Below are 72,089 nucleotides of genomic sequence, written 5' to 3'. Positions count from 1 at the left end.
CAATTCTTCAACATTCCCAATGGCCCAACTTTCATCCCATTGGCCGATGTGACATTAAACCTAGCATTTCGACAGGCGGGTTACCCCAAGCATCGGAGCATTGTGTGACTAAGTACACTAACTCCAACTCTCATTTCCAAAATTCCTTTCCTCATAGCATCTCCTAGTGCTAATACTAGTAAGACTTCATGCATCTCTGTGTCTTCCCAGAAAGCATTAACATATAAAGACTAGGCACTAAGTGTAGTGTCAAGCTAGGTATCTGAGTCATGGCATTGTGGTCATGTAAGTTAGCTACCCCTTGCTTGATTGGTGCTTCCACCCATCGCTTCAACTCTTGCCATAACATTGGGAGCTATCTAAGTAGGTCTCCTAAGCTCAAAGCCACTAGTGCCATAAGAAGGTTGTCAGCTGCTTGCTTCCCTTCTAATTTTGTGCTTCTTGGCCAATGGCTCGGGCTAGTTTGCTGGCCCATTGCACTTACACTTTGTCTATGTGGTATTTCTCGAGGTGTAGATACTTCTCTTGATTTTAGTTGCGTAGGTGAGACCGATGTGCTCACACTAGAGAGCTCATCGATTCCACCTTCTAGGATGGGCTCAACATCCTTCAAGATATCAAGAACTAAAATGGGCCCGGACACTGGCTACAGGGCCTCTAACACTCTCAAGACACCCCACATGGCCTTGCAGCCAGGAGCATCTAAGGGACACATTGCCCTAATTGCTAATGTAGATATTGCATTTGTAGTGGAACGTAGTCCAATGATTGCCCTTTCTTACTCCTCAGAGGGAGATCCCACACATCTTGGTATAGTACACCCACATGATACAAACATAAAGGAGGCGCCCCTCTAGCTAAATGCCGTGGCCCCACTGCAACTCTCCTACAAGTTAGGGATTGGGGCCCCAAGATGCACTGCTCTAACATAAAGAACATATTAATAACCTCCAATCTTATATATTTTGAACGATCTAGGAGATTTGATATTTCCTTACCAAGCTTGCCCCAAAAAACCATTCATCTACTTTTCAACTCAAGTTTCCTTACACACTCCACATAGGTCAATGTTTGGAAAACAATTGCAATGCATCTAGACACGGCCTTGTGGTAGGAATGTCTAAGGCTCACACTACACTAAACTCTAATATCGATCTTGCATTTGTAATAGGACATAGTCCAACGTTTGCCTTCCCTTCTCCTTAGAGGGAGATCCCATAACATACATGTATAACACCTCATATCACATACACAGGAGGCAACCTCTCGGCTGAAACACAATGGCCTCACTGCAACTCTCCTATATCAAGGGGATTGGCCCCAAGATGCATTGCCTCAACATATAAGACACACGATACATAGTTCTTTCTTCGATTTATCGAATGATCCAAGAGTTTATATTTCCTCACTGAACTTACCCCATGGAACCGCTCGTCTAACCTACAGCAAAGGACCTCCTCACACTCTCAACATTGGTTAGTGTTCAGCATATAAGTGCTATGCATCTAGGAGATTATACCATATGGCATGAAAAATACAAAAGCATATGTCTATTGTGCACAACCATTTGATTTTAAAATAAATAAGCAAAGTGGAGTGTAAAAGCACTTCTTCAATGATTTTCAATCTATGCATTGTTGCTGCATTGCTAGAGACTAGCACCGAGTTACCTTGTGCTACTAGCTTCTTAACCTTAAATTTTTATCGTCCTATATAACGTGCACAAACAAAAGATCAGACTTTACTTCATTTTTTGCACTCAAATGTTTCCACAACCCTTCTTTTCCCCCTACTGTTTATGTGTTGCATCGTTGCATAGGTGTAGGGTTTTATTTTTGGTCATTTTCAATGTATAAAGCAATAAAAACACACTAAAACATAGAAACAAGGGTGAGCTGAGGATATACCTCATGCCTCAACCCTGCCAAACATGCACGGACATTAATAATATTTTTTTAAATTTATTTGTTGCAAAAAAAATATTTTTTTTCTATTTTTTGCTATTTATTTATCAAGAAAATAGAACATTTACTAATTTTTCTGATTATGACTACTGATAATCACTCATTTTCCATATTTCATCCCTCATGCATCATTTTTATCAGACTCGAAATGATAGAAAACCCTATTTTCTTTGTAAAATGCATGTTTTTCGGGTTTTAAGTAATTAGTTATGACCATAAATTATTATGGCTTCTACATTTTTCCATGTGCAACCCTCAAACATGATGCAAGCAAGGTTCAAACAAATTTCCAGCCCATATGTGCATTTTTTCCCCACTCGAAACACGCAAAATCCCATTCTTCCTTTGTAAAATATGGTTTTCGTGTTTTAGAAAATTATTTTCAGCATTATGGCATTATATATTCTAATTTTTCTGACATAGAATAATCAAACATATAGAAAACAACATTTCTACCAATTTTCATCCAATATGAACATCATTTGGCCAATAAAATATAAAAAAAGAGCCATTTTCCTTCATAAACTCCTCCAATCATCCCTCTTCAGCCCCACTTGATTTGGAAGCAATCCAGTACCACACAAGACGATAATAGACTCCTATAACATGCACAATCCCTCCATCCTTGTTGAACTCAATAGGAATGCTAGTTAGAAGTGTTGACAATGGTGGAAGTAGACCTTAATTTCCCATGTAAAGGATTCATCTTGCCACTCAATAATCTAATACCCTTTGCTCCACTAGATCACTCAACCTTGGTGTGGTAACATTGCTCAAGGTACGGATGCTCTAGATAGGGAATGATGCATCCCATCTACTCGTCTTGGTACCTAATACACATTAAAACTAAATCTTGAACTCAGGGGGTTGACTATAGATGTTGTATGGTATCACGCGAGTGTAAGGGAGGGGGTTTTTTGGAAGGGGACACTTAAGCATATATATTAGAGGTAGACCCCTCTTAATTTCCTATATTGAAATTAAATTTAAGGAGGGGATAGAGGGAAAAAAGAAGGAGGGGATGCATTTGATCACCTCTCTCCATAGATTGGTTTCTCCATGGCATACAAGAGACCTTGACAAGTAAGGTTAAAACCATAAATCCTCACATACTAGGGTTATTGAATTAATCATAGTGTGGGAGAAGGGGAGTTGGCACTCTCCCTTGGTTTTGGTAGAGAGATTCAACTCCCCTTCTTCCAAAGAGAGCTTGGTGTCCACTTGGTGTAGTCGCTTTAAGTATAAAGGGGTTCGATTTCCCTACTCTCTCTCCTCATGTGGTAAGGGGGCACGGGCACTCAAAAACATTGCGACACATACTTTGATGGTATCCAAGTGCCACTACATAAATCAATTTGTGATATGACCATTTTGATGCTTTTAATTGCTTAGGATAATTTCAACTTTTAAAAAGAAAGTTAGTATATGTTCTATGAAGACTTACATTTAAGAAAGGGGATATATAAAAGGTCATACATGTATATATCTTATAAGCTTAAATAGGGGGATATATTAGTCTTACAAGGTTCATAAATAGGGGTTTTTTTAGAAGTCCTTGCACGTAGGTGACATGTCTTCTTTACTATGAGTGAACCCCGCTTGATCCTGAAGGACATGCACAGGCACCAAGCCCAATGTTAGCCCTTACACATAGTAAGGCTTCAAATTATTAAAGTTAACTTTAGTCTTAAACTCTACCCCTCGTAAATCTGCTAAAAGGGCCGTACATGCAATCTTTCCTAAATGTACAATCTTGTATGGTGTGAGCTGCATCTTCCAATAGGCCCGGAGGAGTCCTCTTAGTAGCCGATTGAAATTCATATCCATGCACATCACCATCCCGTCTCCCCATGGGAAACCTTGGACTTAGTTGAACATGGGAATCTTAGTTCTACTTCATAGGGGAAGCACGGACAAGTCACCCCTAACAACAATCTAACACCCACCTAAGAAAGACCACTTTGTAATCAATCAAAGGTAGAAATGAGGTTAACACTGCACTTGGTTCAAAGAGAGTGAGAGATGGGGGAGAGCGTAACTCGATCCCCCTATCCATAAGGTAAAATCTCAGTTTTGACCCCCCTAAAACAATGTTAAACCTAGTAATTAATCCTACTAGTATTGGGATGGTCACAATTTAATTAGCTCTATCTAGTATCTGACTTATCGGGTCAACCTAGCCACAGGCGTCCAATAGTCAGGATCGAAGCCTCCCACTTTCCTCGATGGATTTGCTTAGTTTTCTAATTAGCAAAGCATACTACCACACAGTTTGGACATATAAAATTAGCTTTATTTTATTACTTTGTTAAATTGGGTTTGTTAAACTCAATCTTTAGCACATAACAAACAATTCAAAAATCGGATACTTTATTTTACCATCACTCTACAGAGTGATACAAAACCATCTTTCCATAGAAAGACACCGTTCAACCTAGGATACGACCTTCCAATCCCTCAGGATTGGGTTGTATGTGATCGCACTCCATCTGTGGTCAACAGGGAATTTATTGGCTCAGAGCCCCTCCTAGCTTTTTTGAGCCTTTGGAGCCATCCTACATAACAGAGGCACTTACCGCTTGGCCCTTTGCCCTCTCAGGTGCTTGAGTGATCAAAATCAAAAACACCTACCTCCCTCGGGAGTGTAGGACTCCCATCCACAGGTGAGTTTTTCCTCACTCCACAGAGTGTAGGTAAGGGTCGTCCCATCCCCATATTTGGGCTCTAGTTTTAGCCCCTTTGTAAGGTTAAACAATTCCATAGATGAGTCTTCTCTAAGATAGACATTACACTTTCTCTTAATTCCAACATGTTTGACTAGCACACAAGTAGTGGAGTATATGATCTAAAAAATAACTCACATAAAGCGTACTTCATCATTAACTTGTCAAAGAAGCTCAACTATCATCATAAGCTCATAACTCACACTCTTCAATAATAATGAGACTTTACATTTATGAAAAGTACTTACAAAGATGTATTTGATCATACTATGATCTACTAGTACATCATCTCATGGATCCTTTCCTCATGAAAAGTATCAGGGTGGTCTATATTCTCATATCTTGGGGGATTCTCATGTACATGGCAAACAACATAATGTGGTGGCTCTTGGGGATAACCAAAACATCCCGTACCAAAATAAGGCCTTCTTGGTACTACAACAACTCTCTCAAGTGATACTATTTGTAACACTTTTCGATAACCCACAAGGTTTCAGATATAGGCTCATCCCTAATGTTTAGTAACCGTTCAACAAAGGCACTGAACAAAAGATATATCTTAACTATCCTTAGTTGTTCAGCCCATAGAACCCTCCATAGTTCCTAATGAAGAAGGATGTTATGCCCATAATATATCTCCATATGTGACCTTTTCCTTGGCCAGAAATCTCGCATACCATGAGTTAGGATGAGGTTACAAAACAATTGAAGGAAGACATATCATTTCCATGATCTCAAATATAGCCTTGCGATATGAGAAATTATTCAACCCTAAGGCCACTTGATACACGATGGGAAAAATATCCCGCACACATGTAGCTTTCTCATCGCTAAGTTCTTGATGAGCACAATGTGTATGCTAGTGTTAGTGCTATATAATCAACAATAGTTTTCTTCAAACAAGTGTGGTCATCTTATTAATTCCTTTTATACATTGACTACTTAACCTTACACTAAAAACTCTTTTGAAACCTAAGCTCTGATACCATGTGTGAGGTGCCTCCTCCATCAAATATGGAGGAGTCATCTTAGTAGTTGACTGAAATTCATATCCATGCACATCACCATCCTGTCTCCCCATGGGAAACCTTGGACTTAGTTGAACATGGGAATCTCAGTTCTACTTCACAGGGGAAGCGTGGACAAGGCACCCCTAACAACAATCTAACACCCACCTAAGAAAGACCACTTTGTAATCAATCAAAGGCAGGAATGAGGTTAACACCCCACTTGGTTCAAAGAGAGTGAGAGACATGGGAGAGTGTAACTCGATCCCCCTACACACAAGGTAAAATCTTAGCTCTGGCCCCTTAAAATAGTTTTAAACTTGGTAATTAATCCTACTGATATTGGGAGGGCCACAATTTAATGAGCTCCCTCGACTTATCGAGTCCACCCAGCCATAGGAATCCAATCGTTAGGATCAAAGCCTCCCACTTTTCTCGATGGCTTTTCTTAGTTTTCTAATTAGCAAAGCATAATACTACAATGTTTGGACATATAAAATTAGCTTCATTTTATTACTCTGTTAAACTGGTCTCATTAAACTTGATCTTTAGCACATAACAAACAATTCAAAAATCAGATAATTTATTTCACCATCACTCCGCATAGTGATACAAAACCATCTTTCCGTAGAAAGACACCGTCCAATCCTTACAATCCCTCGGGATTGGGCTGCATGTGATCGCACTCCATCCGTGGGCAATAGGGGCAACTCTTGTAATTGAGGTGCATGACAATGATGATCAGTTTGTATAGGAGGATTTAGAGCCAGTCAATAGGTTTAAATTTGATGATTGAGGTGGTCCATTTGATCCAAGTGGATTACCATTGGATAGTTCTTCAACTTTTGCATGCTTATCCATGCATGTGGAAGGTAATGGTCCAATCCGGGGCTCGCAAAATTGGTGCTGTGGTCAAGTATTTTTTAAGCTCCTCATAAAACATTGCTTTTGTAGTCTAATCCTCTTTTATAGCTTCATTCCCATCCATACCACTATGTGGAAGTAGCTTGTGCTGGATGTCCTTCCTACATATGTATGTGTTGGGGGGGAGCTCTAGCTAGTGGAGTACAAGATGACGTGGGCAGTAATTACTACACTTCCCCTCCCCCATAATCTACATGGTGGCGGCCATCCACCTGGCCCTGATGGGAATAATGGGGGGGGATTCCATACCTTACCAATTCTCACCCCCTCCCCCCAATGCACTATAAAAAGCCCTAAGTGTAGAGAAGGAGGGGATTGCGGGATTGTGATTCCTACAAGCTGTCTAACTAGAGAGAGAAAGAGAGAAAGGGAGAGTAAGAGAAAAGAGGGAGATTAAGAGAAAAGAGAGAGAGAGAGGGAAAGGGAGAGAAAGAGGGGAGAGAGAGAGAGAGAGAGAGAGAGAGAGAGAGAGAGAGAGAGAGAGAGAGAGAGAGAATTTCCCTCTTTGAATGCTTCCAAGCTTGCCGTCTTTTCCCCCCCCTTACAGAGGGTTCTCACAAACAATCTCCTCCCACGAGGAATCATCTCTCTTGTAGCTTGGGTGTGTAGCCGCGAAGCAAAAGCTGAATTATACGATGCCTCCCAAGCGAAGCAAGGTCCAATCGAGCATGAATCCCGCTTCAATCGATGGAGTTGCGGGGCAAGGAATCACGTCACTTGGTAACCAGGTGTGCCTCATAAGTCCTACTTTGATGGGAACTCTTAAAAAAAAATGGATTGACTTCATTGGGAAGGGGGAAGTTTTCTGGTAAAAATCTATGTTAACTAATCACCAATTAGGTTGCATTACTCAAGCATGTTGGCAAATGGTGTTTTATTGCACTCTCACATGACTTAGAACGAACAACTTGCACAAAAGATTTCGCATTTGTGCACATTGAAATCAAGAACTTTATTGTTTTATTGCACTCTCACATGACTTAGAACGAACAACTTACACAAAAGATTTCACATTTGTGCACATTGAAATCAAGAACTTTATTGTTTAACTCGTAGTGCATTAGATTTATGCACTACCATTGGTATGCTTAAGAGGTAAAAGAAACTGAAAAATGGGTTATCGAGACGATAAAGCGTATCCATCCATAAGCGGAAATCATACATTTTTGCATTGCGAAATTGGTTAAACTGGAAAGGTAGCTTGAATCAAGTCCATAAGAATCGTGAGTGCTACAATAACCAGTTAAGTATATTTAGGTCATTGAAACAATAAGCCGGGTATTGGGCTCCTATAATCCTTTAGAGAGATGTAGGTTGAACACACATTAGGCTTGATGACTTTGTGTTCCTCGTACAAACGAAAAATACAAGCCTCTATTTATGATTTGTGTAGGTGCATTGAAAGAAATTCCCAAGAGTAGAACTCCGCATTGCATCATCATCCTAAGAAGGACTCACATTAAGATTACGTGGTATCATGGATGGTTTCAGCTACACTGTTAGCGATTCATCTTAAATATAATTATAAGACACACATATAAAGTGTTAACCTTAATTGTGCAGGTAGTTCAATGAGATAAATCCTATATAGGGCTTAACTTGACTTATTTAGGGATTAAAGGTAATGGAGCCAATCTATTGCTACTTCATAGGGGGACCATGAGACAAGTAAAACACTCACTAGTCTCTATTCTAAATCTAGCCTCGATAAAGTTGAAATAACCTTGAAGATATCACCTTTAACCATGACGCAATGTGACGTTAATATAAGAGAGTTTGAGTGTCGTTCTTTCAAGATGAGAACCTTGGATTAAAGGCTAGCAAGCTTAGACAGCTACCATTCGGATATGGATCTAATTGCACAATTGCTTGCTCCTATCACACAAGAGATGGGTTGGAAAGAAGGTATTCCCTATCCCCTAGAGGATATTGGGGATTGCCACCAAGGCAAGAAGGACCAACGACAAGCGTCAATGATAGGGACCCACCTTAGCAGATGTCGCGAGCACTCACCTACACCATTGTTTGTGCTTGCAAGTTTAGGAACGCCACTTATAAAAGATTGTATCACCCCAAACTCATAAAAGAAATGGAAATAATGAATCAGGTTGAAATTTTCGAGGGCATGCCAAACCACCCCCAGCTGGCCGTCAACCCTAGCCAAGGGGATTCTAAATAGTCGTGATGGGAACTTGGACTCAAACCTTCCCATGAGAGGTCTCTTCGCGGGTTGGTTTGAATGTAGGAGGATGCTTGGATGCCAAGGGGGGGTCTGGCTATAAATTCCCTACCTCCGAGTCCTACTCAAACAATCTACGCGACTCGAGATAGATTCTCAAGGGCCTTATTACTAGTGCAAGATGGAATCTTGGAGGAAATTAAGTGCATCCTCACGGATTGCGGATATTGTTCCTTTGAGCAAGACTTGTATCTCCAATAAAATGCTAATATTAAGTTTGCTTCCAAGGAACCTATTTGAATTTATTTTCGTGTCAGTGCCACAAGGTTATGTGAACGAACCCTGTTCCCTAAGAGGCTTAATTAAGGAAGTTTCTTTTACATGTCACACATAAATGTGATAGGGCCAATTAGATAACTAAAGTACGTCTATTGAGGGAAGCGGGTGGGCAGAACCCGCGACGGGTCTGTCCTATGGCAGGGTGGTCCTAGAGAATTAGGAGGCTTCTCACAAGATTTTACCATCATTGGACCTTTGGGCATCGCGGGTTAATACCTAAATTCATACCGTTTTTGGGGATCAGAATGGGATTATGCCCTATGGGCAGAGAGGTGGAGGGATGCATCCCACTTGTTCCTACTTCTCCTTGAACCAAGTGGGGTATGGACTTGCTTTGGATTGGGTAACTCTGCATATAGTAGAGTGACCAGGAAACCTTGACCACTAGGGATTTAAGATTCAGATCGATCCTAGTGGGTTCGTCCGCGAACATTCCATTGCGAGGCGGACTCACGAAATCCTAGGCGACAAACCTCGTGACATTTCATGGGAGTGCTGAGCGGCGATGCTTAGATTCATTCCTTGATGGACTGCCAAAAATGTGCTTGGACAACCAATAAATGGGCACATTACAGTTGGTATCAGAGCCAAACAATGACTAAAATAGTTAGGAAAAAAAATTGGGAGGAGTGAGGCAATGTTTTCATTAGAAAATGTTTTTCTTTTTACTCACTTGTGAATTGTTGCCGCTTTCAGACTTACGAGGCATGGAGCAGGTTCCTCATATTTCATATCATGTTTAGGACATCTATGAACTCTTCAAGCTATAGCAGACGGTCCGACATGATGGGGATCTTGGATCAGCTCTACAACCCCTCACTGTTGTATGTGGAAAGACATTGGACTTAGAGTGCGGGATACTATTACATAGATGCCAACCAACTCGCCTATCTTCGAAACAATCTGAAGAGGTTAAATTGGTTGGAAGACTTGAAGATTATCAAGTTATTCACCTTCCATGAGGCTCGTGTGAACTCAACCCTACACATCAGACGTTGGCGAGTAGATAAGAACTAGTACGTCTTTGAAGAGGTGGTTAAAGTTTTACTAGCGGAGTAATGGGGCGAAATGAATGTCATGACTATCAAAAAGAGGGATTTCTTGAACTTCCCATGACTTATCACTTCTTGAGAATCCATTCCCCTGATCCATACTACCATTTTGTCCTTGTAGCTGAATCCAAATGTGCATTTACAATTGATACCATGGATCCATTTGAATATATTGATCTATTAAATTTTTTAACCATAAGGTCCATCATATCTATAGAACCATGAGGCATCACCAAGGTATCAATTCACTAAACAATCATTGATTGCATGTAATATTTAGGTATATAGGGATGAATGATGTTCTAGATAAGCTATCATTTATGAGGAGAGAATTTGCATGTGCATGTAAGCATGGGAAGGAAGATGTTCAAGAATTATCTTTTGACTTAAATTACCATTGTTTAAGCAATAGAGGTTGCTTAAGCAACAAAAACCCAAATTGTGAATGTTTCTTCCACCATTGATGAAGTGACACATTAATTTGTTTCTTAGAAGATGTTATCAACAACATGATCATTATGTAAAACTCATAGTCATGAACTTGTAGACTACTTTCCCCCACCATTATGGGGGGCTCTATTCTAATGGGAGTTTTATATAAGTTGTCCACTAAGGGGTACAAGGGGAAGCATTCTAGCCTATTTTACACAAAAAGAACAATGGATGAGAAATCAATTATTCTCCACCTAGCCATAGTCTCATATAGACCCAAGCCTCCTACACTTGAAACCCTCTTGATTTTGCGAGGTACTTCCTAGCTATTGATGTTAATGACTAAATAGTTACATCAATAGGGAATTCTTAACTTGGCATTAATGTAACTCCTAATAAGAAAATCATCTCAGCCAAACCCTATCTATTCCCAAATAATTGTACTTGAGGCTTACGCTTCCCTATGGTTTAATAAGAATTTTATGTTCATTCGAATGGTTGCATAGTAGCAATTGAGAATATGTGCGCATTGATTTAAGTTATATAGGGATATGTAAATGTAATCCTAACACAAAAAGTTTAAATTGGTAACCAGATACAACTCCTAGCGCAGATTCAGAATCATGTTTCTGCACTAAGCCCAACAAAGGCATAAGAGAAGAAGTTTCTTCTCAAACAAATTAAACCACCAGAATCTGATGGAAAAGGGAAGACTATTGAAGCTGATGCTGAAATATGGATTGAATCCATGGAGGACTATTTCAGTGCAGTAGGAACAACACCTGTGAACCGAGCCATGATTGCCAAGTCAAGCTCACCAACGAAGCTAGGTTATGGTGGAAGCAATGGTGTAAAGACCAAGCAGTCCACTGAAAGCACAATAACTTGGGAAAAACTAAAGGAAGCAGTGCAAGGAAGGTATATGCCACCTGCATATAGAAATCAAAAGATGAATGAGTTCTTTAAGTTGAGGCAGTTGGACGTGTCTCTGAAGGCATACTACTCGAAATTTTTTTCCTTACTAAAATATGCCCCGACAATGAGTATCCCCCAACAAGTCTCAAAGTTTTGTGATGGGCTGAATCCACCAATAAACACTCGATTGGAATCAATGCATCCTTTGGATTTGCAAGATGCACTGATAAGAGCAGGACCTATTGCCTAAGAAGTCTAGCCAAAGTCCAAACCTTGGACTTACAGAGACCAGAATCTAGGGATGTCGAATGCTCAAATTAAAAGGGTGCAAGGACATAGTCAAGGCCAACGGAAGAAGCCAAGAGCATTTGTAATCAATGACTTTGTTCCCACTCAAAGAGGTGACCAAAGCCTTCGTTTTTTCCACTAAAATGAACCTAGGCACTTCAAAAGGGAATGCCCCAAACTTAGTGGACACCGCCATCAAGGGAAATTTGGAGGCCAAGCCAGGGCTACCCATGGCCATGGTCGTGCATCATTGGGAAGGGCTAAAACTTCTAATATTACCACTAAAGGATTAGATGAAGAAGAAGATCCGTGCATGGAAGCCGAGATTCTAGAGGGCAATTGTTCATGCCACTCTCCATAAGAAGGGGCCGAGAACCACCAATTCTTGGTGATTCAAACACCATTGAACCATCAGGGTAAGAAATTCAAAACCTTGATTGACTATGGCAAAATCATTCCTTCATTTCACCAACATGTGCAAGAAGATTAGGAGTAACCACTGTAGCTGCACCCACTTTGCTTGTCTGGTGCACAGATCGGTCATTGTATGCTCGTGTAGTGAATTCCGAAAGGTCCCCAAGAACAATGAACTCTACTTTTTGCACAAGTTACAAGGAAAAAAGCATGAACGACAAGAGCAAGAGACCAATTGGGTGCAATCTCCCCCCATGCCTTGTGTGAGCGCTTCACAAAGCATGTATTTTATGTATATTCCATCTTCATGCTCAATAATAGCCCAATTTACAAAAATATATCAAGCTTTTAGCTTTTGAGTTTGCTTTTACAAAAATAGGAATAAAGCTAATGGACGGTGCCCAAAGAGTCTAGCATGCCCAATACAATGTCCAAATAGAAATAACATATCCGTGCGCATGGGCGTATACAAAATAATAATAAATAATCGATGCCTCAATAGACATAACAAAATATAGGCGTGGCGCCTATCAAAATATAATCCATAGATCGAATACTCGCTAGACTCCAATGCTTTCCTCCGCCACTGCTGCTATCTCTACACATCAACTGAAGCATTCACAATCGTTAGTAAAATAATACAATTAAACCGACAAAAGTGAATACCTAGCAGTCTTCAGCTACATAAATAAATCAACTGGTTAGAAATAAATCCTAACCTTAATTTATTACGAGTGCGCACTCTAAACTCATAAACATTTATTAATTTAATATGCATTTTGCGGAATCACCCGCTATGGAATCACCCATGTACACACTAAATTAATGAAACGCCCGAAAAGGACAGGCGTCCCCAGCAACTTCTCGCACAAAGAATCCACTTTGTGTATGAGCCCCGGTCATCAAAGTTTACGGAATCCACCGTAAAACCTCACGGAATCCACCGTGGCATGGAATCCACTGTGAAATATGCCTCCTGGCATCATACCCCCGGGGTGGGATAGCAATTGACCTCAATTGCTATTAGCTCAATGTGGAGCTAACAAAGTGGGGAAAGCATTTAAGTCTCTAGCGTGCATCCATTGTGCTTCCTCTACAGGATGGTTCTTAAATTTAACTAGATATCTAGAATACCTTCGGCCAGTTCTAGTGGTCATGAAGTCAGTGTCTATAATAGCTTCTGGTTCAAGTATTTCAGTCTCTTCCTCTAATAAAGGTGGGTTTTCATAAACAGGGTGTACAGGTAATTGGCCTCTAAATGGTCTCAATAAACTAATGTGAAATGTGTTGTGAATTTTCCAATGAGGTGGTAATTCTAACTTGAATGCATTATCATTAATTTTATGAATGATCCTAAATGGTCCATAGAATCTGGGGGCTAATTTCACAACTGGATGTCTATCTACACTTTGTAGTCTACGTTTTTCTATTCTCAACCAAACATAATCATCAACTTTGAAATTCATTGCTTGTCTTTTCTTGTTGGCTTGTTTGGTATATGATTGCTAGGCTTTAGCAATCATATCTTTAACCTCATCAAAAATACTGTTATGCATACTAGCAATATCATCAGCACTCTGAATTCTATTAGACAAAGATGCAACAGGTGTAGATAATCTATATCCATAAATCACTTCAAACGGTGCTTTCTTTGTAGATGTGTGTGGTGTATTGTTATATGCAAACTGTAATAAATGCAAATGTGTGTCCCATGTTTGTGGTTTAGAGATAGTATATGCACGTAAAAGATCTAGAATTGTGCTGTTAGTGGCTTCTGTTTGTCCATTAGTTTCTGGATGAAATGCAGATGAGAAATCAATCTTTGTGCCTAGGTTAGCAAACAGAGTAATCCAAAAGTTGTTACAAAATCTAGAATCACGATCTGAAATAATAACTTTTGGCAATCCATTGTTAGTAAAAAATAGTTTTAAAAAACAACTGTGCTGCTTGTGATGCTGTTAAAGTTTTCTTACATGGAATGAAATATGCTTGTTTACTAAATCTATCTACAACTGTCCAAATCATATCATGGTTAGATTTACTATTTGGTAAACCAGTAATGAAATCCATAGAAATTTGTTCCCAAGGTTTAGATGGAATAGACAAAGGCATAAGTAATCCATACTTCTCTTAACTCTTTGACAAATCAAACATTCAGAAACAAAGTTAGATACATCAGCATCCATATGCGGCCAATAAAAATCTTCAGTTAACATATGTAAGGTAGATATGATACCTCTATGACCTTGATATGGGGGACAATGAATTTCATTCAAAACAAAAGATCGGAATGGAATTGTAACACACAATCTCTTTTCATAAAACATAAATCCATGATTATATGACAATGAATCAATAGGAATAAAATTATTTTGAACTAATTTATTCCATTCAAAATGAAAAGTAATATCCTGGTGATATGTATCTTTCATAGCAATCAAAGAATCAAAAGATATGACAGAAATATTATGAATGGCAGGTCTTCTACTCAATGCATCAACCACTACATTTTCTTTTCCAGGTTGGTATTGAATAATAGGATGAAAACTTTGAATAAAGGAAGCCCATTTGATTTGACGGTCAGATATTTGAGGTTGGCTAAGTAAATGTCTAATACTTTTCTGATCGGTCTTAATCATAAATTCTGAACCCATTAAGTAGTGTTTCCACTGTCTTAATGCTTGTACAACTGCTAATAGTTCTTTGTCATATGTGGAATATTTCAGCTCAGAGGGTTTCAGCTTACAACTAGAATATGCTATAGGATGATTGTCTTGCATAAGTACGGCTCCTATTCCTGATCCACTAGCATCGGTCACTACTAGAAAGAATGGTCTATTAAAATCAGGCAACTGTAGAACAGGGGCATGGGTTAATGCATGTTTCAGTAAGTTAAAGGATTTCTGTTGATTTTCGGTCCAATGATAAACAATACATTTCTTCAGAAGTTTGGTTAATGGTAAAGCAAGTAATGAAAAATTACGTACAAACTTCCTATAGAAACTAGCAAGACCAAGGAATGAGCGTAATTCATGCACGTTTTTAGGTACATGCCAATTTAATATTGCATCAATTTTCTTAGGATCAACTTTAATTCCATCAGATGATACAATATGACCTAAATACTCAATTTCTGTTTTAAAGAATTCACTCTTTTCAGGATTTGCATACAGTTGATTTTCTTTCAATAACTAAAAAACCAATGACAAATGCTCATAACGTTCTTTCTCATTTTGACTAAACACCAAAATATCATCAAAGAAAACAATTACACAATATTGATATTTCAAAAAGATACGGTTCATCATTCTACTAAAGGTAGCAGGTGCATTAGTCAATCCAAATGGCATGACTAAAAATTCGTAATGACCAAACTGTGTTCTGAATGCAGTCTTGAATATGTCAGACTTATCTAGTCTCACTTGATGGTAACCAGACTTAAGGTCAACTTTACTAAATATAGCAAATCCTTGCAGTTTGTCCATAAGGTCATCAACTCTAGGAATAGGATACCTATTCTTTACAGTGATCTTATTTAAAGCTCGATAGTCAATGCACATACGATAGGTATTATTCTTTTTCTTGACTAACAGTACAGGTGCACCGAATGGAGAACTGCTAGGTCGAATCAAACCTCTATTTAGTAATTCCTCAACTTGACTCTGGATTTCTTTTTGCTCTATCTGGTTATGCCTATATGGTGCTTTGCAAGGTGGTTGTGTGCCAGGGATCAAATCTATCTTATGGTCTTCTGGACGTGAAGGAGGTAAACCAGGTGGTAGGTCTTCTGCAAAATAGTCCTTAAAATATGCAAGAAATTCTTTATGCCTAGGGTGTATATGATTTTCTTTTACTTGCAGTTTATTCACCCAAATGAGATAGGATTTACTACTCTTGCGTAATGCACGTTTAGCTTGAGTATGCGAAAGCAGTGGAAAGACATTAGATGCATGCATACCATATAATATAATATATTTTCCTTGAAAATTAATATTCATTGTGTGTGTGGAATAATCTATATCTGGGTTATGCTGGTGTCGCCAAGGCATACCTAAAATAATGTCACTCGACTGTAATGGAACAACTAAGAAATTTCTTCTTTCAGTGTATGGACCAATTTGAATCTCTAAGTCTTGCACTTCCTGTGTACCATTATACCTAGTGTCTAAAAATGCAGCTTTGATGCGATAATGCGTAGGTACAGTCTGTAATTTCAATTCCTTTACCAATTTTGCTGAAATAAAATCATGAGTACTATCGTCATCATGCAAAATAGTCTTTTCCTTTCCATGCACCAAACATTTCATAGTCAACAAAGAATGTGGAGTAGGCATACCTGGTAAAGTATCGGAAGTAGTAGTAGTGTCGTCCTCATCTTCAGTGAAGTCAGGCATATCTTCATGTTCGTCTTCGTCCATGGCTCCAAGGTAGTTGATATGAGCTGGTGGCTTCTTTGAATGACAATTTGCTGCTAGATGTCCAAGATGGTGGCATTTATAGCATACTATTGGCTTGGCTTTGGTTACATTGTTTGCAATGGCGGGAAGTCTAGGTACATTTGGATTTGGCTGTGGAATAGGCTTAGGGTTTTGATTGACATTGGATGGTAATGCATGTGATTTTGCCCAATTTTTGCGGAAAGATGATGAAGAGAAACGACGTGGATTAAATCTTCTAAAATTGGAATTGAATTGTTTAGATCCATAATTACCATTGGCTTGGAATTGCTGTGGTCGTCTGTCTCTACCTCGTAGCTTATCTTCAGTGTCGTGAGCTAGTGAAATGACGTCTTCAAGGGTAGTAGGCTTGAACATGTTAACTTCAGCGTAGTAATGCCCAAGGAGTCCAGACATATACTTGCGCTTATGTGTCGCTTCTGGTACGTCTTCAAGCATGCGTAGCTAGAGGAGTGCATTCCAAAAACGCTCTGTAAACTGAGGAATAGGCTCACGATCCCGTTGCTGGAGAAGATCCCATTGCTTGATAGCTTTCTCGTGAAATTGCGGTGGAAGGAAATTTTGCATGAACTTCTTCTTGAAATCTTCCCAAGTAGCAGGATAATCTATGCTCTTGCGTACTACAGTCCACCAAAGAGATGCTCTGTCTACTAAATGATTAGTAACACGCTTGATTTTATCTTTTTCTGCATAGGTTTCCTCATGGAAATAGTCATCAAACTGACTAATGAATGCTAGAACAGTTTTCCTTCTCGTACGCCATTGAAAGTACGGAATTTGAAACTTCGTTTACTTATCTTTGATTCCTTGCGAATGGTTTGAGCTTCAAGAGTGGCGTCGATGGTACGTCGAATCAGATCTTCAGCTTGAGGTTCTTCTTTGTCGGTAGACGCTCTTTGCAATTTTGCCAGTTGCGCTTGCAATGCTTGCCTAGCCCTTCGTTCTTCTTCCAATTGCATCATGATTAAGTCTAGCTTTTGCTCCATCGTAGGTTCAGGTAAGTCATCTTCAGCCATAAGATCATCCATATGTGGTTCCGTCATCCTGTAAAACTCAAAAGACCTTTCTCACTCAAAATCAAGTTAGTGGGATGAGCGTAGCTCAAGTTCGGGGTTACAAAGCTTATGTGTTTTTGGGTATATCTTTCTCAATCTTCAGAAAATCTGTGATTTATCCTTCTTCGTATGCTGAAAATGCTTCAGCAAACCGGCGTATGGGTAGAGTACATTCCAATGAACAACTTTGCAGTTCGGAGTTTCTGCGCAGGAACAGTCCTTCTAGGAGTTTTGAGCACAAGTCAGTTCTGACTCTAGTTGACTAGTCTGACTTGCAGAGTTGCAGACTTATGTGACTTGCAGAGTTGCAGACTTGCAGAACTTAGTTGACTTGAGGAACTTGCAGAACTTGATCAGAGATTACTTGCAGAACTTGACTTCTGTGGTGTGTCCTGAAGTAATTGTGACTTGATTGATTGGGAAGCTTTAGGTAACTTAGTAGATTAAGAAGCTTTAGGCTTCTTGAGCTGCCATCGATTTTGAGGACATGAGTATGTCCTTGGCAGAATTTTCGCCGCCCAGTACATCCTCACGCCATTTTGCAATCGATTTGATTAGTGAAGCTTCTTTAAGCTTCTTATCAAGCTTATTAACTTTTAACTTTAAGCTTTGAAGCTTAATGAGAGAGGAGTTACTCTTTTCTCTGTTTATCCACGATTTTGTTGAAGGAGATGAAGGAGTGGTCCTCCGCTTGTATAGCCCGGTCCTTCGCGATCTAATGACAGAAACAGGGGTTCTTGATCGCCAGAAGTTTGCCTGTATTTATGGTTCTCGACGAGATTGATCGTAGAGCCCGATCGTTCCAAGAGCTCCGCCTTCACACGAGATGGGTAGCGATTGGAAGCTCTTGATCTCAGCTCCGCTCTGATACCACTGGTGCGCAGATCGGTCGCTGTATGCTCGCGTAGTGAATCCCGGAAGGTCCCCAAGAACAATGAACTCTACTTTTTGCACAAGTTACAAGGAAAAAAGCATGAACGACAAGAGCAAGAGACCAATTGGGTGCAATCTCCCCCCATGCCTTGTGTGAGCGCTTCACAAAGCATGTATTTTATGTATATTCCATCTTCATGCTCAATAATAGCCCAATTTACAAAAATATATCAAGCTTTTAGCTTTTGAGTTTGCTTTTACAAAAATAGGAATAAAGCTAATGGACGGTGCCCAAAGAGTCTGGCACGCCCAATACAATGTCCAAATAGAAATAGCATATCCGTGCGCATGGGCGCATACAAAATAATAATAAATAATCGATGCCTCAATAGACATGACAAAATATAGGCGTGGCGCCTATCAAAATATAATCCATAGATCGAATACTCGCTAGACTCCAATGCTTTCCTCCGCCACTGCTGCTATCTCTACACATCACTGAAGCATTCACAATCGTTAGTAAAATAATACAATTAAACCGACAAAAGTGAATACCTAGCAGTCTTCAGCTACATAAATAAATCAACTGGTTAGAAATAAATCCTAACCTTAATTTATTACGAGTGCGCACTCTAAACTCATAAATGTTTATTAATTTAATATGCATTTTGCGGAATCACCCGCTATGGAATCACCCATGTACACACTAAATTAATAAACGCCCGAAAAGGACAAGCGTCCCCATCAACTTCTCGCACAAAGAATCCACTTTGTGTATGAGCCCCGATCATCAAAGTTTACAAAATCCACCGTAAAACCTCACGGAATCCACCGTGGCACGGAATCCACCGTGAAATATGCCTCCTGGCATCATTGTCGAACTAGCAAATGGGTGAGAAATCACTTGCACTAGACAAACTGCTAAGGTGGAATTCCTACTCGAAAACGAGCCCATAACTATTAAGTTCAGGGTAATGAATCTAGGAGTCCATGATTGCCTACTCGGGATGGATTCCCCAATGATGCTCACATTCATTGTGGAAAGGGTCAAGTCTCCTTTCGGAATCCGAAGGGTGAGCTAGTTACAACACAAGGAGAAGCAGGTAAACCAAAGATCCAGCTAGCTAAGGCAATGTGAATAGTTCAAGGAATAAGGAAGGTATTACCCGTCTACTTGATCAAGCTAAACAAACTAGATCAGGTAGAGGACACTAATGAATAACCATCTTGGTTAAAGGAATATATGGATGTGTTCCTAGAAGAATTGACTGAATTACCACTGCCTAGGGAAGTGGATCATGAGATTAAGCTAATGCTAGGAGCTACACCAGTTGCGAAAAGGCCCTACAAGATGTCCATTCCTGAAGCCATTGAGTTAAAGAACAACTCAAATAGCTACTGATACAAGGGTATATACACCCCAACAGTTCTCCTTGGGGAGCTCCAATCTTGTTCCAAAAAAAGAAGGATGGTACACTTCACCTTTGCATAGATTATAGAGGCCTGAACCAAGTAACCATAAAAAATAAATACCCCATTCCAAGGATAGACGAGTTACTCAGCCGATTGCAGGGAGCAAAAATCTTCTCCAAGATTGATTTGAGGTTAGGGTATTATCAGATCCGCATCAAGGATGAGGATATTCCAAAGACAACACTCAATACTAGATATGGTCATTTTGAATTCATAGTAATGTCTTTTGGATTTACCAATGCCCCTGCCACCTTTCACATGATAATGCAATACATTTTAAGACCATACCTCGATGATTTTGTACTTGTCTTGTTTGATGACACCTTGGTTTATTCCAAGGAGGAGGTGGATCATGAGTCCCAAGTTCGCATCGTCCTTGAGACCATGAGGACCCATAAGCTCTATGCTAAGAAGAAAAAGTGTGCCTTCCTCAAAAGGCAGATTGAATATCTTGGATTTATTGTGTCAAATGAAGGGATCTCTGTAGACCTTACCAAGGTTAAGGATGTCCAAGAGTGGTCTCTCCACTGGCTACTATTAAAGAAGGTGTGTAGCTTTCTTGGATTAACATGTTGATATAGGATCTTCATTAAGGACTATGCTTTAATCGTAGCACCCCTCACAAATTTGCTAAAAAAGCAAGTTTCCATAGTGTGGACACCCTCTAAATAAGCAAGTTTTTATCAACTCAAGCATAGCTTGGTGACAACACCATTTCTGAAGCTCCCTGACTTAAGCAAGGAATTTGAAGTTGTCATGGATGCTAGCTCACTTGCATTGGGCTGTGTACTAATGCAAGAAGGTCATCCTATAGCCTATTCCTCGTGGAAGTTAAAAACCCATGAAAGGAATTATGCCACCCATGACCTGGAACTCCTAGCGGTGATTCATGCCCTCAAACTTTGGCAACATTACTTGCTTGGTAACAAGTTTTCTTTGGTCACAGACCATAAGAGACTTAAATGGATCTTCACCCAGACCGACCTCAACATGAGACAATGTCATTGGATAGAAGTTCTGCACAAGTATGATTTTGAGATCAAGTATCGACCCGACAAAGAGAATGTGGTCCCTGACGCCCTAAGTAACAAGGCGTTCCTCAACTCCCTTATCATGGAGGAACCCTCAATGGTCGAATCATTGGAAACTATGGTGTCAATGCCTAGCAACCCTATCCTTGAACTAGCCAAGGAAGAAGCTAGCCATGATCTAGAATATCTAGAGATGATAAAGGAAATTTTGGAAAAGGACCAAATACCTAGAATCAAGGTCAAATATCAAGAGTTCTCCGTCAATGAGGGACTTGTTTATTTTAGGACAAGATTATGCATACCCTCAAGCAAGAAACTCAAACAGAGAATTATTTGGGAAGCACATGACTCCCCCTTTTTAGGCCATCTCGGATATGTCAAGACCCTCAACATGGTCAGGAAGAGCTATCATTAGGGAAGGCTTAAGGGAGACGTGCTCAAATATGTCATGGAATTTTTGTCTTACCAGCTCATTAAGGCAGAACATGTCAAGATGATTAGGAAGCTGCAACCTCTCAACATCCCCCAAATGAAGTGGGAATGTATCAGGATGGAATTTGTTGTTGGGTTACCCTCAGTGCAGGGAGGCTACAACTCAATTATGGTTATAGTAGACATGCTCACCAAGGTTGCACACCTCATTTCAGTTAAGACAAATTATAAAGCTTTGGATATTGCCAGATTGTTCATCAAGGAGATATTCAGACTCCATGGGTTGCTTAGAAGGATAGTTAGTGACCGCGACTCTCTTCACATCTCATTTCTGGAGGGGGATATTCGGGGCCATTGGGACTCAACTTTGTTTCTGCACAGCCTATCAACCCAATCTGATGGGGCCAAACAGAGAGGGTCAACCAAGTCATTGAAGATATCCTTAGAGCTTATTACTATCGTGAACCCAGGAAATGGATCCAATATCTATCATTCCTACAACGCTTCCTACCAATAAAGCATTCAAATGACGCCTTTTCAAGCATTGTATGGGCATGCTTGCAATACTCCATTGAAATTTTCAGATCCTACTTTAAGGGTAGAAGCTTCTAAGGAAATGCTCGAGGAAATGAATGAGTAGGTTAAGGCCATCAGACAAGACATTAGAGCTGGCAAGGATAGGACGAAAGCTTATGCGGATCTAAATAGACAAGAGTGACTCTTCAATGAGGGAGACATGGTTTTTATTCATGTACGGCCAAGAGGAGTTCCTTATCATTGGGGGAATTTAAAAAACCGAGTCCAAGGTATTGCGCACCCTACAGAATCCTTAAATGTCTAGGACCCAATGCCTACAAACTCGAACTCCTTGAGAACGTAAAGGTTCATAATGTATTTCATGTTAGCCTACTAAAGAAATATGTATCCAATCCTAGCCACATGCACTCGATGATTAACAAGTTGTAATGCCAAGCCAAGGAGTCCTTGAGCTCTGGCGGCCAGCTAGAATCCTAGACATTCGGGAAAAGAGATTAAGGAGTAGAATCCTCAAGGAGTACCTCATCTAGTGGAAGGACTTTCTAGAAGAAGATGCCACATGGATTGACGAGAGTACCCTCAACCAACAATATCCCCATTTCCTTTTGAGATGAGGACATCTCGATTCCTTAAGGGATGAAGAATGTAACATTTCTCTCCCTCTCATTGTATGACCCCACTCCTAATTAACAAATTTTTTTCAAATAAAGAAAAAAGAAAATTAACCCTCCCCCTTACTCACGCTGCCAACTGGCGGACGGGGGGGGGGGGACTGCCGTGTGTCAACGGATGGAGGAAGAGCTACCATGGAGGATGAACAGGTGTGGGGGGGAGCTTCAGCTTGTTGAGGACATGATGACGTGGGCAGAGATTACTCCACTTCCCCTCCCCCATACTCTGCATGAAAATGGCCATCCACCTGGCTCAATGGGAATAAGGGGGGGAGATCCATACCTTACAAAACACCCCCCCCCCCAATGCACTATAAATCGCTCTTTTATCCCAAGGAGGAGAGCAAATATACGATGGAATTATTATCGTGTCTATTCTTGTATTGTTTAGGAAAAATACAATTAGTTATTGTTGGTTGATTGAACAACACCCTAAATTTTTTTTTTCAATCAACTGATTGTGGCATTGTGATTTGGATAAATATTCCAAGTGCTTGTGTTTGATGGTAAAAGCATGGCAAGGGTCGGTAATGACAAGTAGCCATGGGGAATAAAGGAATGTTTTCCTAGAAGATGATATTAGGGATGATTGCCTTGATTATGCTCGATTCTTAATTGGATTAATTAAGGAAGGATATTTTTCATGCATGGATCATCTCCAAGATCGCACTGTAGATTACCCTGAGAGGGCACTGCTCAATTCACAAGCCGATGGTCGAGTGGTAAAAAGGCCAACCACGAAAATTGTATCTTACTCCTAGACCACTTGTGGGTCAGGTGGAGCTCTGGACACCCCTTGCTTGTCCAGAATAGAGTTGGAGATCCCCTTGAGCCCAACTTCTAGGGCATTGGAAGATCCTATTCTAGATAAAGGATGGAAATTTTGGTGCCATGTGATTTGGACCAGGTACTTCTGTTGGACAAAAGGGATACATAATTCTCTTGTATGGGCAGGAGACAAAGATTAACTTGAAGATACATTAAGGAACTTGTTTGTCAAAAGGTCTGCTTGCTCTGTTTTCCTATCTGTGCTGTAAATTATGCGAACAAACCACCCTGTTTCCTAAAATGCTTAATTAATGAAGCTGATTTTAAATGTCACACATAAATGTGGTAGGACCTAATTAGAAAACTAAAGCTATCAAGGGAAGCGGGTGGGTGGAATCCCTGACGGTTCCGTCCCACGGTTGGGTGGTCCTAGGAAATTGGGAGGCTTCTCACAAGGTTTTATCGACGATGACTTCAGGTTTGTTAAGTTAGAACCCGATTCATGTCGTTTTAGGGGACCGGAATGGGACTATGCCCTACGGGCAGAGAGGTTGAGCGGCGCATCCCTCTCGTTTCCCATTCTCTTTGAACCAAGTGTGACATGGATGTGCTTCGGATTGGGTATCTCTGCGTAAAGTAGGATGTCCAAAATCCGATGCTAGGATGTTGTCAAGAAACATTGTCTACTAGGAACCCAAATTTGAGGTCGATCCTAGTGGGTTTGGCCGTGGACGTTTCGTTGCAAGACGGACTCGGAAAACCCTAGGCGACAAGCCCCAAAACATTCCATGGGAGTACCGGGCAGCGACACCTAGAATCGTTTCTCGATGGACCGCTAAAACATGCTTGGACAACCAATAGGCGAGCACGTTATAGTTGGTATCAGAGCAAAACTTCATGATGATATGTGATTGATTAATGTTTGGTTCATAGACATATCCTAAACAGAAATAAATTGAGTGGTATGGCTTGATTGTCAGGCACCTTTTGCACCCACAAATCCTGACATGCAAAAGAAGAAATTTCTTCTCAAGCAAATTAAGGCACCCGAGTTTGATGGAGAAGGGTTAGATGTCGTAACGGAGGAGGTGGAGATATGGATTGAGTCAATGGATGACTATTTCTCTGGTTCAGGAAATTGCTACTACCAATCAAGCAATAATTGGCAAACTGAAATTAGTTGGCCAAGCTCAGTTATGGTGGAAGCAATGGTGCAAAGATCAAGGTATTTTTGAAGCCACTGTCACTTGATGCTGTACGCGGATGATACCTTTCACCAACCTACCAGAATTTAAATATGAATGAATTCTTCAAGCTCAAGAAACTGGAATTAACCATGGAAGCTAAGTACTCAAAGTTTGTAACCCTACTAAAATATGCACCACCTATGGATATTGCACAAGTGTCCAAGTTTTGCCATGGCTTGAACACTCCTCTAAACCACTGTCTTGAAGCAATGCATCCCCAACGGACTTGCAAGATGCATTACTCCGATCCAATCCAATCGTCCAAGAACTTAATTCGGGCAATTATAGCAAAGATGACTCTCGAGATTAGGGTAAGAGATGCCATATGTGCAGAGAGATAGGGCACATCTGTAGGAGATGTCCCTACCGTCAATGCTTCCATTGTAATGAGCTAGGACACATTCAAGTAGACTGCCCTGATCTAAGTCCCTAAGCTGCCAAGAAAACAAAGCTACACATGTGCACTCTATGGATATATAGAGGAATCAGATGAAGACGAAGACCTAGAACCCACTACACCTTATCAGGAGGACTAAAAATCCTTGAAGCTTAATCGACATGTAACACAACTTATATTGAGAGTAAATCCTACTCTTGTAATAATATGAGTTGCACTACCTGAAACATTAAGAGTAGCGCAGTGGATGCATGGTGGGTCCAAACCCATAGGCCTTAAGCCCCATTAATCCTTGTCTTCCCTAGTTTCTCTCGAGATGATGACATCTTGATTTCTCTAAGGGGAGGAGGTTTTAATATTTCCACGCAATAAAAGTTAGTTGGTTAGTTCGAAAGTTAGTTAGTCAATTAATAAGTTAGTAAGATTACTAACTAAAGACTAACTAAGGTAAAAACTAATTAATATTAATAAACTAATATTTTTAATTTAATTAAAAATATATTTTAAAATAAACTGAGAGTCATAACTTGACATTTCTTTTGGATTGACAAGGATTGTAGCCACCCTTCACGGAAGTTATAACGTGAATGAGACTTATGAGCCATATTAATCACTAGTATTATTATGTATAGTTTGGATGGTACAAAAATATTAGATTTTTGGGAAAACAAAAGTAGTATATTTTAGATATTATTCTAAAAAAAAAGAACTAAAAGTCATTTAAAAGAAAAGACAAGTGATGTTTTAGTTAGTTTTGGAGATTTTATAAAAAGAAAAAATAAAGAAAAGTGATTGGTAAAATCGCATGCGCCGCGATTGCAGTCTACAGGCAATAGACATCACTTCGAACAGAGAAAAGGAGTGAACTGAGAGCTTTCTAATCAAGTGTCTTGGAGTTTTACCCCCCTTTTGGAGCCAATGCAACCATCAGATTTATGATCTAAGCAATAGATCACTGAGTCTTCCAAGAGCCCCTCCACTCTTCCAAGAGCCCCTCCACTCTTGGTCTCCTTATGATCTAAGGCATGGGGACGCACAAGAGAGCATAAGGAGACCCCGAAAGACTGCAAGAGAGAGGTAGAGAGGAGGATACCCCTCCAATAGATTGAGAGAGAGAGAGAGAGAGAGAGAGAGAGAGAGAGAGAGAGAGAGAGAGAGAGAGAGAGAGAGAGAAGTTACCCCGAGAGGCTGCGCAATTTCCTCTATCTCGATCATCGACTTAACCATGTTTTCTTACGCTATCCCATCTCGAATCTATTCCACCTTCTTAATCTCTTGAGTCTACTTGCGGATGATGGCCTCCAAGCGAAGAATGTCGCATGCGGATGGCAATCTTACAACAAGCAACGAAGCTTTGGGTGAAGGCACCACTATCAATCCAACTGTGGTTTCGGTCGTAAGTAATGTATTTCTAGATTGATAGATTCTTTCTTTGATTCTCGCATGAGATACATTAGGCTCCATATTATGATGTACAAGAATAGGTTATGGGTAGGGATAAGCCTGTTCTCACATATTTGAAAGATGGAGTTTGCAAGTGCATGTATTAAGGAAAGTTAATTGCACTTAGCTACGTATGGCTTATTCATTGATAGAGCAATCGGTCAGGGGGTATGAATAGCATAACCATAAAAAGAATAACATTAGGAATTGTGCATACAAGTATTAAGTAAATTTTGCATAGAATCGCTCTTTGATCCCAAGGGAGAGAGTGAATATATGATGGAATTATTATCGGATCTATTCCTGTATTGTTTGGAAAACATACAATTAGTTTTGTTGGTTGATTGAACAACACCCTAAATGTTTTTTTTCAATCAACTAATTGTGGCATCCCCTTGCTTGTCCAAAATGGAGTTGGAGATCCCCTTGAGCCCAACGTCTAGGGCATTGGAAGATCCTATTCTAGATAAAGGATGGAAATTTTGGTGCCATGTGATTTGGACCAGGTACTTCTGTTGGACAAAAGGGATACATAATTCTCCTGTATGGGCAGGAGACAAAGATTAACTTGAAGATAAATTAAGGAACTTGTTTGTCAAAAGGTCTGCTTGCTCTATTTTCCTATCTCTGCTTTAAATTATGCGAATGAACCATGTTCCCTAAAATGCTTAATTAATGAAGCTGATTTTAAATTTCACATATAAATGTGGTAGGACATAATAGGAAAACTACAGCTATCAAGGGAAGCGGGTGGGCAGAATCCTCGATGGCGGGCCGTCCTACGGCTGGGTGGTCCTAGGGAACTAGGAGGCTTCTCACAAGGTTTTAGCGATGATGACTTTAGGTATTGTTAAGCTAGAACCCGATTCATGCCATTTTAGGGGACTGAAATGGGACTATGTCCTATGGGCAGAGAGGTTGAGTGGCACATCCCTCTCGTTTCCCATTCTCTTTGAACCAAGTGTGATATGGATTTTGCTTCGGATTGGGTATCTCTGTGTAAAGTACTATGTCCAAAACCTAATGCTAGGATGCTGTCAGGAGACTTTGTCTATTAGGAATCCAAATTTGAGGTCAATCCTAGTGGGTTTGGCCGTGGAAGTTCCGTTGCGAGGTGGGCTCGAGAAACCCTAGGTGACAAACCCCGAAACATTCCAGGGGAGTACCGGACGGCGACGCCTAGAATCGTTTCTTAATGGACCACTAAAACGTGCTTGGACAGCTGATAGGCGGGCATGTTACAACATACTTGGCAATGGGCTACGAAGGCTTCATTGGTACCGTTGGCTGTGCGTGAGAAGCTCCCACTAGCTTGTAGAAAAATCTTCTTGGGAGATCACCCATCCCGGCAATGCCATCACCCAAGTGCATTTAACTGCCAAGTGACTATCCACTAGGCTAGTTCTTATTGTTGTTCTATACTACAAACATAGTTTTAATAAGCTAGTCTTGGGAGGGTTTCCCAAGTCTTTCTTCCATGAATTGGCATATAATACCTTAATAATAATAACAATTATCTTCATAATTAGAGCTAGTTTTAAAAATGTGCAACATAAATCACTTTTCTTTGTAATGTATACACACATTAAAATAAACTAAGTAATGGGGACATTACATATGGTCCACCCCATTTGGGTTCTAATTTTCTTGGAAAGAGCTCTGATGAGCATCATAATATAACACTAACTGACCTTTTGCAAAATTGTACTTCTTAGCCCAGATATCATGAAGGGCTTTCATTCTCCTCTTCCCTACTTCTTGATGTAATAAAGCGTGCACTTGAATCTCATTAAGATGTGCCAAAGATGTATATCGTTCCAGTAACGCTTCTCCCTCTCCCAACGAATGATTGAGGGAAAAATGCATAGTGGGGAGCTCTATTTCTAATGGCAAAACACACTCTTCCCCATACACTACCCCCATAGACATGAAGTATTCATTATAATGATTATAGGAACACATTATCTTTAAGATTACAAATCAAAAGTTTGCTAAAAAAAGTAATAATCATAGATCATATGTACTTTTCAAGACCTTTACTTAGATATAAAGCATATGCCATAATCAATTTCAGAATCGCCCTATCCTATATATTACAAATCACACAATTCTTGGACAAAGAACAATAGGATACAACATCGAAATTTCAAGGAACCAACTATCTTGAAGATTACAAGTCATACATTTTCAAAATGAAGAACAGTAGCATGCAACATTAGAAATTTGGGATTATGACATAGAAAGGAAGAATATATTCTAATTAATGGCAACGACACACTATCATGAAGATTGTAGGTCACACATTTCTTGAATGAAAAATAGCAGCATGTAGCATCAATGTTTCAGGATTATCTCATAGATAGGTAGCATACATTCTCTCTCTCTCTCTCTCTCTCTCTCTCTCTCTCTCTCTCTCTCTCTCTCTCTCTCTCTCTCTCTCTCTCTCTCTCTCTCTCTCTCTCTCTCTCTCTCTTAATCATGTTCTTACGGTCTAATCTTCTATCTCTCTTTGTTCAAAAAATGCCATTTTATAATAAGCCTTCAAATTTTTTAATCACTATATATATATATATATATATTCTCTCTCTCTCTCTCTCTCTCTTATGTATTTCTTTTACATTGGAAGTTTTTAAAAGATAAAAAATAACATTCTAAATAAAAATTTAAATAATTTTTCAATTATCTATCGTTCTCTTTTCATCTCTTATACACCATATTTTTTTTTCAAGTTTGATCATTTTCTCTCTTTTTGAATTTTCTATCTCTCTTTCTCTCTCTCCCCTCCCCTCCCCTCCGCTTCTCTCTCTCTCTCTCTCTCTCTCTCTCTCCCCCCCCCCCTAATGGCAAGAATACACTATCATAAAGATTACAAGTCACACATTTCCTGAATGAAAAACTATAGCATGCAACAACAGAATTTTAGGATTATCACATAGATAGATAGCATACATCCTGATTAACGATAAGAACACAGTAACCTGAAGATGATAGGCCACACATTTCCTTAATAAAGAACAATAGCATGCAACATTAAAATTTCAAGATCATCACATAGATAGGTAGCATACATCCTAAATAACATGGCACAAACACACTATCTTGAAGATTATAGTTCACATGGTTCCTGAATGAAGAACAACAGTATACAACATCAATTTCTTAGGATAGAGAGATTGTGTTTCAATCATGCACAATTCTAGTAGGATACTATCCTAGAGGATTTTTATTTTTTATTAGAGAAAGATCCCAAAGAATGCATACTTATTGAGCTATTCATGAGATATAACTTATGAAAAATCCTAATTAATGCACATTACCTTTTCCTCACCTAGAATGCATGTTAGCTACTAATTCTAACATGCGTTCATTAATGTATTGTTGGACACCAAAACTAATAATTCTTGAATTGCAAAGCCACTATCATTTCAAATAAGATAACAAATTTAAGTTTTCTACTCTTAAGAACATCTCTTGATGGACCACTAAATTTGTGTCATTGGGGGCTTCTCAATCAGGCACATGACACGTGGTATCAGAAAAAAAATGTTATGAGTAGAGGAGTAAAAACCTTTTCATATATTTTCCTAATGATGTGTTCTATGAATTCAAGAAAAAGAGAGCTAAAGACACCATAAATGGATGTATACTATGATCTTGGTTGCCAACAAGTACCTTCTACAACCATGAACATTGATCTCCAAGAAAAGAAATCTCTCTTGAAGAAAATCAAGATTCTTGGGAAAAGGATCCAATGTTGGGATTGATGCTCAGATTATTTTTATGCAACAAGAATAATGTAGCTAACAAGGCTATGATTTCCAAGCTAAAGTTGATAGGTGATGCATGCTTTATGGCAAAAGTAGTAGTACCGAGACAACACTACCACTGAAACCCTTGTAATTTAGGAGTATATCAAGAATGCCATAAGATAGATATACTTACTACCTTCCTATCATACAATCAAGATGAACAAGTTGTTTTCCTTATGCTAGCTAGGATTAAGTCTAGAGACCTATTATTCTCAGTTTTTAACACTCCAAAAATATGCTCCTCCTATGAATATTACCCAATAAGTGGTAAAATTCTACCATGTATTGAATCAATTGTTGGAAACTTGTTTAGAATCCCTAAGGTTGACTAACTTGCAAGTTTTTTTCCTTATGCTAGCTAGGATTAAGTCTAGAGACCTATTATTCTCAGTTTTTAACACTTCAAAAATATGCTCCTCCTATGAATATTACCCAATAATAAGTGGTAAAATTCTACCATGTATTGAATCAATTGTTGGAAACTTGTTTAGAATCCCTAAGGTTGACTAACTTGCAAGATGTTCTCATACAAGCCAAAACTTTGATTGGGTCCAATGGAGATCAACTTCTTGAAGATAACTACTTCGTAGCTATTAATCCCATTACAAATAACAAGCAGATGGAGAAGTAAGGAAGGAAGGGAAGGATTAAATATTTTTGTCTACATCAACAAATGGAAGTGGAATAATATGACTTATGAAAGTCGAGAGCTAGGATCCACTCCCATGTAATTGTAATATTTTTGTAAGTAGAGTCCCACATTGCTCTTGCTACCATGTGCCCAAGGTACCAAAATGAGAGGAAACCCTCAAAAGGATGTATAAAAGGAAGATAATTCACAACTAGATGGTGCCACTAGTAGCTACCAATGCAATTGGTAGCTACTCGTATAATTACTAGATTACTAGTACAAGTGGTGACTATAGCTTACTAGCAGTTTCCACTTACACTAGTATAGATATCATTTGTACATGTTGCTAGCAGTATACTAGTAACCAAAGAGTTGCATTTTTTATATTAGTAGCTACAATTGTGTTGCTAAAAGTGTGTTGGCATCCATCAATACAAGTTAGTTTCTAGTAAAAGTAGTAGTAGCTACAAGTACAAATGGTGAACTAATTAGCTACAAGTACAAATGGTGAACTAATAGCTACCATGTATACTAGTATAACTAGTAGCTACTAGGCCTACCATACATACTAATAGCTATACCAATGTACTTTTACTTATAGCTATCAACTATAATATAATGGATGGGTTCCTAATAATTACTAGTATAATATTGATCATACTCATAGTAGTATAACTAGCAACTACCAGTTGTACTTATACCTACTAATATACTTATACTTTTTGTTATCATTTTGTATTATAACTAGTAGCTACTAGGCATAAATGCCAATTGTACTATTAGCTACTAATTTCTTATACTAGTTGCTATTAGTTATACTATAACAAGTAGCTACCCATTGTACTGCTAGATACTAGTACACTTGTTGCTACCAATTAAACTATAACTAGTAGCCATTAAGCAACTACGATATCTATTGTCAGCTACCAGTATAGTTATACTTATTAACTATAATGCAATCGATAGCTACCTAGTAGTTATTAGTGTACCTATTAATTATACTAATAGTATAACTAGAAGTAACTACTAGTTATACAAACACTATACTTGTACTTGTTATGAGCAATTGTACTATATCTTGTAGCTACCAAGCACAACAAGAAGTTGTAATCATAGCTACTAGTTATTGTACTCACTAGCTTGCTATCAATTAAAGTATAATTTTACTTGAAGGGTCACTATATGTATATCCTCTATATCACGTGTTTAAGGCTTATTTATAAATATCCTTATTTGTGATTTTTTATTGAATAAAATACAATCCTTTTTTATTTAATATGTAAATAACCCCATTATATTACACTCTTTTATATGTTTAAAATGTATAAAAATGGTATTTTAAAAATCTATTATTTTGAACCCATGTGATACATACATATATCCATGAGACTCCCTCCCCCCCCGCCCCCCCAAGATAATAGATAGTTACCAATTGTACAACTAACAATACACTTATTGCTGTCAATGAAACTATAACTGGTAGTTAGACTACTAGCATAACTATAAATAGTAGGTCATTTTTATATAAGCACTTATTGGACACCAATATAAAGAAGAGCTACTAGTTGTAAATCATTTAAATCTAAATAGTAGTTATGTAAGATTTCAAGTTTCCCCACCCCTCTCCACGTGTGAAATGGGGCTTAGGAGGTGTGTTTTTTAAAAACAAATTTTTAAAAAACTTTACTTAATAAACATTACCTTAACTTACCTATCACGCCACCATTCATCCATTTGACATGCATCTCTTGTTCTATTATGCCATGCACCACCACCACATTATAAGCATCCTCCCCTCCCCCCCGCCCCTCCCCCCTGCACCCCCCCCACCCCCACCCCCACCCCACCCCTCGCCCCGCACCCCCCCCCACTCCCGAGCCCCAGCACTACAAATTTAGAGCTTCCTCACCATGCAACCTAACACCTTGACAGTCTCAATGACAATGAGGGGGGGAACCCCCCTTTCTAAGGCCTATGTAAAGCATTAGAAATTAGCCCATTGGAAATTGTCTTTTTTTGTTGCCAAAACTGAGAGAGAGAGAGATAGAGAGAGAGAGAGAGAGAGAGAGAGAGAGAGAGAGAGAGAGAGAGAGAGAGAGAGAGAGAGAGAGAGAGAGAGAGAGAGAGAGAGAGAGAGAGAGAGAGAGAGAGAGAGAGAGAGAGAGAGAGAGAGAGAGAGAGAGAGAGAGTGGGAGAGGATAGGAAGATAGATGAAGAAGTAAACGATGAGGTTGAGAAAATAGAAAGAGAGAAGGTGAAGGAGCTCTTCAATTCAAGGCCCTCCTCCAAGTCATTAGAAGTTTCATCATTCAAAGGATGTCTCTCTCCATTTATTTGAAGAGCTACCCTACCCTATGAAGCATTGTTATCATGTGAACTACTCTATCATTCTTGCCTTGTCCAAGCAATAAATTCTCAAGATTTCCAAAGACAAGATCGTCATGCAAAGGATCTATCACTACCAAATGTCCTTAAAGAGAAGAAGATTGAGAACAATAAGCATTGGAGCTAGGAATGGAGTGGCATGTTGAACATGCTTTGATTCCACAAAACCAATCCCAAGTTCCTTACTTTAGATAAGTTGGTAATAGAAAAATTTATTTGCAATTGATAATATGAATTTTTCAATTGATTGAGAGTACTTCAATGTTTTGAAAAATGGTTCTCTTAATAGGAAAATATAGAATGCTTTTGAATAAGAGAAATTAGGCTACTTTAGCTCTAAGTTGGTAAGGAAGAAAAAGATGATTTGTAGCTCAAGCCTCATTCATTTAATATGTAAGATGATTTCATTAAAAATTTAGTGAAATCATAGAGGTTTTTTTAAAAGATTTGTATGAGATATAAATTACATGAATTAATAGGTGTTAAAATCCATAAGTCTACGAGCTTACCTGCAAGTGTTTGAAATGATTATTAAAGCTACTTGAAATGGATTTAGATGCTCAAGTCTTACTTGCAAATATCTAAATAATTAGGCCATAATAAATTTCTCAGTAAATCCCTAACCTAAGGGTTGATGAAAAACCTAATCTAGATAGATTAGCATAAGAGACAACAAGAAAAAATAATTGTTGAAAAATGATTGTGGGGAGAACTATTAGGCCTCTTCCTTCAAATTCACAAAGGCCCTTAGATAGGATATTTTGTTAAAAATATATATAACTAAAGACCTAGAATAAGTTAGAGACATCTAAAGGAACATTCCTAATGTTTTTGCTTCTAAGAAAGATGAACTTTATTCAGGAAGAATTAGAAGATTTCCTATCTTTTGGAAGGAATCAATGATGCAGGATGCTCTTTAAATGAACTGAGCTAGAACCTAATTAGCCATGATGAAATAGAGCCTTAATTCCCTAAGAAAGTCATAAAAATCATGACTTGGAAACCCTAAGTTAATCCCAAGGGGAAGAGTCACAACCCAAAGATGATTAAAATGATTGCATACTAGGGCAAGTTCTTGATTTTTCATTTGTGCTTCTAAAATCTTAGAATTTTGATTGAAAATTTACTCCAAGCTATTTTACATGGATTGCAATAGGCCTCCCCTAAGACTAATAGTCGAAATCCTACACCAAGAGCTTTATTTGGCCATAGTAAGAGCTAAGATTAGTCTCATTTGCAATAGGTTTCTCAATAGGAAGGGCACTATGCAAGAGATGGTAAGGGTGCCAAGGGGCCTTTAGCCATAAATTCTCTACATGCCTAGGATATACCTAACCATTATGAGCCCATGATGGCCTTCCTAGAAGGCCCTTTTACTAGTTATGGGTAGAAACTTGGTAGATTGTACCTTCAAATTCATCCTTATAGACAAAAAGACATTGTAATAAGATAAATCTTTAAGATAAATAAAGGACTACTTGAGAATGATTTCTTTACTTGTTTAAGTATTGTGATTTAATTTACGTGAACAAATCTAGTAGTTTAAGGTTAATCAAGAAATATTCTTTTATGTGTTCATATAAACATGGTAGATAATTAGAAAACTAAAGAGAGCCCATCTCCAAAGGAATGTGAAAGGGTGGAACCGTCAATGAGTTTACTCGCCTTGAGACAGAGTGGACTCAATTAGCCAAGAGCTTTCTTCAAAGTTGCATTAGTTAGGAAATCACACATAGAACCAATTAGGAATACAAGTAGGTCCTTGTTTTAGGAGACTAGAATAAGGCTATGCCTTATGGGTAGAGGGTTTGACGTGCTGTAGTCCCCCTCATCTCTCACTCTCTTTGAACCAAGTGCGACATGGGTTCGCTTCACTTCAAGTGCTTTGTGCAAAGCATGATGCTTAAAGACCGATGGTAGAAGACTATTAAGTGAACTTAATTCTTTTAGGGATTGGATTTACATTAACCCTTGTGGGAATAACAAGAACCTTCCCCAGCAAGATGGACTCAAGGAAGTGTAGGTGACAAAACTCCATGGTATTCTAGGGAGTCCTCAATGGCATTGCTTAGAAGTCCCTCTTGGTGAACCACTAAAAATCCTCTCACTAAAGGTTTCTATGTCAAGCATGTCACATGTGGTATCAAAGTGTAAAGAAAAGTAGATATGTTTGAAAAATATAGCTAAGGAAAACTAATAACCTAGCCTAGACTTTTGGAGATTCTCTCACTACTAAGGTCAAATGAACCTTTGAAGAAATGATCAAGCTCAGGAATGCTTTTTAGTATTCCAAGATATGTATATGTTGGCAATGCATTCTGTTGACTTCGCTTGGAGAAGAGAGGTTATGTTCATCTTGAACCAACTATATGATCATTCATTGCTATATTGAGAGACATGATAGGTTTGGCATGGGAAATTCTATTACATTGATGCCGATCACACTATAAGGATATGGAGGTATAGCGACAGAGATTTCCGATGCGAAATAGCGGCGTCGCTATTTGTGTCGCTATTAGCGTCACATTTGCGACGCAAATAGTGATGGTACTCACGACACAAATAGTGATGGTACTCACGACACAAATAGTGACGGTACTCAGATGAAAAAAACACGGGCCGAGAGAAATAGAGAAAGAGGGAGAAAGAAAGCTTCTCACCGCCGTCGCTGCCATTTGCGAAGAAGAGGAAGAGGTGTACGGAGGGCGAAGAGGAGCCGCCAAACCCTTCTTCGAGCCTTTACGATGAGTGCATTGTTCCTTCTTGCTTTGATTTTGTGTTTTCTCTTTCTCTTTTACTTGTTTTTGTTAAAATTTATGTGTATTGAGAGAGGGAGAGGAAATGAGAGAGGGAGAGGGAGAGGAAGGGAGAGGAAATGAGAGAGAGAGGGAGAGGAAGAGAGGGAAACATTAAACATAATAGGGAAAGAGAGAAAGAGAAAGAGAGGGAGAGGGAGAGGGAGAGGGAGGGAGAGGAAATGAGAGAGGGAGGGAGAGGAAAGAGAGGGAAACATTAAACATAATAGGGAAAGAGAGAAAGAGAGGGAGAGGAAGAGGGAGGGAGAGGAAATGAGAGAGGGAGAAGAAGAGAGAAAAAACATTAAACATAATAGGGAAAGGGAGAAAGAGAGGGAGAGGGAGAGGGAGAGGGAGGGAGAGGAAATGAGAGAGGGAGAGAAAGAGAGAAAAGGAAATGAGAGAGGGAGAGGAAGAGAGAAAAAACATTAAACATAATAGGGAAATAGAAAATGAGAGGGAGATGAGAGAGAAAAACATTAAATATAATAGGGAAAGAGAGAAAGAGAGGGTGAGGGTGAGGGAGGGAGAGGAAATGAGAGAGAGAGAGAGAGGAAGAGGGAGAGGGAGGGAGAGGAAAGAGAGGGAAACATTAAACATAATAGGAAACGAGAGAAAGAGAGGGTGAGGGTGAGGGTGAGGGAGGGTAATAGGGAAAGAGAGAAAGAGAGGGAGAGGGTGAGGGAGGGAGAGGAAATGAGAGAGGGAGAGGAAGAGAGAAAAGGAAATGAGAGAGGGAGAGAAGAGAGAAAAAACATTAAATATAATAGGGAAAGAGAGAAAGAGAGGGAGAGGAAATGAGAGAGGGAGAGGAAGAAAGAAAAGAAAATGAAAGAGGGAGAGGAGATAAGAGAAAAAACATTAAACATTATAGGGAAAGAGAGAAAGAGAGGGAGAGGGTGAGGGAGGGAGAGGAAATGAGAGAGGGAGACGAAGAGAGAAATGAAAGAAAGAACGAGAGAGAGAGAGAAATAAAACATTAAACACAATAGGGAAAGAGAGAAATAGAGGGAGAGGGAGAGGGAGGGAGAGAGAGAAGGAGGGAGAAGTTGTTGTTTTCTTGTTTGTTGTTGTTGTAGTAGTAGTAATAGTTTTTTTTCTTTTCTTGTTTATTGTTGTTTAGTTTTCTTGTTTTTTTTGTAGTAGTAGTAGTTTTTTCTTCTTTTTTTGTTTATTGTAGTAGTAGTAGTTGTTGTTGTTTTTTCTTATTTTCTTGTTTATTGTAGTGGTAGTCGTGGTCATGGTCGTGGTCGTGGTTGTGGTCTTGGTCTTGGTCTTGGTCTTGGTTGTGGTCGTGGTCATGGTTGTGGTCGTGGTCGTGGTCGTAGTCATAGTTGTAGTCGTAGTCGTGGTCGTGGTCGTCGTGGTTGTGGTCGTGGTCGTCATAGTCGTAGTCGTGGTCGTGGTCGTGGTCGTGGTCGTGGTCGTCGTGGTTGTGGTCGTGGTCGTCGTGGTTGTGGTCGTGGTCGTCATAGTCGTAGTCGTGGTCGTGGTCGTGGTCGTGGTCGTGGTCGTGGTCGTGGTCGTGGTTGTGATCATGGTCGTAGTCGTAGTCATGGTCATTGTCATCATTGTAGTCGTGGTCGTGGTCGTGGTCGTGGTCGTGGTCGTGGTCGTAGTCGTAGTCGTAGTTATGGTCGTGGTCGTGGTCATAGTTGAAGTCATTGACGTGGTCATGGTTGTGGTCGTGGCCATAGTCGTTGTCGTCGTAGTTGTGGTTGTAGTAGTAGTAGTGGTTTTCTTGTTTGTTGTTATTGTTATTGCAGTAGTAGTAATGGTTTTTTTTGTTTTCTTGTATATTGTTGTCTAGTTTTCTTATTTGTTGTTATTGTAGTAGTAGTGGTAGTAATAGTAGTTTTTTTTTCCTTTTCTTGTTTGTAGTAGTAGTAGTAGTAGTAGTAGTAGTAGTAGTAGTAGTAGTAGTAGTAGTAGTAGTAGTAGTAGTAGTAGTAGTAGTAGTAGTAGTAGTAGTAGTAGTAGTAGTAGTAGTAGTAGTAGTAGTAGTAGTAGTAGTAGTAGTAGTAGTAGTAGTAGTAGTAGTAGTAGTAGTAGTAGTAGTAGTAGTAGTAGTAGTAGTAGTAGTAGTAGTAGTAGTAGTAGTAGTAGTAGTAGTAGTAGTAGTAGTAGTAGTAGTAGTAGTAGTAGTTGTTGTTGTAGAGAGAGAGATATGTTTTGTTAAAGAAAATGAGAGAGGGGGAGGAAGAGAAAAAAGAAGAAGGAACGAGAGAGAGAGAATAAACATATAACATAATAAAGAAAGAGAAAAAGAGAGAGAGATGGAAGGAGAGGAGATAATGAGTGGATAAAAAACAAAGAGAGAGTGGTGGCGAGGTCTGGTGCAAGACCACGAGACGGGAAACACTCTGACATACATTAATTTGTGGGTGGGTGGGTGGAGACTTTACATACATTAATTTTTGCTGAGTTACAAGAGAAGAAATCCCTTCTCAAACAATTTAAGAAAGAAAAAAAGAATGATAACAAAAACAAATTGTTTGTTGTAACGTAGACAAAATGGAAAATGATGGTCAGTTGCTCCCAAGTGTCTGATTTGAATAGCTTCCTTCTTAGACTAACAGTTCACTGTTAAGTGTCCAGGCTGATGACACCTGTAGCAAACCATAAGCTTTGCTTTGGAGACATTGTTGGTAAGAACTAGGAGTTTGGACATATTGGGATTTGGCTGGAGGGAAGTCTTAGGGTTTGAATTAGCAATTGATGGTAAAGCAGGAGGTCGAGTCCATGGTTTACAAAAAGAAGAAGGAGCAAAGCGATTTTGATTGAATTTTCGAAAACTAGAATTGAATTGCTTTGTACCAAGGTTACCATTAACAAAAAATTATTGTGGTCGCTTGAGATCATTGATCAGGTGATCTTGGATTTTCAGCAAATGGTAATAAAAGTTAATATCAATCATGCATTGTACTCGCAAGCTAATTGAATACCATATATAAAAAGATTGGGTGTGACTGGAAGATTTTCTATCCAGGGAGGTGACGTCTCGTCCCAAGGAGGAGTGCACCCTTTGTGGCCAATTAGAAGAGTTTGTGGGTGTGCGATGGATGGAGTGCCTGAGCCAATCTACCACTTGGAAGGTACTACCCAATCTATACCGTCAATACCAGAGGAGACAGACAACCTTCCAGACTTACCTATAATCTTGGAGCCTGAGATGGAGGTAATGATCGATGCATTGATTCCCATGGATATTGAGACTTTTGATCTGCTTAGAGAGGAAGCATCCATACCATTATATGATGGGTGCCGAGTATCTCGCCTGAAGACACTGTTTGCACTCCTAAGTGTGCAAGCAAAATACGGGTGGAGCGATCCGAGTGTGACGGAGTTGTTCAGGTACCTTGTATGTACTCTTCGCTGATATCTTTTCGGCACTATCATTAAAAACATTTGTGCTTTTTCAAGGTGTTTTATGATTTTTTTCAAGTTACTGAAGTATCATATATTTCCATCTACAAATACCATGCCTAAGTCTCATGATGATGCACGACATGTTTTACGAAAGCTTGGCATGGACTACAACAACATCCATGCATGTATCAATGATTGCATACTGTTTCGAGGAGAATACAAGACTATGGAGACATGTCCAAAGTGTGGTTCTCATAGGTATCGACAAGACTTGCAAGGGCAAACCATCCCTCAAAAAGTTCTTAGACACTTTTTGCTTATCCCCTACATAAACCACATGTTTCGTACATCCGGCATGGCGAGCTTGACAACGTGGCATGCACAGAATAGGTCCACAAATGGAGTTCAATGAATATCAGCGGATTCACGCGCATGGAGCCACATTAACTCTACCTTCCTAGGCTTTGTCGAAAAGCCAAGGAATCTTTGGCTCGGTCTTGCAATGGATGGCATGAACCCATTCGGTCTGCACTCAACTTCTTACAGTGTGTGGCATATAGTCCTTGTCAACTACAATATCCCTCCATGGCTTTCTACGAAGAAATGACATCTCATCCTTAGCTTACTCGTCCTCGGCCGCTAGAAAGTAAAAAATATGAACCTGTATCTTCATCCATTAGTCGATGAGCTTAAGATTTTGTGGGAGGAGAGGGTCACTGTACAAGATATGAGCAAGCGCGATGGTCAACGGTCCACCAATATTCGAGCCATTCTCATGTGGACGATGCATGAAATTCCGAGATCCAGAGAGTGCTCGGGTAAATAGGCTTCTGTTCTCGTTCGTAATATCTATCATAGCTCGTTCAAGTTTGTATTCACGGGATAGAGGTGTTGGGATAGGTCTGGTTACCTTAGGTTATCATGCATGTCCATTATGCGGGCCACAGTTAGAATCCCAAAGGTCACGAACCATGAAGAAGATGGTATATCAAGGACACGTCACTTTCTTTCCAGAGGGTCATGAACTCAAGGAAGGTTTTCTTGGACGACCTCCAACACTTATTATGAATGCCGCAAGCTGGTACAATCTGAAAATGGTCCATGCAGAGTCACATCCAAACAGAATGCGACGGTTCTCAGTTTTCTACGAGTTGCCATATTGGACCCACTTACAGATCAACCACTTGTTGGCTCCCATGCATATTTTCAAGAACGTGGGCAGCTTGCTATGGGACCACATCATAGGAAGAGAGACACTATAGGGGCACAAATGGATAGGAGGTAGGCAAGATGGAGGCACTTTGGCCACAGTCTAGTGCTGAAGGTTGCGTGCAGCTACCTCGCGCTCGTTGGGTTTTGTCCACTAAAGAAGAGTGCATTGTGAAGCAAATAGTCAAGTCTATCCATACTCCGATGGGTATGATGCATTCTCTCAAGTCTGCATTTTCTAAATATGACCAATTATTAGGGCTAAAATCCCATGATTGGCATAAGATATGTAAGGTTTGTACTACGAATGGATTTTAAGTGGCGTGCGCATTTTGCTATTTGGAGTGTAGTCATTGTTCATAATACTTTCTCATTTGTGGCAATTTGTACTACCGATCGCGATCGCAGGATGCCTTACACTCTAGAAATACGTGGGGCCATTTATAGGTTGTCTACTTTAGTGTAATGGATCTCACAGAAGGAGATTAAGATGTCCTCTATTGAATCTGCGAGGCAGGGAACAGTGGAGACAGTGTAAATACCTTCCTACCAGCATACTCATGATACAAATCCACCTTCTTGTGCATCTTGTAGATGAAGTGGAGATTGTTGGACTTGTCCATATGCAATGAATGTTCTTCTCAGAGTGCTCCATGAAAACCTTGAAAGGCTTTGTGCGATAACGAGCTCGTCCAGAAGATAGCATGGTTGAAGTTTGGTTGGTGTCTGAGGCACTAGTGCATATTTCACAATGGCTACCAATGGTGGATTCAGACAACAATATGCTATGGTCGCTGAAGGACGATGATAGACTGATCGGAGATGTGGTGGTTGGAAATGGGGTAGAAAAAAGAATGGATGCTGTAATGGAGGAGAAAGTGAATCGCTTTTGTATGTTGCACCATGCCTCTATGGAGACGTGGCTCGCCAAGTACCAGCAAGCTAGGCAAGATCGAGAGGAAGCGCGATCTAAATTTTAACATAGTACGTGCCATCGCGACCGATTTGATATCCCGAGGGCATGGAGGAGATGCCGCAGTTTATGTCAACGCGATGGTTGCATAGAGCTTTGACAGCAGCGTCTCGCAAAGGGGCGGAGGTCTCAACCGAGGAGTGGGAATTCTCGAGGGGATGTAGTCCAAAGGTGATGACGTGTTTAGGATTTGTCGTATCTATATTTTATATGCAACAACTAATTTGAGTGTTTCAATGTATAGTACAAAATATATAGTGCAGCGTGGTCATGCGGACGGCATTTTCGCATGGAGTGTATTGACAAAATACGCTCCACAATAGACTGTGGTATCATGGCAAGGTTCGAGCAAGAGAGACGACGACGAGCAATGGATCCAAACATGGTTATAGATGAGATGGAGTATTTTGGAAACTTGCAAAGTATTGTTACAATGGATTACCGTAGCTTCTTCATGATACTATTTGATGTACAGTGGTTCAAAGTGGTACTTGAAGGAGTTGGAGCAACAGTTCGACAAGGTCCATCTGAATTTCTCAAAATAGATTTCGACAAAAAAAAAGAACGGATTTGTGCAACACCTTTGTGTTGCTGGCCCATTGTGAACATGTGGATGAACTCATTTGTTTGTTAATTGTATTACGACATGATACATGTCACAATAGTTTAATCTCTCTTGTACGTGTTTGTGAATATGTAATCTTCTATCCAAACACCTGACAACCTCAATGGTGGTATGTTATACCTTCAGCTCCCCGAAGTGCGAGAGTATATGATCAAAGCGATGTTCCAAGCATAGATGATGACAATATGCAAATAGAGGGGTCGATATTGCAAGGGGTGGAGGCCATCGAAAGCTTGGAGCATGTAGAGGAGCTAGCATCGGGTAACAATGATGGAAATACAGGAGTCCAAGAATTCTTTGAGAATAATGTGGACTCATCCTTTTGTGGTGACATGTCTATCGACCTTCCAGTTTATACCGAGTTATGTCAAGAGATTGACATGGGACCATAGGATACTTCATACTTGGAGCATCCACTTAACTCGTTGACTAATCGCTTATAAGGATACATAAGATATGCATTTTAAGTAAGATCATTTTTTAAAGATTTATATTATCATGCTTTGTATGATTTAAATTGATTATGCTAACATCATTTTTTGTCTGTGCAGGTGACCTTTGTGGATACTTAGATCATCAGGATGAGTCAAGGGATGAGAGATAAGGAGTTGTGGAATATCTTCACGCGCATATCTCCAAATTAGATGAGGAGATTCAGAGACATGGTAGACCAGGAGCTGTCTCGGACATCATCAGGCCGCTCTATTAGATCTACTTTGGCACGATCAGATGCTTCAGCTTTGAGTAGACGAGGTTGATGCTCCAGACTTGGGCTAGATGGAGGGAGTGCTTTAGGCTCAGGGGGATGCTGTAGAGATACAGAGGTAGTGAGCCCATGGTCGGCTTAGGATACAGGTACTACTCCTCGCTCTCGTGGTGGTTCCAGAGAGAGTGGCTCAGGTGGTTGCTGTGGAGGCACGGATGCAGTGTCTCCGTCTCGTCGTTCTGCTGGAGTTGCATCACCTCCAAGATTTGTCACACTTGTGGGGACGTCTACTCCAGTTACTCCAGCTTTTGGTCAGCCGTCCGCAGGTGGCACCCTTATGGGTGCTACACTGATAGATACTACCCCGGTCAATACTCCAGATGTACAGGGGTCTCCTGGATATGCCTAGGAGCAGCATCGTTATTTGCATCAGTATCAGTGTCGCAAATGCGACGCTGATACTGACGCAAATAGCGACGCTGATACTGACTATTCTATGGCGTCGCCAATAACGATGCTTTTTGCAACGATAGGGGAAAATTTCTTTATTTACATTTTTGTCTATTTTAACATCGGTATAAGGCCTATATCTTGGTAGTGTCATCTTCCCTCCATCCACAGCAACTTAAAAAGGATACAGTGTGGACGAAATCCCTAAAGGTTGTTAAGGCTTTAATATTCTACAAGTTTAGAATAAATCCCACATTGTTCACAAGTGATCGATAGATTTGTCTGGAGTGTGACAAAGGTGATCTCAAGTGGTAGAGTGGTCATGCGCATGCTGTTCTAGTCATCACAACTATCAAGTAGAAGGTCCTTTTGACCTTCCCTTATAGTATAAAAGCATGGATGTCCATAGAAAACTACCATCCTATTACAATATCAATGTATTTGATAACCATCCCTAGATCCAAATAAGAGGAATGTAATATCTTAAGCTATAGAAACCTAAAATAGAAAGAGTTTACTTCTCTACAAGCCATGTAGAAAAGTTTTTTAATACTTAATGTAATAAAATCAATTAGCATTATCATGGCCATCAATAATGAAAAGAGTCTCTATTCACTTTTTCAAAATGATATACTCATTGTACTAAGATCATATTCTTAGGCACAAAATTATGGGAATCTTGTACCATGAGTGTTAAGTGAGAGACAAAATTTTAGCATGCTATATGTAAGTTTTATCATGTAAATTTTTTTCAAAGCCCAAGATACTACGCTTGCTCTTAGCCCTGTAGAAGCACAAGAGAAGAAGTTCCTTCTCAAATAGATCAAACCACCTGATTTTGATGGCCAAGGAGGAAAGGACATGAAATATGATGTAGAAATATGGATAGAGTCAATGGAGAACTGCTTTATTGCCATGGGAACTACTATGATTGTCAAATTATAGCTAACAAGAGAAGATTGCCTATGGTGGAAGCAATGGTGTAAAGAAAAAGGAACTTCTAAGCCAACCATCACCTAGGATAAGTTGAAGGAAGCTATTCATAGGAGATACCTTTCACCATGTTGCTTATAAAGTATGCACCACACATGGACATCTCCTAACTATCAACAATGAGAAAGACAGAGACAGAGAATGGGAACCACTGTGAGGAGCCATATGCTCTCTCTCATTCTTTATGTTTAATTACCCATATATATCAAATGATTACAACACACTAAGGTCTATAAGACCATTCACACGAAGTACTGAATAAGTCTAAAGCCACTAACTTATTTAATGTCCCACACTTGCTGATACAGCTGGACACAGCTAAGACTCTGTCACTGGTCACACACCATACGAGCTTGAAGTCTCAACACTCCCCCTCAAGCTCAAGACAGTAGCTGCACACCAAGCAGTTGTCTGAAAACACCGAACTTATCTTTACCCAAAGACTTGGTAAAGATATCCGCAACTTTTTCATCAGTCTTCACATGCATGAGATCAACTCTTCCTACAAGAACCATCTCTCTAATGAAGTGGTAGTGTACCTCAATGTGTTTTGTCCTGGCATGGTATATTGGATTCATGGCTAGGAGTACACTACTAAGATTGTCACATAGCAGAGTCATTGGAGCATCTACCTGTATATCCAAATTAGCCATAAGCTTGAGCAGCCATGCAATCTCACATGTTGCCAATGCAACACCCCTGTACTCTGCCTCAGTACTAGATAAAGCAACCATAGGCTGCTTCTTGCTGCTCCAGTTGATCATTCTGCTTCAAAACCTAGAGGCATAGCCACTCGTAGATCTACGGTCATATGAGCATCCTGCCCAATTTGCATCCATGTATCAAACCACTTTCAAGGGCTTATCTCTCACATAGAACAACCCATAATCTACAGTGGACTTAACATATCTCATAATACGTCTAACTGCATCCAAGTGCGACTTTTGGGGCTTCTGCATAAACTGGCTTATGAGCCCTACACCATAGCTCAAATCAGGCCTAGTGATGGTCAAGTAAACTAGACTACCAACATCTGCATGTACATAGTCACATCTTCAACTTCAACCCCAGTGCTCATGTCTAGCTTTACATTCTGATCAAGAGGTGTATCTAGTGGTTTGCATTTAACCATGTCATACTTCTTTAGCATTTCCATGGCATAGTGCTTCTGCATCAACCATAAACCATTTTCAACTGTAATCACCTCAATGCCCAAGAAATACTTCAAATCACCTAAGTCTTTCATGTCAAATTCAGTTTTCAGCATCCTCATTTCATGCTGTATGCCCAAGTCATCATTGCCAGTGATTATCAAATCATCAACATATATGACCAGCACTACCAAGCCATTATCAGTATTTTTCGTAAATAGGCTGTGATCAGCCATGCCAACAGCAAATCCCAAGCTCTGCATGTAGTGATTGATCCTTGCATGCCAGGCTCTCAGAGCTTGCTTCAACCCGTACAATGCTTTCTTCAACCTGCATACATAGTGCTGAAAATTAGGGTGTACGTACTCTTCCGGCTGATCCATATAGACATCCTCTGCCAAGTCACCATTGAGGAATGCATTCTTCACGTCCATCTGCTGCAATTTCTAGCCTCTAGCAACAACCAAAGCAATCACAGTGTGTATGGTTACCATCTTGGCAACAAGGCTAAATGTTTCCTCATAATCAAGTCCATATTGTTAGGCATACCCCTTAGCAACCAGCCTGGCTTTGTACCTTTTCACACTGCCATCCGACTTGCATTTGATTTTGGAGACCCATTTGTAGCCAATGGTATTTTTCTCTTCAGGCAGTGGCACAAGATCCCGTGTTTTATTTTCGGCCAAGGCATTCATTTCTTCATCCATAGCTGCACACTAGTTCTCATCTTTTACTGCTTCAGCATATATACCTGGTTCTTTATCTCCATCACTTTTGTCATGTAAGCATAATGCTTTGCAGAGTAGCCATTGTACATCAACCTATCAACATGATATCTGACTCCCTGCGAGCGTCTCAGCTGTGGTGTACTGCTCGATTCCCCTCTTTCGTGAGGTGGAATGTACCTGTTCTGCCTAGTACCATGCATATACACAGTCGGAATACCAAGTTTATTGTTATCAATGACTTTTCCTTTTCCTTTGTTGTCCACTACATCATGTCTCCACCTCATTGACATAGTGGTGTCAGTGGACGGTGAGCCAGAGCTTCACAATCTCCCTGGCCATGAAGATATCGTCTGGCCACTAGGACCTGTCATAGCAGTACTCTACTGCAAATTAGCTGTAGATACATGAATAGAAGGCGTATTTGATGGCACTGCAGCTGGTGATACATACCAAGAGGCCATCTCATCAAAGATGACATCCTTGCTCACCAAAGTCTCCTTAGTAGAGGGATCGTAGCATTTGTATGACTTCTTCTCCTGCGAATATCCAATGAAAACACACTTATGCACTTTTGGATCTAGCTTCTTCCTTTTCTCATCTAGGATGTGCACATAAGTAAGAAAACCGAAGACTTTCATGTGACTTATATACGATTTATAGCCACACAGCTTCTCAAATGGCATCATCTCATGAATACATGCAGTGGGAGTTTGATTCAAGATATACATGGCTGTCATAACAGCCTCAGCCCAATAATAGAGTGGAATCTTCTTCTCGTTCATCATGGCACGAGCAACTTCCATCAATACCCTATTTTTACACTCAGCCACTCCATTCTGCTATGGAGTATAGCTACAGGTAAGCTGCCTACGTATGCCAATTTCAGCCAGAAACTTATCAAACTCATTTGACACATACTCCCCACCACTGCTGTCTGATCTCAAGCAAGAGATATAGCAATCAAATTTCTTTTCAACCTGCTTTTTAAATTGTTGAAAAATAGCAAACACCTCATCCTTTGTCCGTAGAATATACACCCAAGTATAGCGATTGTAATCATCAATAAATGTCTCATAATACTTCAAGACTTCCATAGATGCATTATGGGCTGGCCCCCAGACTTCAGAGTGCACTAACTGCAATGGACGTGTACTGTACCTTACATGCCTGACAAACGGCAACCTCGACTGCTTACCAAACTAGCAAGCATCGCATACATGACCAATGTCTATGTATTGGAACTTGGGTAAACCTGTAACAAGCTATTTTTTCTGCATAATTTGCAGCCTTTGCAAATTCACATGTCCCACTCTCTTATGCCAAATTTCAAATCTCTAACAGTGCCAGAACCATGAGCAAACATAGTTGAATTCAGCTTTGGCATAGTGGCATCAAGAGTAAACATTCTATCATTCATGTGATCATGAGCAATCAACTTGCATCCATTTCCAAACTCTTCAATAAAGCAACCATGCTTATTGAACCTAACATGCAAGTTCTGCTTCGTAGTAAGTTCTTTGTTATCAATGGGACATGTAGTACATCATGCAAATTTTTCTTTCTGCCGTCATGAACCACAAGAGACACTTTGCCTTTATGCTCAATGCTATGTTGCATGCCATCACCTATGCATACATAGCCATGTCTTTCAGCTACCATGTCAGTAAACCAATCGCCATGAGGGGTCATGTGGTTTGATGCCTTTGAATCAATGTACCATACTACATCATCAATGGATTTTTCAGCAGCCTTATCTTTCACATACTGCATGGCAAATAATCTATCTCCTGGAGCGTCATCTGCCTGATTGGACGTAGCAAAATGTCCATGATGTTTGCCCTTCTGATTGCCCTGCTTCTTCCTGCAGTCCTTGGCAATATGACCATACTTCCGGAAGTAATGACAATCCTTATCCTTATTCGGATTGTCAGATAGACAATGCTACTGCCAGGAGCCTCTGCCTTTAGGGCTAGATCTCCCCCTGCCTCTAACATTTCCACCACCTCTTGCATTCGGTACAACCTGATGGTTGTTATTGCCATAGGATGCATTTTGATGGCCTCCTCTACTAGAACCATAGCCTCTACCACGGCTGCCACGACGGCATTGATTGGAATAAAAGACTGCATCCTTGCTTTTGGAACTGCTTGACCCTGTAGCCAAGCCAAGTTTAATCTCCTCATGGATAAGCAATGCAACCAATTCATTGAAGTCATGCATTTCAGCCCGCACAGACATAGAAGTATCAAAAGACTTATACTCTAGACCCAAGCCATTCAGAATCACAGCAACCATATCTTCATCTTCAACCTGAGTACCAACAGATGGCAACTGATCTGCAATGGTCTTGATTTTCGTGACATAATCTTGTATAGATCTTATCTTTCTCTCCATATTGTTAAATTTTTGCTTTAACTGGATCTTTCTGGTACTTGTAGTGGTGCCATAGTACCTGATCAAAATGTCCCACGCATCCTTAGGAGAGATGTAGTTCATTATCTACATTACCATGGCATTTGATATACATAGAGACAGCTAGTGCAACACCTTGCGAGCTCTTTCTGTCCAAGCTCGGTGTAACCGTCTATGATCAGCTGTAGGTCTCTCTGGGAGCTTAGATTTGGCTTCTACTCCAGTCACACCAACTCCCAATATCCTTTCGTGATTAAGAATTTCTCCATGCGGAACTTCCATATGGGATAATTATGGCTGTCCAATTTCTCCCCCAAAATTTGGGCAATATTGTCTCTCCTATCAGCATTTGCCATTTCGTAAACAATGCCTGACTACTTGCAAAGCAAGTCAACAAGTCTAACTAACTAATTGCAAACTTTGATTGTTTATGATAGTTTTCTGCACCAAAATCACTATTTAAAACCAGAATATTTCAGCCCATCAACATCTCAAAACCATCTAGAAACATATGGCATAACCCATAGGTACATCAGTCAGTACATAGACCATGTAGTTGCTTTAATTCTGTATCATGCAACTTTACTGCTAGGGTACATACATACAATCTAAAATTTTCAGGCTATAAATTACCAACCACTGATTTACAGCCAAAAAAAAGGTGTATGCATGTCATACATGTCCCAAAAGCTCATAGACATCTACTAATACATGTAGGGTTCCATACATGATCATTTGGGCACATACTAGTGCATGTACATTAAGTACCAGTGTCAAATATCTTGATTGTAGGTTGTAGCCAGCAAATATTCAGCAAAGCAAGGTTTATCTAGCTCCAAAATGTCCTCAAAGTACTTCATACATGTGCTATTAGATGTAGGGGTCAATACATGACCATACAGGCAGCCATAAACACTCTGTCTTCAATAGACAATGTCATAAAATGCATTCCATGTTTGTAACTAGCCAAGATAACATCACTGTATTTGTTTCTAGCTTCAAATGTTAGCATACACTCCCTTTCTCAGTCCACAAGACATTTAGCAAGCAAATGCCAAAGCATACATCTCATAGGAGTCAATCAAGGTCATGTTGTGCTTCAATATAAACCAATGCATGCTTCCAACAGTTTATGACAGTTTTCCAACCTGCCATACATTCTCATTTATGTATATTACAGCACATAAATCTCTGTTCAAACTGAGGAGATGAAGCCCTTGAATCAGCCTAAAGTCATCTCACAGCATAAGCACAACATCCTCAAGTGCCCAGCATCAATCATTGCCATTTGGGCATCAGATGAGCATAGCCAGGGAGCTTGAATCATCAAGACAGGGGGCTGCCCTATTTTACACACCTATAGACTATTCTTCATAGTCCAAAACTGAGTATGTGGTGGTCAATCTCAGTACCAAGCATCAACAGTTAATGTCAGGGATCATTTCCACTATATCCAAGAGTGTCACAAGGAAGAATAAGCTGCCACTAAGTTGGAGTAGAAGCTGGAGAGGACTGATACAAGTAGAAGTAGATCTGGACAGTTGGCATGAATTTTCACCTGCTGTTCTTGGGACTGGGTAGCAGCAATTAATAGTCCATAAGCCTCAATCAAGGCTTTATACAATCTTGGATGAGTCTAGACCAAGTTTAGAGCAAGCCTCCATTGCAGGCCAAGAGGGAACAGGTTGCCAATCTCCATTGCAAACTGAGGTGAAGTTGCCCTATGAACTGAGTTGAAAGCTAACTGTCCTAAGCTTAACACAAGCTCAAAGAAGCCCTATAAGGAATCCACAAAATGTGCTCTGATACCATGTCAACAGTGAGAAAGATAGAGACAGAGAATGGGAACCACTGTGAGGAGCCGTATGCTCTCTCTCATTCTTTATGTTTAATTACACACTAAGGTTTGTAAGACCATTCACATCAAGTACTGAATAAGTCTAAAGCCACTGATTTATTTTATGTCCCACACTTGCTAATACAACTGGACATAGCTAAGACTCTGTTGGCGATCACACACCATATGAGCTTGAAGTCTCAACACTAACACGTATCAACAATTTTCCATGGGTTGAATTCTCCATTGGATACTTGCCTTGAGCAATGAATTCATCTAACCTTCAAGACATATTAATTTGGGCAAGGCCAATCATCCAAGAGCTTCAATCAAAGCCTATATATGGCAAATTTTGGAGACTCAATTCTCTAAATAGGTGGCCATGCGACTTTGTCAAAAGAGCCCAAGGCCAATATCAAGCTGACTAAAGGAAGAAGGCCAAGACAAAAGCAATTGAAAATTTTGTGCCAATAGGAGGCAAAAATGATAAACCAATATGCTACTATTGCAAATGAACAAAGCCATTTCAAGAGATAATGCCCAAAGATTAATCACACTTTTTGCTAAGGGAAATTTGGTAGAAAAAAATAATCGATCATAGCTAGAGGCAAAGGGAAAGTTGTTGGTGTGACACATAAGGAAATGGAGGATGGTGAAGACCCTACATTGAAGGCAAAGATGGAAAAAGAAAATGCCCATATTGTCATTACAAAAAGGGGACCAAATCACCAATTCTTGGTGATTCAAACACCCATGATTTACCAAGATAAAGCTTTCAAAATTCTGATTGACTATCAAAGCACTCATTCATTCATTTCACCAAACCATGTAAGAAAGTTAGGGATACACACTACATCTGTGTCCAAGTTTTTGGTAGAATTCAAATATGGAAAGGAAGTTATTTCTACACAACAATCTAGTGATGTAGAATTTAACCTTAGAGCCATCCTACCAATATGAGATTTAGTTTTATGAACTTGAGAGCCGATAAGTACCTTTTAGTAATGGATTGGGTAATCCCCAATGACATCCACATTCTTTGTGGAAAGGGGCAGGTTACATTCCAAAACCTAAAAGGAGAGAAAGTGAGTGCCCGAGGTGAGAGGCCGAAAAGCCTAGGATACAAGTGGCAAAACCTTCCCACATTGTTAAAGAATAAAGGAAAGGACCACCTATCTAATTAATTAAGCTTAATAAGATTGAACAACATAATGAAGCTAAAGATTGATCTATTATTTGTTGCCACTAGACCCTACAATGACATGGTTGTTGATCCATGTTGGGGATCATGGTCACAATGTTCAACAAGGCACAAAGAGGGCAACCATTGTGAAAAGGTACAGAGCCTTGTCAACACAGTCCTAAAAATAAAAAAGGGAGGCCCATGAAAAATATAGATGCTAGTTTCTCGATAGATGTTGTTTGAATATTTGACAAAAGAAGATGAATCAAAGGCAATTGATGTGGATCTTAATCATTTTTTAGAAGAAATGATGACACTGGTGTAGAATAAAGGGTAAGCTTGTGTATCATTACTTTGTACTGATATTGTATGCCTTACATTTGAAATAACCATCTAGCAAACACACAGGTTCAAAGGTATTATTTCACAAGAGAGAGCTAATGAAGTTCAGGTCATTAGTGATGGGCATGACAACATACTTCTTTTGCAAAAACATTGTGTCTTTCCATTTTTCCATGGAAGTAGATTTCCTAGGCAAGGTGATGCCAAGGAGAAGTGCTTGTTTAAAATGTCCACTAAGGGACCATCATCAAGGGTGGACTTAGTGAATTTTCTAAGGCGAACATGAACCGAAGATCTACGAAGTGCATGGGTGCACTTTGATTACACCCATAGGGTTGATGGATGGGCAACAATGTCTTGTTTTGTTTATGATCCTGGGTATGTAGTAACATTATTATAGCTTACATTAAAATTGAATTTTTGCTAGCAAATACTATGCTGATGTATCAATCATCAAGTAGCATGAGAGCGTTTCAAGTGATTGCAATATGTTAATTTAAAGAGGAGGATGAAGAGTCTCAAATCTTGTTTTGGAAAAAATTGAATTTCATCATGGTTTGATGTGGCCATGATCCTCCTAAATTTGTTGGATTCATGTCCGATGAGGCAAGTGCAAATTGGCTAGAAATAAGGACTATATACAATGGAGGATCACATAACATAATGGAAGGGAGGGAGTGCTCTTATCTTTTTCATTGGAAGCAAAGTTTACAAAGGCATACCAAAAAAATACTCACTATAGATAAACAAATGCATCACATTGAAATGTGTGAAGCATGGAAGCTAGCAATGACAAGTCAACAGGAATTGCTTCATACCTCTACTGTCTGAGATTAGTGGGGGGGGAAATGTAAACAAGGATAACATTAAGGATTTTCGTAGGTGGTAAAAATTATGGCAGCAAAGAATTGCCCATTGGGGAGGAATTGAATCTCATGTAGGTATGTTGTTTTTCTTAGCTCATTAAGAGAATTGCTACACAATGTGCTAATGGAGAGAGCTAATAACTTTGTTCTTGAATTTGACTCTATAGGATAACAAAAGTCCCTGGGAACTTGCTCAAATTCCAAGCATAAACTTGTCGAAAAGTATCCATGCTAGCTGGTTAGCATCAAGTGAAGGTGGAAAACAAAAGATATCACTCTATGATGCATGTGTTAGTGATGTTTTGAATGCATATATCCAATGTGCAAAGAGGTTGGGCTATACCACGGGTAGGTATATTGGATTTGGGCCTTCAATAGACTCTTTGATGGCTAATGCTAGAAAAAGGGAATCCCCAAATCCTACCTTTGTTGTGTGTGCATTACATGGTGTTGTAGCTGGCAATCCTTTATATGAGGAGCCGACAATGCAAGGTGATAGGGAGATTGTGCATAGAAAAAAGAAGGGAAGTGGATTAGCTACAAGCTCCCACAAGCTGGGATACGTGATTGAGTCAAGGATTTGGAAAAATAGGGGCGGGCCATGAAGTATATAGTTTGATGATCGTGAGTTGGAAGAGATATATATTCAGGATGTTGAGGAGAATGAAGAGATACCAGTCAAGACCTTGGAAAGTGGAGTAAATGTTCCAAATGTAGGAACGTAGACCTATGTAGAAGAGGTAGAAGTGGCACGAGAGGAGTGAGATTTACGAAGGATGCCACCTAATTGTGTGAGAAAATGTTTTGGTATGGAGGGTAGAAAGAGTTGTAGTAATAAGTTACAAAGATGGCAAGTGGGACTGGTCACACCATGCTTTTGGTCCAAGAGAGCCTATAAGGACAAGACCATTGCACAATGGATATGGTCTTGCAATCATGACGCCACACATACAAACCCTGTGCAAAAACAAGTGATAGTATCACCAATTGTTCCTTCTTTGTGGCTAGTTAATATAGGGACAAATATATGAAAGGAAGAGTGTAGCAGTCTAAAACATGCTGGTTTCAAGTTTGTATGCTTTGCAACACCATCAAATAATGAGAAGAAAAAACCTCCTACTTTTGTAGAGGGTGGCTCAAGTGGGAGAGGAGACACAAGTGGAGGCATGGAATTTCCAAAGACGCACAAAAGAGAATAGAGGTAGTTGCTTGCATGGCTGCAACATTCTTGGAGAAGATAGTCAAACTTGAGAGGCAACATTTGGTATTTCGAGTCTTGACAGAGAGTTGTTATGATATGCACATCAAAGAAGAGTCTAGGTGCACTTGTCCTAATTTTCAAAGAAGAGAATCTACCAAAAAGGCATTTCTTGCTTGCAAACATATGTACTATGTGTATGTGCACATACTTGGCCTTCAACCTAAGGAGAACATGGTTATACATCAGCTTGCACTAACTCCCACTAACCTTGCCTTTGTGTTGGAGCAATCACTTAAGATATGCCCTATCATGTGGAAAGCCCAAAAATAAGCACAACTCATTCATTGTTTTGGTCCACTCGTCATCATGCTCACATTAGTAGATGTGGCATGTCCTTTTTTATTGCAAGAAGATTAGGGTGTAGCAATATTGGAAAACTTCTAGATATTGAATTGTTTTTGGGAGATACAGAAGTTCTCCATTGCTCACTAGAGGAAGGTTCCCCATGCTCTTTCTAGATATTGTACTCTTTTTGGGTGATGTAGAAGTTTTGGGTATAGCAATCTTGGAAAATTTCTAGAATTTTGTATCATAGCTTCCTCAATTCTAGATAGTACATGTCTTGTTGCAAGCTTTAGAAAGCTCAAAAAATCAATTTTGATTACAAAAGCACGAAATTGAAAGCTCACAAAAATAACACACTCCTCGTTCCCCCCTCTCTCTATTTTCTCTTTCCCTTCATCTCTCTTTTTCTCTCTCCTTCTATCTCTCTTTCTCCCTCTCTCTCTATTTTTCTCTTTCCCTTCATCTCTCTATTTGTCTCTCTCTTCCTCTCTCTTCTTTTCATTTTCTCTCTCTCTATCTCTCTCTCTCTCTCTTTGTTTCCCTCCCTTCATCCCTCTTTCTCTCTCATTGTTTCTCTCCCTCACCCTCCCTCCATCTCTCTATTTCTCTCTTCCCCTTCCCCTTTCTCTCCCTCTCTTTCTTTCTCTCTCCCTCTCTCTCTCCCTCTTTGTTTTCCTTCTCCTCTTTCTCTTTCTCTCCTTCATTCTCTCTACTTTTTATAAAGCCCTCTCTCTTCCCCTTTTTCTTTTTCTCTCTCTTTTGCTCTTCCTCTTCCTCCCTTCTTCTCTCTATTAATTCTCTCCCTCCGTCCCTCCCTCCCTCCCTCTCACCTAATGCATCTCTCCACAAACAAAAATAAAGAAAGAAATGAAGAAAACACAAAAACAAAGGAAGGATTGGTAATGTACCTACCTTAAAGGCTCAAAGATGAAACCCTTTACATAGCCCTTTCCTCACCTTTGTGGCTTCCCTCCCTTCTTATTTTACATCCCTCTCCTTTTTCTTCACATATGGCAGCGGTGATGGCAAGGGCAATGATGATCTCTCTCTCTCTCTCTCTCTCTCTCTCTCTCTCTCTCTCTCTCTCTCTCTCTCTCTCAAGATTTGAGCTCTCTCAATCTATCTTTTATTCTCTTTCGCAAATGGTTTGTAAAAATGTCATACTTGGGGATTTGATGCTTTTTTTTCTCAAAACACCGTTGTTATTATTATTGATAATATAGATTAACAATGTTATTTATATCACTGATATAGATTAGTGATGCAAATAGCGATGTCGCTATTTTACATTGAAAACGGACATCGCTATTTTTCCATTCCCTTGTGGAGAGAGAGAGAGAGAGAGAGAGAGAGAGAGAGAGAGAGAGAGAGAGAGAGAGAGAGAGAGAGAGAGAGAGAGAGAGAGAGAGAGAGAACATAAATAAGAAAAGGGATGGTGACAAGAATAGAGAGAGTGTGTGAAAAAAAGGGATAGAAAGAGGAAAAGGGAGGGGAATAGAAGGATAGGGAAAGGAATAGAGATAAAGAGAGAAAGAGAGAAAGAGGAAGGGCAAAAAGAGAACTAAAGAGAAATAGAGAGGGAGGGAGGGAGAGAAGGAAAAAGAGGGAGTGATAAATTGAGAGAGAGAAATGTATTGTTTATTGTGACATAGAAAAAATAGAAAAGGATGAGGATCGCAATCTCAACTCGATCTCAGAGGTCGAGATACTTACCTTAATGAGCATGTCACATGTTCTTGCACTTAGTACAACCTTGCAATTCAATAAAAATGTAACTTTTCTATATAGCATGTATGATGCTTTGGCAAGTTGCAATAAAAAATCATTGATCAAGTGGTTTTAGACTTTGAGTTAATGGTGAGTAAAGTGTGTACCAATTATGCTTTGCAATAAAAATCTAATTGAAATAATTTTCAATCATATTAAATGTGTATAAAAGATATCCACAGAGAGGTGCTGGTCCATCCCAAGCAATGTATCTATTAAATATTGATAAGAGGAGTTTGTGGGTGTACAATGGAAGGAGTACCATAATCCAATAAACTCCTTGGAGGGCACTCTATCTAGTGTGCCCTTAACAAAAGAATATATTGGGAACCTTTTGGACCATCCTCAAATCTTGGAGCATGAGATGGAGACAATGGTCAATGCATTACTATCCATGGATGCTAAGTCATCTGATGCATTAAGAGAGGGGGTATCCTTGTACTCTCACTTAAAGACACTCATTGTACTCTTGAGTATACATGCAAAGTTTTGATGGAGCAAGTTGGGCTGAGTTATTCAAGTACACACTACACTCCTTTGTCTTGGATGCATAAATAAGAAAGGTTTTCTATTTCTTCAAGGTGTTTGGGTTTTTTGTGATATCCTAACTTTGATTTAAAATCTTTCCAACTTCTCACAAAATGGACTTGAAGAACTCTAAAATCATTAAATAGAAAAGATCTCGAGCAAAAAAAATAAATCCAATGATCGTAACATGACATTTTTTCCGAATTGATAAGGACTATTGCCACCCTTCATGGAAGTTACCATGTGAACGAGAGTTATGAGCCATACTAGTCATTAATATCAGTGTCTATAATATGGATGGTCCAAAAATACTAGATTTTTGGACAAAACTAGCATATTTTTGATATTTTGATATTATTTATTGTAGACATCCTAAAAAGTTATGGAAACTTCTAGAACACGATGTCATGTAAAAAAAGAAAGTGGTTTTTTCAACCAATTTTGGAGATTTAATGCAAAAGAAGGATTGGTGAAATCATGCGCGTCGCGATTGCAATTTACAAGCAATAAACAATGCTTTGAACGGGGAGAAGGAGTGATTTAGAGGATTTTTTATGACCATCCTGGAGTGATCTGGAAGATTTTTGACCAAGTGTCCTAGAGATGTCCTAGGGGTTTTACGCCTCTTTTGGAGCCAACGGAACCATCGGATTTGCAATTTGAGCATCAAATTGCATCTTGAAAACTTTAGGTTTCTGATTTTACCAAGATCCCCTCCATAAAGAGCTCTTCTTTTTAGCCACAACCCTTCTTCTCTAATTTAGCTCTATAAATAAGAGGCACGGGGAGCAATTGAGGGAGGTCCAAGTAAGAGGGGAGAGGCCCTTCTCAGGAGTATAGAGCAAGAGAGAGGTAGAAGGATATCCCCTCCCCCCTCCCCCTTGCCTCCCCCCTGCCCCCCCTCCCCCCCTGAGAGGCTACGAGAGGGAGCTAAAGAGGGGGAGAATTAGAAAGAGAGAGAGAGGGGAGAAGATCCCGAGAGACTACGAGAGAGGGAATTAGAGAGGGGGTTAGAGAGAAAATGAATGAACTCAACCTCCCCCCTATCTCGGTCTTCATCTTGGCAATCTTTTCTCACACTCTCCCATCCTGAATTCATTCCACCTTCTCTATCTCTTGAACCTGCTCGCGAACGATGGCTCCAAAGCAACGAGGTGGAAAGACTATGAAATCCACTGCAACCAGTCAAAGAATAAGTATTGCTAGAGATACATGAATGCTCGAGGTTTTTGGAATTGCCACTACTAGGCAGAACATCGGGTGTGGTGAACACAAGCGCAAGCAATGATAAAATTCCCAATGACATTGTGCCAAACCAAGTTGTTTACAACTCAGAAAATAAGCTATTATTTTTATATTTCCACACAAAATAATAAGTTTTTTTTCAAAATTAAGCACATAAAATGTAGCTTTTTCATTTACACTTACACGATATGTTAGTTTTATCTAGAGAGCATATTAATACATGCACAAACAGTTAACTGCTACCTATGATTTGTAGATAGATTAATCGAGATTATAATTCATAGAATCATGATGGAGATAGTTGTAGGAGGTTATTGCACAAAATGAGTAAAAGACATTATACATACTTGAGATTAGTAAAATAACATGATATATTTATTGCCAAATGTGACAATGGTTAGGAGTTGATTAATGATTAAAAAGTGAAAGTCTATTTAAAGAATAAATCATCTCATTAAATTATTGTCGCAATATTTTTCTAAGTACCAACTAAAGGAAATTCGGTTATATTGGGCAAGTTAGCCCTAAAACAAGAAATTTATGTCTTGCTTAACAATATTGAAAGATTTGTACTCAACGCTTCTTTATGAGAAGAAGAATCCTCATTAAAATGTAAGGTTACCTTGGGTTAAGGATCTACCTTGGTGGCTTTGTGAAGCTGTGAACTGCACAATGGTGTGATTGTTATTATTTGAAAGGATTGTTTGTGTTTGCTAGAATCTAGATCTCTGATGAAAAATAATGATAAATAGGATAAAAGGAAAGATTATGCCAGGCTACCCCCAAGCTAGTTGCGAGACCCTACTCCAAGGGATTCATGATTATCACTTCGAGAGGCTTAGATCGACTCCATAGCGGAAAGGTCTGTCCGTAGGGATAGTGTCGAGTAGAAGGAAATGTGGATGCTAGGGGAGGATGTGGCCATAAATTCTGCATTACTACTAGAATCTGAGGAGCCCCTTCATGACCCAGGATGGTATCCCGGAACCCTAATACTAGTTACAAGGGAGGAATCTTGGTGGACAAAATACCCTTGTGGAATTCTATATATCTTTCGCAGGATCAAAAATATGGAAATTGTAATAAACTTTCAATATAATAAATGAATTTGTTATTTATTCAAGGGTTATTTGTATTGTACGCGTGTCTGTGAAATAAATTACATGAAGGAACTGTAATATTTCCACGCAATAAAAGTTAGTTGGTTAGTTTGAAAGTTAGTTAGTCAATTAATAAATTAGTAAGATTACTAACTAAAGACTAACTAAGGTAAACAAAAACTAGCATTAATAGCTAATAATTTTCATTCAATTAAAAATATATTTAAAAAATCGAGTCATAAATATGATATTTTTCTCGAATTGATAAGAACCATAGCCACCCTTCACGAAAAGTACAATGTGAACAGGACTTTTGAGCCATATTAATCACTAGTATTAATGTGTATAGTTTGAATGGTTCAAAAATATTAGATTCTTGGGGGGAAAAATATTATATTTTAGATATTATCCTAAAAATATAGAACTAAAAGTCATTTATAAGAAAGACAAGTGATGTTTTAGTTAGTTTTGGAGATTTTATAAAAAGAGAAATAAAGAAAAGTGACTGGCAAAATCGCACACGCTGCGATCGCAATCTATAGGCAATAGACAACATTTTGAACAGAGAAAAGAAGAAGGAGTGAACTAAGAGCTTTCTAATCAAGCATCTTGGGGTTTTACCCCCCTTTTGGAGCCAATGCAACCATCAGATTTATCATCTGAGCATCAGATCACTGAGTCTTCTAAGAGCCCCTCCACTGTTGTTCTCACACTTATCCCCTCCTCTCTAATTCATTATAAATATGAGGCATGGAGAGGCACAAGAGAGGGGGGGGGAGAAGAGTTACCCCGAGAGGTTGCACAATTTTCCTCTATCTCGATCCTCGATTTAACCATCTTCTGTTACGCTCTCCCATCTTGAATCTATTCCACCTTCGTAATCTCTTGAGTCTACTTGTGGACGATGGCCTCCAAGCGAGGAATGTCGTGTGCAGATGACAATCCTACAACCAACAACAGAGCTTCGGGCGAAGGCATCACTATCAATCCAATTGCGGTACCGGTCGTAAGTAATGTATTTTCAAATTAATAGATGCTTGTTTTAATGCTCACAAGAGATACATTAGGCTCCATTTCTTGTGGTGCTAGAATAGGTCATTAAAAAGGATGAATCTCATCTCAAATATTCAAAGATGAAGTTTGTGAAGTGCTCGTATCAAAGGAAGTTAAATTGCGCCTAGTTGGTATGTGATGAATTCATGCATAGCATAAGCAACATATGGGACACTAAAGTATTGAGCATCGATGAGTCTTTGATTAATCTTTATCGAGGATAATATTGTTTAAAGTTCGCAAATGCATATACACGGTACGTACATGGAAGAGATTATGTAAACTTTACATCGATGACATGCAACTCCTTGCCTAAGGAGAAAGGAAGATAAAGCCAAGAAAAAAAATGTTGCATAGTAGAGAAATGCTAAAAGATAATTGTCACTTAGAGAAGAGGCATAAATGCTCTTGCTCGATTGATTAATTTGCATTGCAATGATAGGAATTACGTCATGTATAGTATTGGAACCTTTAGTATATACCTTAGGCTAAAGGAGGGAATATTAAGTAAATTCTACTCTTTGGCCCCAAGGGGGAGAGCGAATATGCCATGGAATTATTGTCGCGTCTATTATTGTATTGTTTGGAAAAAATACAATTAGTTTTGTTGGTTGATTGAACAACACCCTAAATGTTTTTCTTTCAATCAAGGGACTGTTGCATTGTGATTTGGATAAATATTCCAAGGCTTGTGTTGATGGCAAATGCATGGCAGGGGTCTGTAATGACAAGTTGCCATGGGATTAAAGGAATATTTTTCTAGAATATGATATTAGGGCTAATTTCTTTGATTATGCTTGAATTTTAATTGCATTAATTAAGGAAGGATATTTTGCATGCATGGATCATCTCCAAGATCACATCACAGATTATCTCGAGAGGGCACTACTTGATTCACAGGCCGATGGTGGAGTGGTGAAAAGGCCAACCACGGAAATGGCATCTCACTCCTAGACCGCTTGTGGGTCAAGTGGAGCTCTGGATACCCCTTGCTTGTCCAGAATGGAGTTGGAGATCCCCGTGAGCCTAATGTCTGGGACGTTGGAAGATCTTATTCTAGATAAAGGATGGAAATTTTGGTGCCATGAGATTTGGACCGGGTACTTCTGTTGGACAGAAGGGATACATAATTCTCCTGTATGGGCAAGAGACAAAGATTAACTTAAAGATAAGTTAAGGAACTTGTTTGATAAAAGGACTGCTTGTTTTGTTTTTGTATATGTGTTGTAAATTACCTGAACGAACTATGTGCCCTAAAAGGCTTAATTAATGAAGCTGATTTTAAATATTGCACATAAATGTGGTAAGACCTAATTAGACAACTAAAGCTATCAAGGGAAGCTGGTGGACGGAATCCCCAGACAGGTCCGTACTACGGCTGGGTGGTACTAGAGAACTGGGAGGCTTCTCACAAGGATTTACCGTCGGATGACTTTAGGTATTGTTAAGTTAGAACCCGATTCATGCCGTTTTAGGGGACCGAAATGGGACTATGCCCTACGGGTAGAGAGGTTGAACGGTGCATCCCTCTCATTTTCCATTCTCTATGAACCAAGTGCAGCATAAATCTGCTTCGACTCTGTTGTTCCCACTCAAAGTGGGTCATCTGGAGCTTGATGCTAGCTACTTTCTAGAGACTTGGCTGATAGGAAAGAAACCCTGACTTCAGGTCGGTCCTAAGTGGGAATGGCCGTATGCTTCTGCTTCGGGGCAGACTCAGGAAGACCTAGATCGCAAACCCTGTGACATTCCTCGCGAGTGCCAGGTGGCACTTTCTAGACTCCCATCCCGATGGCCTACTAAGACATGTCCCACAAGTGGACAAGCAGACACGTTATAATTGGTATCAGAGCGAAACTTCATGATGATACATGATTGATTAATGTTCGGTTCATAGACATATCCTAAATAGAAATAACCTGAGTGGTATGGCTTGATTGTCAGGAACCTTCTACACCCACGAATACTGACATGCAAGAGAAGAAATTTCTTCTCAAGCAAATTACGGCACCCAATTTTGATGGAGAAGGGTTAGATGTCACAGCAGAAGCAGAGATATGGATTGAGATGATGGATGTCTATTTCTCTGCTTCGGGAGTTGCCTCCATGAATCAAGCAATGATTGAAAAACTGAAGTTAGTTGGCCAGGCTCGGTTATGGTGGAAGCAATGGTGCAAAGATCAAGGTATTTCTGAAGCCATTGTTACCTGGACTCAGTTGAAAGATGTTGTATGCAGACGATACCTTCCCCCAACCTACCAGACCTTGAAGATGAATGAATTCTTCAATCTCAAGCAGCTAGAATTAACCATGGAAGCTTACTACTCAAAGTTTGTAATCCTACTAAAATATGCGCCACCTATGGATATTGTACAACAAGTATCCAAGTTTTTTCATGGCTTGAACACTCCTCTGAACCACCGTCTTGAAGTAATGCATCCAACGGACTTGCAAGACGCATTACTCTGAGCGAATCCAATCAACCAAGAACTTAAATCGAGCAATTGTAGCAAAGATGACTATGGAGATCAGGATAAGAGATGCCATACATGCGGAGAGATAGGGCACATCCGTAGGAGATGTCCCTACCGTCAATGCTTCCATTGTAATGAGCTAGGATACATCCAAGCAGACTGCCCTCATCTAAGTCCAGAAGACATTGAGCCTCCAAGAAAACGAAGCTACACAGGTGCAGTCTATGGATATATAGACGAAATTAGATGAAGACGAAGATCTAGAGCCCACTAAACCTTATTAGGAGGACTAAAATTCCTAGAAGCTTAATCGACATGTAACACAATTGAGAATAAATTCTACTCTTGTACCTATGGTTAATTCGAATAATATGAGTGCACTACTTGAAACATTAAGAGTAGCATAGCGAATGCATGGTGGGTCTTAACCCATAGGTCATAAGCCCCATTAGTGCTTGTCTTCCCCAGTTTCTCTCGAGATGAGGACATCTCGATTTCTCTAAGGGGGGAAGGATGTAATATTTCCATGCAATAAAAGTTAGTTGGTTAGTTTGAAAGTTAGTTAGTCAATTAATAAGTTAGTAAGATTACTAACTAAAGACTAACTAAGGTAAAAATTGACTAGCATTAATAGCTAATAATTTTTATTCAATTATAAATATATTTAAAAAATTCGAGAGTCATAAATCTGACATTTTTCTTGGATTGATAAGGACCGTAGCCACCCTTCACGAAAAGTACAATGTGAATGGGACTTATGAGCCATATTAATCACTAGTATTAATGTGTATAGTTTGAATGGTCCAAAAATATTAGATTCTTGGGGGAAAAAAACTATTATATTTTCGATATTATCCTAAAAAGATAGAACTAAAAGTCATTTTTAAAAAAAGACAAGTGATGTTTTAGTTAGTTTTGGAGATTTTATAAAAAGAGAAATAAAGAAAAGTGACTGGCAAAATCAGGCACGCCACGATCACAGTCTATAGGCAATAGACTACACTTCGAACAGAGAAAAGAAGAAGGAGTGAACTAAGAGCTTTCTAATCAAACATCTCAGGGTTTTACCCCCCTTTTGGAGCCAATGCAACCATCAGATTTATGATCTGAGCATCAGATCATTGAGTCTTCTAAGAGCCCCTCCACTCTTGTTCTCACACTTATCCCCTCCTCTCTATTTCATTATAAATATGAGGCATGGGGAGGCATAAGAGAGCATAAGGAGACCCCGAAAGGCTGTAGGAGAGAGGGAGAGAGAGAGAGTATACCCCTCCAAGAGATTGTGAGAGAGAGCTTGAGAGAGAGAGAGAGAGAGAGAGAGAGAGAGAGAGAGAAGAGTTACCCCGAGAGGCTGCACAATTTTCCTCTATCTCGATCCTCGATTTAACCATCTTCTGTTACGCTCTCCCATCTCGAATCTATTCCACCTTCTTAATCTCTTGAGTCTACTTGCGGACGATGGCCTCCAAGCAAGGAATGTCGCGTGCGGATGACAATCCTACAACCAGCAATAGAGCTTCGGGCGAAGGCATCACTATCAATCCAATTGTGGTACCGGTCATAAGTAATGTATTTTCAAATTGATAGATGCTTGTTTTAATGCTCACAAGAGATACATTAGGCTCCGTACCTTGTGGTGATAGAACATGTCATTGAAAAGGATAAATCGCATCTCAAATATTCAAAGATGAAGTTTGTGAAGTGCTTGTATCAAAGGAAGTTAAATTGCACCTAGTTGCTATGTGATGAATCCATGCATAGCATAAGCAACATATGGGACACTAAAGTATTGAGCATCGATGAGTCTTTGATTAATCTTTACCAAGGATAATATTGTTTAAAGTTTGCAAATGCATATACATGGTACATACATTGGAGAGATTATGTAAACTTTACATCGATGACATGCGAATTCTTGCCTTAGGAGAAAGGAAGATAAAGCCAAGAAAAAAAATGTTGCATAGTAGGGAAATGCTAAAAGATAAATGTCACTTAGAGAAGAGGCATAAATGCTCTTGCTAGATTGATTAATTTGCATTGGAATGATATGACTTACGTCATGTATAGTATTGGAACATTTAGCATATGCCTTAGGCTAAAGGAGGGAATATTAAGTAAATTCTACCCTTTGGCCCCAAGGGGGAGAGCGAATATGCCATGGAATTATTGTCGCATCTATTATTGTATTATTTGGGAAAAATACAATTAGTTTTGTTGGTTGATTGAACAACACCCTATATGTTTTTCTTTCAATCAAGGGATTGTTGCATTGTGATTTGGATAAATATTCCAAGGCTTGTGTTGATGGCAAATGCATGGCAGGGGTCTGTAATGACAAGTTGCCATGGGAATAAAGGAATGTTTTTCTAGAATATGATATTAGGGATGGTTGCTTTGATTGTGCTTGAATTTTAATTGGATTAATTAAGGAAGGATATTTTGCACGCGTGGATCATCTCCAAGATCACATCGCGGATTATCCTGAGAGGACACTGCTCGATTCACAGGCCAATGGTCGAGTGGTGAAAAGGCCAACCACAGGAATGGCATCTCACTCCTAGACCGCTTCTGGGTTAGGTGGAGCTCTAGACACCCCTTGCCTGTCCAGAATGGAGTTGGAGATCCCCGTGAGCCCAATGTCTAAGACATTAGAAGATCCTATTCTAGATAAAGGATGGAAATTTTGGTGCCATGAGATTTGGACCGGGTACTTCTGTTGGACAGAAGGGATACATAATTCTCCTGTATGGGTAGGAGACAAAAATTAACTTAAAGATAAGTTAAGGAACTTGTTTGATAAAAGGAGTGCTTGTTTTGTTTTTGTGTATATGTTATAAATTACGTGAACGAACTCTGTGCCCTAAAAGGCTTAATTAATGAAGCTGATTTTAAATGTCGCACATAAATGTGGTAGGACCTAATTAGATAACTAAAGCTATCAAGGGAAGTGAATGGATGGAATCCCCCGATGGGTCCGTCCTACGGCTGGGTGGTCCGAGGGAACTAGGAGGCTTCTCACAAGGATTTACTATTGGATGACTTTACGTATTGTTAAGTTAGAACCCGATTCATGTCTTTTTAGAGGACTGGAATGAGACTATGCCCTACGGACAGAGAGGTTGAGTGATGCATCCCTCTCGTTTCCCTTTCTCTATGAACCAAGTGCAGCATAAATCTGCTTCGACTCTGTTGTTCCTACTCAAAGTAGGTCATCTGGAGCTCAATGCTAGCTACTTCCTAGAGACTTGGCTGATAGGAAAGAAACCCTGACTTCAGGTCGGTCCTAAGTGGGAATGGCCGGATACTTCCGCTTCGGGGCAGACGCGAGAAGACCTAGATCGCAAACCATGTGACATTCCTTGCTAGTGCTAGGTAGCGCTTTCTAGACTCCCCTCATGATGGGCTGCTAAGACGTGTCCGAGAAGTGGACAAGCGGACACATTACAGGAACCTATGATTTAACAAACTAATTAAGGAAGCTGATATATGTTTCAATAAATGTGCTATAGGTAATTAAAAAACTAAAGATGATACCTTCACCAAAGGAAAGCGGGTGGGTGTGACCCCTGACGGGTCCGTCCAATAGTAGGGTGGCCTCGGTTAGCTAGGAGCTTTTCTAAATTGGTGATAGAAATAGGAAGACGATAAATTGACCAAGTAGTCATTAGGTAGAACCGATTTGCATTGTTTAAGTGATAGTTTGTTGTCCTAGCAGGTCTTGTCAATAAATGTGAAAACTACACTTCAGACATGTTTCCATGGACTCATATTCTCCTCAAAAGAGCACACAGTCATTGACATGTGCATGAATGTTGTTATAATCCATGTCTGACTTTTGCAACACTTGTTAGACATCTTTGCAAGACTTAGGTATCATGTTTTTAGATGGAAGTGTGTATTACATTTTGGTAGCTTTAGAAAAATGTGAGGTGTGTGCCAATCTCAATCCAAGGCACACTTTTTAGTAGTCCATCAGTAGGTTTTCCAAAATGACACCACACCTGACACTCCCTTGGAGTATCACGGGGTTTGCCACTTAGGCCCTACTAAGTCTACATTGCAAGGAAAGAGTTCTGGTCGAACCCACTAGGATCAAATTGAATTTTTGGGTTCCTAAAATCAAACGGATCTCTTAACAGCCTACTAGTGTCAGTAATTTTGAGTCTCCACTTCCTACAGGATTACTCGAAGTGAAGCGGACTTGCCATTGCACTTGGTTCAAAGATGTAATATCTCCGCACAATAAAAGTTAGTTGGTTGGTTCGTAAGTTAGTTAGTCAATTAATAAGTTAGTAAGATTACTAACTAAAGACTAACTAAGGTAAAAACTAACTAATATTAATTATTGATAATTTTTATTTAATATAAAATATTTTATTTAGAAAAATCAAGAGTCGTAAATTCGATATTTTTCTCGAATTGGCAAAGACCGTAGCTACCCTTCACGTATATTACAACGTGAACGAGACTTATGAATTATATTAATCACTAAGTTCATGTGTACAGTTTGGAAGGTCCAAAAACATTAGATTTTGGATAAAACTAGTATATTTTAGATACTTTAGATATTATCCTAAAAGAAAAAGATATGGAGATTTTTAGAAACTGGATGTCATTTAAAAGAAAAGACAAGAGATATTTTAGTTAGTTTGCAGATTTTATAAAAAGAAAACAATCAAGAGAGGATTTGCGAAATTGCGCGCGCCGCGATCGCAGTACACAGGCAGTGGACAGCACTTCGAACCAAGAAAAGAAGGAGTGAACTAAGAGCTTTCTAACCAAGTGTCTTGGGGTTTTACCCCCCTTTCGGAGCCAACGGAACCATCAGATTTATGATCTGAGCATCAGATCACTGATCTTTCCAAGATCCCCCCCCACAAAGAGCTCCACTTCTCAACCACAAGCCCTCTTCTCTAATTCACTATAAATATGAGGCATGGGAGAGGCATAGGGAGCATAAGGAGACCCCGAGAGGCTGCAAGAGAGAGGTAGAGAGGAGGATACTCCTCCAAGAGATTGTGAGGAAGAGCTTGAAAGAGAGCTTGAGAGAGAGAGAGAGAGAGAGAGAGAGAAGAGTCACCCCAAGAGGCTGCAAGGAAGAGAATTGGCTCAATTTCTCTCTATCTCGATCCTTCACTTAACCATCTTCTCTTACACTCTCCCATCTTGAATCTATTGCACCTCCTTAATCTCTTGAGTCTACCTGCGGACGATGGCCTCCAAGCGAAGAATGTCACGTGCAGATGACAATCTTGCAACTAGCAACAAGGCTTCGGGCAAAGGCATCACTATCAATCCAACTGCGGTTCCGGTTGTAAGTAATGTATTTTCAAATTGATAGATGCTTGCTTTGATTCTCGTATGAGATTCGTTAGGCTCCATACTATTGCACGAGTATAGGTAATGGGAAAGGATAAATTTCATCTCGCTTACTCAGAAGATGGAGTTTGTGAAGTGCATATATCAAGGGAAGATAATTGCACCTAAGTACATATGACTTAATTGCTAGTAGAGCAATTACAAGAAAGAATTAGTCAAGCGTTATGAATGACATAGTCATCAAAAGAACAACATTAAAAGATTATGCATACAAGTGCTAGATTAAAGTATAGTCAAGGGTTATAAATAGCACAATTTCAAAAAAAATATGACATTGAGAATCATGAATAGAAAGTACTAGTTGAAAGTTAAGATACTTCAAAAGTACTTAGTCTAAGAGCCCGAATATTAAGAAAAACTAGATTCTAGCTCAATGCACGGCCTATTGGAGTCTAATTACTTGAGATCATCTCGCACTTATCTTATCAAGTATTTATATGTTATGCCTATAACATGTTTGATATATGAGGATAAATTTCTATTTGCCTCATGACTTGACTAAGAGCTAGTACAAGAAATTAATCATAAGGGTTAAAACTAAGATATCTTGAGATCTGTCGGATAACGATGACTTTTGCTAATCCAAACTCAGGGTTGGGTTATCAATCAAGGTAAGTGACCTATAGAACTTACATCATGAATAGTGTTGAACCCTTAACATATGCCCTAGCCAAAGGAAGGAACTGTTAAGATCATGTTTGCATGGTATTGCTCTTAGATCCCAAGGGAAAGAGCAAATATATGATGAAAAATGTTATATCGTCTATTTTTGCATTGGTTGGAAAGAATGCAATTGGTTTTGTTGATTGATCGAACAACATCCTAAATGTTTTTACATTCAATTGGTTGTTAGTTATTGTTTGGATGATTATTCCAAGTGCTTGTGATTTATGGAAAATGCATGGCAAGGGTCTGTGATGACAAGTCGCCATGGGATTAAAGGAATGTTTTCTTGGAAAATGATATTAGGCTGATTGCCTTGTTTGTGCTTGATTCTTAAAGGATTTAATTAAGGAAGGATATATTGTACGGGTGGATCACCTCCATGGTCGCACCGCGTATTAACCCGAAAGGGCACTGCTCGATTCACGGGCCGAAGGTCGAGTGGTGAAAAGGCCAACCACAGGAATGATGTTTCGCTCCTAGACAGCTTGTGGGTCAGTTGGAGCTCTGGACACCCCTTGCTAGGTCTAGAATGGAGTTGCAGACCTCCGTGGCCCCCAACATCTGGGCATGTTGGGAGATCCTATTCTAGATAAAGGATTGAGTTTTGGTGCCATGTGAATTGGACCAGTTACTTCTGCAGGGCAGAAGGGATACTTCTGTTGGACAGAAGTGAAACATAATTTCTCCTGTATGGGCGGGAGACAAAGATTAACTTGAAGATAAGTTAAGGAACTTGTTTGATCTTGTTTGTCAATAGATTGCTTTGCTCTGTTTTCGTGTCTGTGCTATAAATTACGCGAACGAACCTTGTTCCCTAAAAGGCTTAATTAATGAAGCTGATTTTAAGTGTCACACATAAATGTGATAGGACCTAATTAGAAAACTAAAGCTATTAAGGGAAGCGGGTGGGTGGAACCCCCGACAGGTCCGTCCTATGGCAGGGTGGTCCCAGAGAACTGGGAGGCTTCTCACAAGTTTTTATCATCATTCGACCTTTAGGTATTGATAGGTTAGAACCCGATTCATGCCATTTTAGGGGACCAGAATGGGACTATGCCCTATGGGCAGAGAGGTTGAGCAACGCATCCCTCTCGTTTCCCATTCTCTTTGAACCAAGTGCGGCATAGATCTGCTTCGGGTTGGGTATCTCTGCGTAAAGTAGGATGTCCAATACCCGACGCTAGAATGCTAACAGGAGACCTTGACAACTAGGAACCCAAATTTCAGGTCGATCCTAGTGGGTTCGGTCGTGAACGTTCCGTTGCGAGGCGGATTCGGGAAACCCTAGGCGACAAAACTCGGAACATTCCCTGGGAGTGCCGGGTAGCGACGCTTAGATTCGTTTCTCGATAGACCGCTAAAAGAGTGCCTGGAACGCCGATGGGCGGGCACCTCACAAAAGAGAATTGGAGACAAAGGGGAGTGCGGTACATCAACCATCCTGCCTATAAGGTGAAATCCCATTCTGCCCCCCCTTAGACACTTTTTGGGTATATTGTGTATTCGTCACATGTTTCACATGTTAGACATGGTAAGCTTAATTATGTGGCATGTGTAAAATAGGTCCATAAATAGAATCCAATGAATATTAGTTGACTCATGGACATGGGGCCACATTGACTCCACCTTTCTAAGCTTTGCATGAGAGGAAAATAATATTTAGTAGGTCTTGCTATAGATTGTATTAATCCAGTCAAACTCTAATTAAATTCTTACAATGTGTGGCTAGTAGTCCTTGTGAACTACAAGACCTCATCATGGCTTTCTATGAAGAAAGGACACGTAATTATTACCTTGCTCCTTTGTGAGTGCTATAAAGTTAAGAATATAGACGTCTATCTCCTTCTATTAGTTGACAAGCTCAAGATTTTGTGAGAGGAGGGGGTTATTATGGAAGACATGAGCAAGCATATTGGGAGGCGATTTGTTAATATATGAGTCATTCTTATGCAAACCATGCATGACTTTCCAGGTTTCAAAGAGTGCTCAAGTAAATAGACTTTCATTCTCATTGTTGGTATCTAGCATCACAAATTTATATCTGTGTTGATTGGATAGATATTCTGGCTAGCTTAGTGACCTCAAGTTACCATGCATATCTATTTTTGTGGAAAAAAATTGAACTCTCGAAGGTCACAAAGGATGAAAAATATGGTTTATCAGGGGCACACCACATTCTTATTAAAGGGTCATGATTTGAGAGAAGGTTTCCTTGGATGAACCCCACAATGAATGGATGCCTAAAGTTAATATGAGTGGAAGAGGGTCCATAAGGAGTTGCTTCAAGTAGAATGCAACAATTCTCAATTTTCTATGAGTTGCCATATTGGACCCATTTATAGATCAACCATTTGTTGAATCCAATGCACACCTTCAATAATGTTGGCAACTTGTTGTGAGTAGACCATATCACAAGAAAGAGAGACACTCTAGGGGCATAGATGGACTTGAAGGAGATAGGTAAGATGGAGGCCTATTGGCCACAAACAAGCTCTGATGGTTGTATGCCACTACCTCTTGCTCCTTTGGTCCTATCTACTAAAGAGAAGTGTATGATGGTGAAGTAAATTATTAGGTCTATCTACAGTTGACATGTATAATGCATTCTCTTAGGTCCACATTTTCTAAAGATGACCAACCCCAATAGGAATAAAATCCCATGACTGGTATAAGATATGCTAGGTTTGTCCTAATCTTGATAGTATGTGACCTAAATACTATTAGTATCTTTTTACTTTGCATCAATCTATAGTTCGTAATGTGCTAATTCTTTTGTAGTTCATACTATCAATCGTGATGATTGCAAGGTGTCTCACTTGAATCAATGACTTATACATTATCAAACTTAGTGGATCTCCTCAAAGGAGATAAGGACATTCTCCATTGAATCTGAAAGGCAAGGAGCACTGTAGAAAGTTTGCCTCTTTGAGAAGTACAGCTTACCCAAAACCATAGTCATGATACATACTCACCTCCTAGTAAATCTTATGGAAAATGTGGAGATTGTAGGAGCCAATGATGGATGTTCTTCTTGGAGATCTTCATGGAAACCCTTAAATACTTTGTGAAATAATGAAATCATTTAGAGGGCCCCATGGCTGAAGGTTTGGCTAGTACCAAAGGTATTGGTATATATATTGGAGTGGCTATTATTGATGGACTCAGATCACAGGATCCTATGGATGCTGAAGAATGACGATGAACTAATAGGAGATATGGTAGTAAAAAATGGGATAGAGAAGAGGA

This window comes from Lygodium microphyllum, chromosome 13, assembly GCF_053477565.2.
Source record: "Lygodium microphyllum isolate KBCC chromosome 13, Lygodium_microphyllum_v1.1.10, whole genome shotgun sequence".
Taxonomy (NCBI): Eukaryota; Viridiplantae; Streptophyta; class Polypodiopsida; order Schizaeales; family Lygodiaceae; genus Lygodium; species Lygodium microphyllum.
This window is presented reverse-complemented; position numbering follows the sequence as displayed.